The sequence below is a fragment of the Eucalyptus grandis genome, chromosome 1 (genome assembly GCF_016545825.1).
Source record: "Eucalyptus grandis isolate ANBG69807.140 chromosome 1, ASM1654582v1, whole genome shotgun sequence".
Taxonomy (NCBI): Eukaryota; Viridiplantae; Streptophyta; class Magnoliopsida; order Myrtales; family Myrtaceae; genus Eucalyptus; species Eucalyptus grandis.
Genome location: NC_052612.1, coordinates 2,778,392 through 2,850,480, shown reverse-complemented (window position 1 = coordinate 2,850,480; position 72,089 = coordinate 2,778,392). Strand labels below are relative to the sequence as shown.

At 38.3% G+C, this 72,089-nt stretch overlaps 3 protein-coding genes, 2 non-coding genes and 1 pseudogene across 8 annotated transcripts; 5 read left to right on the top strand and 1 right to left on the bottom strand.

Annotated features, from left to right (window-relative positions):
• Positions 1-10,326: 10,326 nt before the first annotated feature.
• Positions 10,327-11,967, top strand: LOC120290177. Of its 3 annotated transcripts, none has more exons than XM_039305988.1 (2): positions 10,327-10,614; positions 11,313-11,967. In XM_039305988.1, exon 2 carries the CDS (start codon positions 11,333-11,335, stop codon positions 11,813-11,815), a length of 483 nt encoding a protein of 160 aa, XP_039161922.1. In that variant the 5' UTR covers positions 10,327-10,614; positions 11,313-11,332; the 3' UTR covers positions 11,816-11,967. The 3 variants fall into 3 exon arrangements, with proteins under 3 accessions (XP_039161922.1, XP_039161892.1, XP_039161861.1); XM_039305958.1 differs by having other exon boundaries at positions 11,307-11,967; XM_039305927.1 differs by having other exon boundaries at positions 11,252-11,967.
• Positions 11,968-25,652: 13,685 nt separating this feature from the next.
• LOC104428001 lies at positions 25,653-32,172 on the bottom strand. Its single transcript, XM_039308330.1, has 7 exons — positions 31,793-32,172; positions 30,272-30,343; positions 30,116-30,183; positions 28,590-28,737; positions 28,422-28,501; positions 27,634-27,723; positions 25,653-26,152 (listed from the first exon to the last, which is right to left on the bottom strand). The coding sequence occupies exons 1-6, from the start codon at positions 32,060-32,062 to the stop codon at positions 27,672-27,674; spliced, it is 690 nt and encodes a 229-aa protein (XP_039164264.1). The 5' UTR covers positions 32,063-32,172; the 3' UTR covers positions 25,653-26,152; positions 27,634-27,671.
• Positions 32,173-43,008: 10,836 nt separating this feature from the next.
• LOC120289068 lies at positions 43,009-43,092 on the top strand. Its single transcript, XR_005547017.1, has one exon. It is a non-coding gene; the product is annotated as a small nucleolar RNA snoR117 (small nucleolar RNA).
• A 104-nt stretch (positions 43,093-43,196) lies between these two features.
• LOC120289176 lies at positions 43,197-43,287 on the top strand. The gene has a single exon (XR_005547087.1). It is a non-coding gene; the product is annotated as a small nucleolar RNA snoR116 (small nucleolar RNA).
• A 3,722-nt stretch (positions 43,288-47,009) lies between these two features.
• On the top strand, positions 47,010-52,721 carry LOC104414021 (annotated as a pseudogene). The gene is made up of 11 exons (XR_005551115.1): positions 47,010-47,185; positions 47,691-47,919; positions 48,015-48,110; positions 48,298-48,417; positions 48,506-48,613; positions 48,693-48,910; positions 49,217-49,394; positions 49,499-49,618; positions 49,985-50,071; positions 51,085-51,195; positions 51,552-52,721. The product of XR_005551115.1 is annotated as a dnaJ protein ERDJ2A-like (transcript).
• Positions 52,722-63,383: 10,662 nt separating this feature from the next.
• Positions 63,384-65,684, top strand: LOC104450714. Its single transcript, XM_010065392.2, has one exon. It carries the CDS (start codon positions 63,384-63,386, stop codon positions 65,682-65,684), a length of 2,301 nt encoding a protein of 766 aa, XP_010063694.2.
• Positions 65,685-72,089: the final 6,405 nt, after the last annotated feature.

The following is a 72,089-nucleotide window of genomic DNA, read 5'->3' as shown; positions in this document are numbered from 1 at the left end:
TTATTGATTATGCTATAATTTAGTAGGATCAACTTGTGACTAGTAGGAGGTGTAATGGTGAAAGTTGGATGGAGATGTGGGATGAGATGAAGGCGGTGATGAGGAGACGTTTTGTACCAAGTCATTACCATCGAGATTTGTTTTAAAAGTTACAAAATCTCACACAAGGCAATAAGAGCGTGGAAGAGTATCAAAAAGAGATGGAGATTGCCATGATCTGTGCTAATGTGGTGGAGGATTGTGAGGCCACAATGTCAAGGGTGGTGGAGCTATAATACTATGTTGAATTGGAGAAATTGGTGGACAAAACCATCAAAGTTGAGCGGACATTGAAGTTGGACCGAAATTACAAGAGTGGAGGAGGTTCAAATCATAATTGGAGATCCAATTGGAAAAGAGATGAGAAGCCAAATTGGTGAGGAAAGAACATCAAAACTGAAACCTCAAATGAGAAAGAGAGGGACGGTAAATTTGGAACAAATCCAGCTTCAAGTAAAACCGAATATCCTAACACTAGAACTCGTGAGATTAAATGTTTTAAGTGTTTGGGCAGGGATCATATGGTGAATCAATGCCCTAATAGGAGGGTGATGATCATGATTGGACATGGTGTTATTGAGTCCGGAAGTGAAAAGGAAGAAGAGGATGATGAGATGCCACCGTGGGAGGTTTGTAGTGATGGAGAAGTAGCTATAAAAGGAGACTTATTGGTGGTTAGGCGTTCTCTTCGTGTGCAAGTAAAGGAGGAGGAGCATCATCAACATAGAGATAACTTGTTTCAAACAAGAAGTGTGGTGAATGGTAAGATCTGTAGTTTGATAATTGATGGAGGTAGTTGTGCAAATGTGGCAAGTTGTATTATGGTGGATAAGTTGGGTTTGAAAACGACAAAGCACCCTAGGCCCTTAAAGACTTCAATGGTTAAATGATAGTGGTGAGGTGAAAGTGTTGAAGCAAGTTTGAATCCCATTTGAGATAGGGAGATACAAGGACGAGGTAGAGTATGATGTTGTACCAATGCAAGCGGGTCATATCTTGCTTGGAAGACCATGGCAATATGATCGAAAGGTACATCATGATGGGTATACTAATCATTATGCATTTTGTCACAGAGACGATCACACCCATCTTTTCATCATCCTACGAATCGGAAGAAGACTAAATATCATCATATATACATTTCAAACAATAATTTGACTCTCCCTCCCTCCAAGGTTAGGAACAATGTATCTAGAGTTGAAATGAGCAAGATTATCATCAAACTACATATAATTTAGCATGATGATCTTAGGATGTAAATTTGGATGGATTATGGGGAAATGTAAATAAACTTTGCGCAATTAGGAAGCAATCATTATTCATTTGGGATTGGGTCCAACTCACTGTTCAAGTCAATAAGAAACGATACCGTTCTCCTTTATTGACTAATTTCAAGGTTTTCCAAGATAAATCAAGGTTAGCACAATCACATTTAGAACAGTAATTCGTGCCTACACATATGAAAAGGTTGCCATCATAGAATAGGAAAAGTAGTGACATAGTGATGTATTAAACGCTCTTTCCTACTCATCTTGAAGAGGTTCGAATTGTTGGGCTCTCTTCTTCTAAAGAAAGAAGATAACCCTTGAAATTTAATGGTTTTGAATGTGCAAACACGAAACAAGTGGAAAATTTTCCCAATAGTCGATGGCTGCCTTTGAACTTTGAAGACATTGCAACTTGAATAAGATCAAATTTCACTTTCTTACACAATAATGTGATCATATACGTATGAAATGGGATTCCATTCAGGCTTAGCCCATTTTATCATCTACCGTCAACTTGGACTTGTCTTGGCAATATACATAAAGCCATGTAGCCCAAACTAGCTTGTAATGTGGAGTTCGAACCTAGATTTGTCACGTACGTCCACCGCCTCCTTGACATTTCTTAGTTTGAGGTGGAAACGTCCGCACGTTGACCTATTTCTGATGAAGCATCTGAGCTTGTGATGGGGATTTCGAACCTGAACCACTAGATGCTTGCGCCACATCCTTGACATTTTCGAGGTCTCCAATGAAACAACTTACGTGGCAACCGATCAAAGCCAATCAAATGGCTTTTTCTTTGTAAACCTTGATGCCGCTGATATTACGTGGTTACAATGATTGACATCGGACCAGTGTCTATTTTTCCTTCAATCATCTTGTTGTTTGGTATTTAGGCTATGTATATTTGCGATGATGAGTAGGGCGCTGCTGGTGGTGGTTGTGGGAGGCTGGGGTAGCTGCTCCAAGTCGATGCGCGTAGGGGTCATCTTGGCTCACATTGATTCCTAGAGATGATGGTGCTCATTTGGATTGCTACTACAGACAACTAGCTATATTGATGTTGATGTTTGTTTGGAAAACAATTAAGATTAAAATCGTTTTAGTGGTCATGAACTAAATTTTTACTAGTGAAAAGTCCAAATTGAATTCCCTTAACATTGCACGCATGTGTCATAGGTCAATTGTTTGGGATCAAAATTGTGTGGCAACTTAGGCTATGTTAAATTAATGGAGTGCCTAAACTAAGCCTTTTGTCCGGATTAGAAAGAGAAAAAGTTTTCAGAGAGAGCAGCTTTGGCAAACAATGTTTTCTATTGCTCAAATGTTGCATGGATACAAGTGAGGCGAGGGGCACCTCTATTTATATAAGAGTCTCTCATTACAACCTGTTAATTGTTTTTTGATCTAACGGTGGAGATTTTATCCCTCATCTACCAAGACGACAAGAATGCTTTAGAACATGTTATATTTGGCATATCGACCGTCCTTGGGAATATTCTGAAAACCCGACGAGACTTGGCTTGATCTTCTTAAATTGTATATGGTCCTTTGTGTATGGGAAATCTCGAGATGTTATGTGATTGTCCATTTGAGATGCACTCCACTTGTTCGTGAATTGTTGACACCTCAATTTTAAGTAGGTTAATTTTATTAAGTTTTTATTTCGGATAAATAAGATAATTAAGAAAAAAAAAAAACAGCAAGAAAAACAGAAGCCAGCAACCCATTTTCTCCCTCTCTTCCCCCCTCCGCATGGGCCTCTACGGCCCACTTTCCTTCTCCTCCGGCCCAGCCCTTTTCGGTCTTCTTCCTCCTCCGTCCGCTCTGCAACACACGCGCAGAGGGCGCAACGCCGGATGAGCGGACGGACGGCGACGCGCGTGAGAAAGGGGGGGCAGCTGGAGGACAGGTGGCGGATGGGACGCCGGTTCGGCCATGGAGGTCCGGTCGGCAAGCCAAAGACCGGCGGTCGAGCCTCTCCGTCGACCGGACCTCCTCGCCTATAAATAGTGGAGCATTTCCGTCGTTGATGGGCACACCGGAGAAGATCGCGAGCTTGGAAACTTCCTCCTGAGAGACTTCGGAGGAGGTTGAAGAGCGAGCGAGAGAGAGAGGCTGCGAGCTCCGAGAGATCCCCGAGAGACTTCGGGGAACTCAAAGAGCGAGCAAGGGCGAAGCGGTCGGGTCGCGAGCTCAACGAACTCCCTCCGAGAGACTTCGGGGGAGGCCGGCGGCGAGCGAACCCAGATCTGCGAGAACTCGAGAGCAGAGAGAGGAGAGAGATCGAAGCCGCGAGCATTCAAGCTTCCCCCGAGAGACTTCAGGGGAGGCTCGACGCTCGCGAGCCCAGATCAAAGGGAGGGAGCAGAGTTTGGGCACCCTCCGCCGTAGCCGCCGCCGTCGCCACCATTCGCGGTTCAAGCCGCCGTTCACGGACAGGTAAAAATACCACCGCACCACGTCCTCCCCGCCGCCGCCGCCCTCCATTCATGTCACTTTGCCGCGCCGCCGCTGTCGCTAGGATGCCCCGTCCCCTCCTCGGCGCCGCAAATCGAGAACCCTAGGGTTCCCGATTTTCCGGGTCGTGGCCTCGGGTCATCGGATCGGACCCGGGCCACGAACCGGGTAGGGTTTCCGCGTTCTGAGGTCGGGCTGAAATCGGGTCAAAAGCCGGGTCGGACCCGGGTAGGGTTCCGCTAGGAGCCCGGGTCGTCGAGCCCGCCGGGCGTCCCCGAACGCCCGGCCACGGCATCGTTTAAATAAAAAATAATAATAATAAAAAAGATGAAAAATCCGAGTCGGGCCCGCAACGCGGGCCCGTCCGCGTTGTCGCCGACTCGGCCGGACCCAACCCGCGGATCCGACCCAGTCGGTTTTATTTTGTTATTTTAATATAAAATAATAAATATTTTATTTTCAAAAAAAAATCAAAAAGTGTTTTATTTTCAAAAAAATTAAAAAATGTTTTAATTTCCAGAAAATCGAAAAAATTTTATTTAAAAATATTAAACAATGTTTTATTTTAAAAATTGAGAAAAATCAAAAATAATTTATTTTCCAAAATATTAAAAAATATTTAAAAAATATTTTATTTTCCGAAAATCAAAAAAATCAAAAAAATTCATATTTCCAAAAAATGCCAAAATCCAAAAAAAAAAGCCAAAAATTCATGAAAAAGACAAAAAATTCAGAAAAAGCCAAAAAGACTTGTATTTTTCCAAAAATACCAAAAACCCCAAAAAATCGCTTTTATCTCCAAAAATTAGAAAATGACTCAAAAATGTTTTTCCTCCCAAAAATGCATGGAAAATCCTCGAACATCCAAAAAACCTTAGGGTTTAAACAAGATTAGATACCGAAAGGGCATTAGTGATTAACTAGTGTAATCAAGTCCCCGATCCTAATTTCTCTGGTTGCACAGGAGTGAGTATTTCTCCCGATACTTCACTTGGGTTTCTAATCAACACACCCCAAATTGATTAGTGGCGACTCCAATTTAAAAATTGATTTACAGGTTAAAAACTCAGACCATTAAGTCATGAATTTGTGGACTTGGGAGAGTCCGGGCTTAATAAATTCAGCCGAGCCATTAGCCTCCTTAGGCGCTCGTACCCGATTGCGGGTGCCAAAAAAAAAGAGGTCGCGACACGAATTAGTTTTGTTTTTGTCTAATCTGAAAATGGATAAAGTTAATAAGTTATGTTGAACAATTTTCAAATCTTTTAAGTAAAAATTTAGCAATTTTACAGGAATTGAACGTCTTTTCTCATTACTGCGTTTTACTCTCGTGTCCTATGTCCTACTACGAGAAAGTGGCTGAGGTCAATGGAGAATGTTCAAATCCTCTTGTCTCGGTAAGTCAAGATTTGAGTTAAAATCCAATAAACAGGGGTGGTTGGACGTGCGCAGAAGTGTAGTCAGGTGAACGGTGAAGGCTAAAGATGATAACTAGCGGTGTAGTTCTTCCTAGAAGAATGAGAAATTTGCAGCGAGAAACGTATGCTTAATATCTTGATGTACTGGTACGATTAGCTTCCATTGTTGATGGTCTGGTGCAGTAAGCTGCATTTTTAGATCTGTGTTTTCTCAGCTCGTCTTGAAGAAGAGATAAAAAGAGTCTGCTATGAGACAAATAAGGTTAATCAATAAACAAAAAGGATAAGTACATCAAAAGTCCTAAAATTTGTCATGAAAGCGCAATTAAGTCTTAAAATTTACAAAAAAGTGCAATAAACAATCGAGTTCTAAAAATTTTAAAAACTGTAATTAACGAAAAAATTTAATTGGATCAGCTTGACAAGTGCTAGAACTTAATTGCATATTTTGAAAGTTTTATGACTCAATTATACTTTGTGGCAAATTTTATGATTTGATTGTATTTTCATGATAAGTTTTGGGATTTTCAATGCATTTATCTCAAAACAAAAGGAAGGAAAGAAAAAATAGGAAATGGGCTTAAGTTTTGAATTCTGTTAAATCTGGGCTTGGCTTCGGTTGAATGAGTTCAGGCTTGAATTAGTTTCGAGCAGGCCGAAAGAGCCCGTGTTGGGAATCAAGCAAGTGTCGTGAATGAACTGTTAAATTTATAAATCGGGAATCAATTATCTAAATCTAAGATTTGACAAAATAACTTAAATTGAAAACCGAACAAGACTCATGACTCGTGAAAGAGAGAGAGAGAGAGAGAGAGAGAGAGAGAGAGAGAGAGAGAGAGAGTTAATTGATTATTTTTTTAATTTATAAGTTGAATATTGACTTGACTAATCCTTCTCCCCGTAGATCCGCAACTTATATTGTCGATTAAAAGTTGGGCGGCATAAAAGAAAAATCTTGCTTTTTATGATACATGTCGGCTTTATTTATTTTTTTCCAAAAATCTTTAGGTTTATGAATCTATACATATACATATGCATTTAAATAAATATTAGGTAATTTATCTTGTCTCGGTCGCTTGACAACAAATAAAAAAAGTTTTTCTGGGAGTAATCCGTAAACTTGTGCTCTAAACTTTCCAGAGTACCAACAGATCAAAATGAGTACAATAACTAAATTAGATTTTTTGGAGGCTAAAAAAACTACAAGATTAAGCACAGCACAATTTCTCAAATAATGCCTTTGATTATTTAGCAAGCGTATTGATTTGTCTCCATCTAATATAACGGAATGTTAAATTTAATTGGCTATGGGTGGGAGTAGTAAAAGATTACCATTTATTAGATGACAATGTGATCTAGTTATCAATGAAATTAAGGATGGAGACTGGGCCGGGGAGCGCTTTGCGGCCGCCCCCTTGCCTTGAGCAGGAGGAGGGGGCACATAATTGATTGAAATTTTCGTTACAATTTTGAATTATACTATCTATACCTAGTTATTAAAAGTCCCACAATCTTATGAGCAGGATTCTACTTAGCTATACTTCTCAACAAATATGAACACGGTGGATTAATGGGAAGGGGTGGGGCTAATAGCCTAGTCGTCCTCGGCTCACCCCGTGCCTTGCCAAATGTTCCATGAGATGATTTTCAATAGGAAAAATTCCTTTAAAATGCATTTCAAAGCGTCTTCATCAATATCATGTTTCAAATTCCTTCAGCATTGACAGGGCGTGGTACTTGTGCGAGTGTCGTCACTGGTTCTGGGAAGGTAATGGAAAACCTCTTATTGTAAAGTCTATTGGTATGTGTCTCATTGAATGAGTTTCTTTGTATTTGCTTGTTCATGGGCCTAACCTAATGCAAGAGAAGGCCCTGTAATATTCCATGAAAGTGCTCACTTGCTGCTCATAAAGTCAACAAGAGCTCGGCACCTAATCCAACCTATTATCAGTAAATGCAAGGAAAAACTGCGGGTCTTCACAAATTTTCATATAGCCCATTGCTATAGAGAGGCCAATATGATTGCGTACGGGTTCTTAAAGCCCATAAGAAAATCACTTACCTTTGAATTGGGTCTTATCCCCTCCCCAAATTTTGTTCGACTTTTTATGTAATGATACCCATCTACCGGGCCTCTCATCTTTGCGTACTTAATTTAATATTCATATTTCTGACCCCAAAAAAAAAAAAAACCGCTGTTTGTCCTGCTGCATTCGTTCCAGCAATGTTCGAACAATTCCCAGTAAGCGACCAGCAAACGATGACCAGAAAAACATTTTAAACAATTTGTAACATTCTGCTTACGGGGCCCATGATTGCTCATAAGCGTGATCTGTCAGAGTAATTTCACCGCCTTCTCGAGACGTAACTGATGAAGAAGAAGAGGAGGAGAAACACTCGTAGGCAGTGCGACCTCAGTTTTTTTTTTTTTTTTGATCAGAAAGATAATATATATTGATGGAAAGTCACGTGGGAAATACAAAGCAACCCTGAGCGAGGGCGTCTTTACAGAGAATATCGAGCATAACATGGGGAGGGGAGAGAAACCAAGCGGAAGAGAGGGATCCACGGCCATGGGCCTTTGCTGCCCAATCTCATCAGTTTAGAATGCTTCAATTATTCAGTAATCAAATCGGAGCATTGAAGGACATGAAACTTACATTTGCCCCTCACATGATGAGGGCAGTTTTCTGTAAATGCACCAGAAGGCAGATCCATGATTCTCTCTCATAAAGACCTAGACTTGGATCAAAGGCTATTAAATTTATCTTTTGGCTCATGCTCTAAATAGTAAAGCATGTAGATGTTTGAACCTCGGTACTAATAGTAATACTATTCTTGAAAAAGAAATGATTTTGAACATTCAACAACAAAAGGATTTGATGGATGATATATTAATTTCTTGTGGTAATCGCAATTGTCGACTCCCATAGATTGACACCCTTAGGCTATGCTTGGCAATTGGGATAAAATTCAAGATAGGATAAGGTCGGATAATAAAGAAATATAAGCTAGATAAAATTATTACATGGAGGGTGAGATAAATGTGAATAGGATTTTTAATGTCCGTAATAGAAAAATTTTCTCAAATAAAAAAATTCTTAAAATAATAAAATTGAAATCGACCTCTGTGGAAAGGCCACCAACAATGAGGCACCATCTGATATTGGTAAATTGAACAAGTTTCTCTTCTTATCTTGTTATGAACCCTGCTAAAATGTAAGTGAATGAATTGGCTCAAATAGATCGAGCACTGAAAGGATTTTACGTTAAAAGCTTCACGTCGATTCTCTCATCCAAAATTCTATTAAGAAGCATAAACAAAATAAAGATAACATGAAGTTCCAAGAGTCTTCTATAAATTGTATCACAATCTATTCACTTCGCTTACATTCCTCGTGATCGCGCCAAGTGACGTGACGACACAAAACCTAATTTTTTCTATCTTTTTGGAGGAGAGCAAGGCCGGGGCGGAAAAGAAAAAGGACTTTTCACTTGACTGGGGAAGATCATCGCCGGAACCTTCCATTCATTCCTTGAAGATTTATCTCTTTTAATCTGTCTTGCTCTTCCATCACCGACCAGACTCCTATGGATCAATGGCGGAGAACCCACCAGACTCCATGTCCGCCGCTCCCGACATTTCGCTCTTCAAAGGAGACACAAATGCCCCTCAACGGGGGTGAATCTTCCACCAGACTTTGCCACGGCGGCTAATCCTAACCAGCTCTTTGCCAGAAGAATCGGAGACCTAAACGCCCCTCGATGAGCACCTAATGGCGCGGCCGGTGGTTCCTTGGCGAATGTGCCATGGCTGGATTGTTCATCCTTGTCGCGGTCTCGGGTGCCGTGCTTCTGGTTCATCTCGCCCTCAACCATCCCAGTACCGTCCTCAAAATCTCGGCATATTCATTTTCCGCGGTGGTATCCGTCACGTCACTGTGCTCTTGCTGCTGGTCGGATGGGTGTGCGGCCATGGCAATACGGTGCGCGCGGCCATTTGGTTGGCCCGCCTCGAGCTCACTCTGATGATGTTCTTGATGTTCCTTTCGACGAAGTGCATTGATGAACGGTGATAAGGACGAAGAGGGGTCGGCGTTTGCATGGATTTTCTTTCTCCTTTCTAAGGGTCTATGGTTGCTTTTTTTTCAATGCCCTTTGGTACACTCCATTGTAGAGTTGGAAATTGCAAGTTTTTTTTCCCATGCCTACATCTTCTTCTTGTTCTTTTTCGCACCTTGTTTGGTCTTTTGTACCCGAAATTCAATTCACCGGGAATTTTCTCTTTGATTTGTCGTTTTGATTCTTGCTCTAATTTCAATGGATGTTTCAATAATAAAAATTCAAAGGGACAAAAGCATTGCATCGCATGAGGGGCTTATTGATTTGATAACTAAGTCGGTATATTTCCAAGCCCAAACTTTGTGTAATTAAGAGATTTGCATGAGGTGGACGTTGTGTTAATTCAAAAGGGGAAAAAACTAAAAAGTAAAAGAAACTTCTTATCTATTATGATATTAACGAGTAACCGGTTGTTGTGTTGTTTATTGAGTTTGAATTTCAAATAACAAAGTGCATAGAGAGTCCAATATTTATCAATTTAAACATTTTTCCTCATGGAAAATCTTTGAGAACTATAATGAATATCCTTTCGAAATATTTATCAGCTTTGGATATTATCCCTTCTTAATGTTAGAATTGAAAAAGATGCATATACATAATTTATTCATAGAATCAAAATTTAAGTTGGAAAGAATAGACAAAACTTATTAGATGAATAAGATTTATATTTTCCAGTATCAAGTATTTCAAAATGTGAATAAGTACACAATTTATCTGCTTAAATTAAAAGATTTTAGTCTAATTTGGGGATATATCTGCCTCCTCTTCATTCGTCGGGGCCACTTCAAAAGTGTCACGAGACTAGGTGAAAAAGAAGAGAGAGAATTTGGACAGAAAAAATGTATGCCTCAATTCATTGATTGTAATCTGTGTACAATGGTGTATATAATACAAAAGAAGTAACAATAAAGAGAAAGTGTATATTTCCTAAATATTCTGTAAGCTTTCTAATCCTGAGATAGACACAATTCATATCAATTTACAATTTGTACCGATCTTGTAAATCATATCTTGCCTCGCTCGCAGCCGGGTTTTGCCTTGTTCTCATGGATTGGTCGTTCTAGAATTCGAGGGAGGATTCGAGCAAAAGCAAATCTGAGAAGCTTGAGACTTTCGTGGTGGTCGTTACTGTGCCCGTGTCATCATCACCCGAGAGGCAAGCTTTTTTCGGTCCGTTTTTCAGCCGTGAGAAGTTCGACGAGCCAAAACTTCAAATACCGGCGCTCATCCTCGACCGGTGACGAGTTTCGGAACATCTGCTCGCTCGCTCGATCATCGTTTGTGTTCTGGAAGTTCGCTTTGTCAAGGTACGAACCTCCGCGTTTTGTTTTTGTTTAAGGAAACATGAATTTCTTGAGTAATGCTTGAGCATATGGACCGAAATCGATTATGTTTCGTGCAATGTGTTGAAACCGACCACCAATTGTTTGTAAAAATGTCTAAACGAAGCTGTGTTCTTGTTTGAGTACACTTTGACGTTCCACTTCATTTGGAAATCGCAACATCCGTCTTCGATCCATCTATTTTGCGTTCGTTGCCCGCGGCGAATCAAGGTGGTGATCATTGATGATGACCCGGTGGCATTACTAGACTGACGTGTCTCATGATGATGGTAAGTGATAGTCGATGATGATGTCCGTGATTCGGGGAAGGCCAGGAATGGCCGGGGACAGAATCTGGTCCGGGTCTCTTGTTCACGGCCCAGAGTTCAGATACCCTTTTATCGATTTTTTTAAAAATAATATTAAAATATTAAAACACTTTTCTTTTTCTTTTTTTTTTCTTGGGGAAGAAACCTACCCTATTCTGTAGATGATGTTCGATGAGATGCCTCCTCAAGTCATTGCCCTTATCATTATTTGTCTGTTGATAGAGCTGATTAACCCCCGTCTTTTTAGGATTAGGATCTAGCCCATCTGATTATAATGTTGTTGTTGATATTAGAAACTAACTCGTCCATCATCCATCGACTCCTATCAATCAATGGCGGCAAATCCAGCACCAGACCTTCAAGAGTCGTTGGCCATGGCCACAAATCCGAACCAGTCCTTTGCTGGAAGAACCGGAGATACTCAAGCTCCAGATATAGAATTGGTTGTTCAGAGGCCGAAGGACACGTCGAACAGATATCCGAACTCCTCTGCTCCCGACAGTTCGCTTGTCGCAGGTGACCTACACTCCCCTCAACAAGCATGTAATGGCCTGCGGTTCTCTGGCGTATTTGACATTGCCCGGGCTGTAAAGTTTTTACTTTTCACCCTCGTCGTCTCTGCGGTTTCGGGCGCCGCGCTCCTGATTTATGTTGCCCTTGACCATCCCAGTCCTGTTCTCATAATCTCAGCATCTTTATTCACCGCGGTGGTATCTGTTACTCTGTTCTTCCTGATAGTCGGATGGACACGCGGCAATGGCAAAATGGTGCGCATTGGTGAGTTACTGGCCTACCTCGAATTCTATTTGATGATGTTCTTGTTCGTACTTGCGAAGAGGTGCATTGGTGAACGGTGAGAGCAAGAGGAAGCGGGGTCAGCGTTTGCACAGTAGATTTTCTTTACTTCGGTCTTTTGTTTTTTCTTACGCTTAGGTTTCAGAAAGTAATTTTGCTACTTCTAAGGTTTTGTGAAATTTAGTGGTACTACTGTCAATTATTCTAAAAATTTAAGGTGATGGTTTATTATTTAAATATTTTAACACTCCCTTTCACGCTTAGTCTAGTCGTGATTTATTATTTAAATGTTCTAATGGAGTTTTTGCATTTTCCTCTTGATTTGTTGTTCCAATTCTTACTCTAATTTCAATGGATATTTAAAGAAAAGCAATTTTAAAGAGAGTAGGATCACATAAGGGGCTTATTGATTTTCTATAACTATGTCGGTTCCCAAGCCTAGACTTCATGTGATCAAGAGTTTTGCGTGAAGTGGACGCCGTATAAATTCAAAAGGGCAAAAAAGAAAAGTAACTTCTCATCTAAAGAGAAGTTTAAAAGTATTGATATGTTTTATCTCCCAATTTTCTTATCCTTCCCCGCTAGCTGGTGGGGGGGATTTTTAGGATGGTCTTTAACTACGGAAAACGAGCAACCGGCTGTTACTTTCTTAATTGATTATAACTATTATCCTTTCGAAATGTATTAAAAGAGAAAAATATTTTGCATATCATAACTCTTATCTTTCCAAAATATTTATCCCTTTCAAGTTTTATCTCTTATTCATCTTATAATTCAAAAAACTGAAAATATACACATAAATTGATGGATAATTTATTCAGTAAATTGAAAATTAAATTATAAATGGAAATAATCTTATCAAACAAATGAATAAGATTTATAATTTGAAGAATATTTCAAGATGGGAATGACTACACAAATAATCTTTACATAACTGTTTTGCTCAATGTTCATTAAATATAGAAACTACACTAACACTAATCTACTTTAAGAAAAGTTAAATATTACAACACCACTTATTTATTAATAAAAGAAGTTAAAAATTTGATATATTGCCATTTCATTCAATTAAAGGTCCTTTTGAAATCCACTTATTTTAAATGTATCTTAAGTTATTTAAAAGCAAATATTATTCAGTATAAAATAAATAAGAACATAGTTTTACGTGAAGTTCAAATAATTGGAAATTGATTAAAAAAATATAAAGAGAGAAGTTCGGAAGCTTTACTATATTAGCTTGTCGTTGGAATAATTTTTTAAGGACTACAATTCTGATAAAAATCTAGCCAATGGATAAAAAGAGATTATATGGAGCTTTGATTTAGGAATTGAAAAGATTCTGTTGTGGAAATCGGATGGCCACGTTGGCACTATGCTTTCCTGATCGTCATATGGCAAGGCACGTCAACTGGCTCACATTCTCCCAATAAATATTTTTTATTGATTTGTAATTTCCAAATCTTTTATGGAGTTCGAATTTCAAGAAAGAAAGCGAATTAAAAGGAAGCATATCAAATTTATTCTCTAATATTCATCTTTTGTTGATTTTAAATTTGAGAAGAATTCAAAATAGACAAAATATTTTCAAAATAATTATTATTATCCTTTCGATAGATTTATCCATTCCAATTTTATCTCTTATTCATTTTAAAAATTGAAAAAAGTGAAAACATATAAATTTATTGATATACATAACTTATTTAGTTAATTAAAAAATAAGTTAGAGAGAAGTATATCTTTTTCGTATTTTGAAGTGCAACATATTTCAACATGTGAATAAGTAGTCAATTTATTTACTCAATTTGAGTTATGTTAAAATATTTTGAAGGAGCTGTTATACGACTTTTTTGCTTAATGATCATTAACTATAACTATCAAAAGAAGTTAAAAAGTTTAACTTAATTGAAACATGCATATTGACATTTCATTCAATTTCAAATACTTCTTTTCAAATCCACTTATTTTGATATGTCCCATATCCGTCAAAGCAAATCTATTGAGTAAAAAATAAAAAAAATGAATATAACTTTATGTAAAGTCCATGTAATTTGAAATCGTTTCAAGAAAAGTTAATAGAGAAGCTCATAAGTTTTAATGTATTTTTTTGTCATTCAACATATTTATTAAATACTACAATTCAAATAAAATTTCGATAATAAATAAAGAGGGAGGTTACGTGTGGAACTCTTGGTCTGTCAACGGCGACTGTGAAACTTATTAGTGCTAATGGGAAAGAGCATATTGCTTGTGCTGTTGGTACTGGACCTGTGGATTTAGCATACACGGCTGTTGACCTAATTGTAAAGGTTTGAATTTTTTATTTTGTCCTATTACACTCATATTGTATTAAGAAGTCAGTTTAAAGAATACCGTTATTTTACTTTTGTAGTATCATTGTCTTAGAAGTGGGATATTTGTAGTGTTAATTTAATAAGGAATGAATAGGGAGAACACATTTGAATTTTGTCATCGTAACCAGGTATGAAAAGCTGCTTCGGTAACCACTGAAAAGATATTTTTCATCTAGATACTTTCAAATTTGGGGTATTAGTTTATTATCAAATTAACATTGCAAAAGATTATAGGCATCAAATAAAGTTGACAATATTGGAATTAATTTTCTTGAGTGTTGACTTTCAATTTCAGAACTGACATTATGCTGAACAGGTACCTGCAACGCTTCTCAAGTACTCCATGACTGCCGTCACAAAGGGCATTGACGCAATAGCCACAACCCGAGTTTTGATCCGTGGCGAAAACAACCACATGTCTACACATGCTTTAACTGGGAGACTATACACCGAACCTTCAAGTACAGGAGTGTTTAATATGTTTACAAACCATGTTGTTTTACTTCATATAAACTTCAAGTTATTGCATTTATTGTTTGAATGCCAGTGGTACTTGGTCAAGCATGGATATTGCAGTTTCAAGTGTGAAGGCCTATATTGGAGCATTGAACGAGATGTTGGGTTTCATGGAGCTGACTCCCTCAGAGGTTCCTACAGAGAACTCCAGTGTTCGTGTAACCCCTAAGTCACTTGAAACTCACACTTGATTCGTAAGGATTTTAGAGAGAAATTTTGGAGAGAGAAACTCTGTATTTGTATTTTACTTGTCAATGAGATGGTATAAATGAGATGAAGTAGGTCATTATATATACAAGTATGAGGCTAATTATAGCCATACATCTCCTCTTAATATGATGGTGGAGGTTAGATCTCTTCAACTACCAACTATTACATAGCCGTACAATTACCATATTGCTCGCTCCTCCTAGGAGTATTCTAGAATATTTGAGAAAACTCTAGAATTTTAGGAGATAGGTTGAGAGTCGCTTGCTATGATCATGATACATATGTATCCACGATTGCAAATTAGTTAATTATGTGTTTTTCATATATATTTTGTACCATATATGTATGGCATATGAAAAAGGAGTTGCATCTATGTATTGTCTTACCTTCCGGCTATAAATAAAATACTAATTCAATGCATTTATCAATATCCAATAGATCTATAAATGATAAACGAAATCTTCTTATTTTTTTCTTTATTTATTTAATTATTAGTATTAGATTTCGATCAAGGGGACCTGAAATTTTGTGAACAATGCCGAGTTGAATTTGTTGATTCTCGGATACGAAGATATCAAATGGGATACATCAAATTAGCATGTCCATTTCATTAATTGATTTAGAACATCTCTTATTCGTTGATAGTATCTTATCTATCTTTCAAAGTTAGAAGAAAGAAGGAATCACTTGATTTGATTTTCCTGAATGACACAATTACAATATACATTTCTGTCAATTAGATATTATCCAAGGAACAGTTACGGCCTCCCCATCGCTTCCATCGCCACCGCTATGGTCATCATGATATGGAATCGGTCCAACGGCATGCCCGTCAACTAAAAGAAAGATGGCAACGAAACAGCATGATATAAGACTATTCAGAACGCCTATGTCCACCAAAAGAATTGTTGTGTTTCTCACAAAAACCAGATCCGAAAAAGCTAGATCCGTGAACTCATGCATCTTGCCCTCAAGTGTTGTGGTTGCATCATAACGTGCTCCGGGAGACTCCAGAGTAGGAGGCGTGGCCAATGATCTGTAAAAAAACAATAGGAGTGAGCTAACACTCAACTAGCAAAATAGCTAACTTAGAAACAATCAATCCAATCAACACTCAATTCCTAGAATGCAACTTGCATCAAACAACGAGCATGATAGTATGTGCATTTATTGCAATTCGAATGCCAAATATAATCACATATAGAATGCTAGCATACATATGATGCATCATATGTCTCATTTCTCCATCTTGTCATGTCATTTGGGTCCACCCGCATCTCATGGTTCAATCGGTTTGCGAGCTGCAAGCATCTTTGCTACCAACCAAGGCATTTTGGTTTGCTAGCCAAGGCATTCTTCTCCAACATCCAGTCCTAGTATCATTGGGTTCTTGGCTTGCTAGCCAAAGACTTTCGAGGTTTGCTAACCTTAGGCATCCCTTCTCTAGGGCATCTTGGTTTGATAGCCAAGTTATTTTCCTCCAACATCAAATCATGGCATCGTCAGATTCTTGGTTTGCTAGTCAAGACTTCCAAGGTTTGTTAGCCTTGGGCATCACATGAGATCAACTATCCTCATGCACCTCAAGCATATCACACATATGCAATGACATGACATTCGCATACTCTAAAATACATTCCAATCAGCACACCTTTCACAAGGAAGGATACCATGCCACTGCAAGCAAATCGGTGCCTCATTACCACACCCAATCTAAGTATAACTAATAATTCCAGAATTTTTCCTCACCAAATCAGCTCAATTTTCACAAGCCAACGACATATTATTAAAGCCATACATACACCATTAGATAGCTTGATGAGTGTAGTTACTATCTTCAGTTGATTCCATCACCTTTCAATAGAAATTCGTGAATTTTCAAAATTGAATAAAATAGTATAGTTTTGAGCCGTCTTTGAAATCAAAGCCATGCTTTCTTTCTATTCATGTTTTGCTAATTGGGGAATATAAAGAAAGCACGCAATTCGAAGAGAAATATATTAAATGCATCTATTGTAATAGAAGAGACCTCAAACGAAAAGGAAAGTGCGAAGGGTAACTCTCACCATCATGGTCAAATACCACCTACAGGGAAATCAATACTAAAAAACAAGCAACGTATATTTGCTTGAAGAATAAGAAAAGCAAATGATAAAAGACAAACAGACTAGTAGGCTTTCCTTCCCACAGCATTCATAAAATATTATCAAACTAAACACGAAATACGAGTCTCGCAAATATAAGCAAATAAATGCTCGCATAAATTCTACCCCCAAAGAAAAAAATCTCTGGCTTGATACAAGTGGAAATGAGGGGCAAATGCTAAGAAAACATCTCAAGAAGCCACTATATTGGTTAGCAAGATTGTTTTACAAAATGAGGAATAACATGATAGCTAGCATGGGAAGGGCCAAATTCAAGGACACCAATTATCTGCAGCAAACAAGGAAAAAAAAAAAAACAGGAGAAAATTTTAAGTGAAAAGGTGAAAATGACGAAGAAAAAGTTCGCCATGCTCCCAATGTGAAGAGTCCTACGTAAGAACAGGCACCAATTACCACATAAAACTGGGGACAAAAAAAAAAGCATTTTTATTGAAACAGTTTTATATCATGTGAAATAGCAATAATAAACCATATATCCAGAAGATAGGGTAATGATGGGAATAACTGACGAAACCAGCTTGACTTTATATTGTGATGCACCACTTGCAGAATCACTTAAGTGGCCAAAAGAACACTCTTCTTGTCTTGTAACATCTAAGCACCACTTTCTAATTCATTAGATCATTTCAAGATTAGCGTTTATTTTCTTCACTAGGAAAACAACTCAGTTATATATTTATAATTAGAGATAATTATAAAGGGTTGATCACCTTTTAGTTCTCTGTTCATGAACAAGAGAACTTTAGGTATAAAATGATGCATTTAAGATTAGAGCGGTCAAGTCAATCTCAGAGTGTCAAATTATTAGAACATGGTGATGCTGCAAAGAAAAGAATATCCTTCTAGGAGTATGGTCGAGGGAGAGAAGAACCTTCTAGATAGCAACATCTCATGGGTTGATAATACGCTAGATTTTTGCGACTCAATTGTGGTAATTAGGGGTCCCTTTTAACCTTGGAAGGGGGACTGCAAAGCCAATATAGATCAAATGGCCTAAGCCCATTTGCTAGTCCATCCCACCATTAACATCCAACCATTTTATTGCCCCACTCGGCTATAAGCTCACATTATCGAGCTAGTCGGGTCACCAATGGTCGATTGCATATATGTGAAGTTTGTCTTTCAACTTAAAGTAAGATATGTGTAAAGCACTAGTGGATGTGGTTGATTTGATTTAATGCTTAAGACCTTCTACCAAAAGGCTCCTATTACCCATTTCAAATGAAGAGACACCATCTTTTTGTTTCCGAAAAATTATCGCACGATCGACACTCTCTTGTTCTTATTAAATCATCAAAAAGTGCATTAACTAGATTGCACAGAATTAACTCTGTAAACTGCACACTCATTATAAGACAAGAATCGGAGTGAACGTGTCACTATGAGAATTCTAAATTCCTTGCAGTTTTAAGTCCTTGATGCTCAATCATACTTGATATAAGTTAAAAGACATCCTAAGACCGTCCAACTTTCTAAGCTAACTAAGATCAACAAAAGCATGATGAGTGCAAAAGGGCTAAAGTCAAATTATACGTACCAGAGGAAAGTTCTTTAGGTAGTGATTTGCAACGAAACAAGATATAGCAACTATTCAAGCATGACTGAAAAAAAAATAAAAATAGCAACTCCTATTGCATAGGTAAGTTACTCAACCCAAAACATGGATAATTATTGGTTCTTCAGGTAAGTCCGTACGACATTTGTAGCTATGCTATGATATCCCTGAGCGGAACAAACAAAAATCGGGCAAGTCTCCTCTTAAGTCTCAAGTCTTATCCAACATGCACAAGGTCTTTTTATTACATTATCAACAGTAAGTGCACCGCCATTATGTCACCAAGGTTTACCATTTTTTACATTCATCTCATACGATGTTGCTTTTTGCTTCTCCAATTTCAAATCATCAAAAGAAACCTAATCAGACAAATCTTGACCACAATGGACATTATATTCAATTCAAATGCACATTAGAACAAGCACCGAATTAAGCACGTAGCAAAAAAAAAAAAAAAAAAAACATCTGTAAGAAAAATCCTCATTCTGCAAATTATTTTCATAGAAGTGCGATCCTACAAAACCAGCAGAAGTCTTATAGCACTGCTTCAATACTTCCACATATGAAAAGGAAAATCAAAATTATGATTGATTAACGGGAGAGAAGTATTGCCACGTTTGTTGCCTTGGCAGCCTGATTGATCTCATTAGATTTTATCCACAATCAGTCGACACAAATACAGTATCAATTAGCAACTTGTATGCTAAAGACCATTATCATTCTTCCGTCGTGCTTTCATGAAACAGGTGATGGTGCGGCATTGAGTCTCAGTGCAGCAAAACAGGCAAGAATACAATGAAAATCGATGGGCCTAAGAAATTGTTATTGAAGTAGCTATTTTTCCATGCAGCTCTCCAGACTACTAACTTCACATACCAAGCCATGGGTTTCCCTTCCCGGCCTCTGCAGAAATAATTGTGAGGAGGAGGTGACCCATAATCTTCAACCCATGTTGCTGAAGAGTATGCACTCATGGATACCATGCTATTGGTGGCTATTGATTGACTGTACAAAAAGTAGAATTGATCACTGTCTTTCAAGTTTCTTCCACGAATTAAGAGCTCTTCCAATAATCGGATCAGCTGAAAATCCTTTGTCATATGCACCAATGGCTTTTAGAAGGCCGGTGAATTTCTCCCGGTCATCCTGTTACCATGCCAAGGTTAAAGGTGAAGCTTGTGAGTTTCTTATATGCAGCTGGGAAGAACATTGGGAACAAATTTATTAAGTGCAAAGATATCTGTAGTGCTGTATATAATAGTCATAGCACAACTGATGTGGTGAATGAGTGGCCAGTAGAAACCTAAAACTACATGGCCTAATGTTTCCAACATATGATGAAGTATTCATGGACTTCCCCCGGGCCCCCTTTCAACCTTGGGCTTGGGAATGGGAGTAAGCACAGACAATATCACCCCAAAATCAAAACACGAAACCTTGATTTTCGTCAATCTTATAATTTAAAACTATGCCAGTTGTGATGGCAAAAGAACCTTTCAAGTGCCATAACTTGACACAAAGGTACAATTAAGTCCTATATTCGAAGAAAAACATATCACTTAAGTGTTACTTCAGCCAAAGTCCAACCAAAACACGACGTGACATTTTTCCGACGAAGCAAGTGCAAAAATGATGTTTTTTTTACACGCTAACGTGGCCAAATGATGCAAAAACGACGTCGTTTTGAGTCGACATGGTAAAAAAAATAATATAAAAATTAAATAAATTAAAATTAGTTAAAATATGAAAATATAATAATTTTAAAATTAAATTTAGTTAAAATATTAAAGATAATAATTTTAATTAAATTAAATTAAATTATGAAAAAAAATTAAATTTAAATTTACTTAAAATATTCAAAATAAATCATTTTAAAATTAATGAAAATTTTAAAAATAAAAAATAAATAAAAACTTTTTAAAATTTTAAAAATTTAAAAAATTTAAAGAAAAGGGTCGGTAGGCTTGCCGCTGGTTGGCCGGGGTCGCTGCCCTAACTTGGGCCCGACGACTATCCGACCCCCTTTTTAATTTTTTTTTTTATTTTTAAATTTTTAAAATTTAAAATTTATTATTTTCTCATATTTTAAATAATTTTAATTTTAATTTTATTATTTTCTCATATTTTAACTAAATTTAACTTTAAATTTATTATTATCTCATATTTTAACTAAATTTAACTTTAAATTTATTATTTTCTCATATTTTAACTAAATTTAACTTTAAATTTAATTAATTAATTTGTATATTATTTTTTTACCACGTCAAAAACGCCGTTTTTGCATTATTTAGCAATGTTAGCATGCAAAACGGATGCCATTTTGCACTTTGCTTCATTGGAAAAAATGCCAAGTATGCAATTTGATCGGATTGATACTCAAGTGATCTATTTTGTTCGATTTTGGCATTTAAGTGTACTTTGCGTAAGTTATGACATTTAAGTGTCCCTTTTCTGCCAAGTTATGGCATTTCGGGGTTCGCATGACTAAATCACCACCTTGCTATATATAGTGCCCATCTCTTGATTGTGGTTGATCGGGCGAATGAGAGAGAGAGAGAGAGAGAGTTTGATGAGAGAGAAAGACCATGAATAAAGAGAACATGCTGCAGGAGGCTTCCTTCTGCAACAAATTGATGAGAATATCTACACGAGTGAAAGCTTCACAAAGTTGCCTAATAGGAAATGAGATAAAGCCATATGGTTGATTATTGTGACCTTGAAAATGATAGCATCCATGGTTCAAAACATCATATTCCACAGTTCCTTTCTCATGATAGTAAGACAGCAAGAATTGTAAATTGGTAAATTCGTTAATTGTAATAAATTTTTTTAGATATGAATAACTTTTTTTTTATTCTTGGGCACAGACGGCCAATCTCTGACGGCTGCCGACCGGCGGTTGGCCGGCAGCGGCGACGATGGCGGCCGGCGGCATATTGACATTTTCAATAAAATGTATATAAAATATATTAACATTTTAAATAAAAATATATATATTAAAAAATATATTAACATTTTAAATAAAAATATATTAACATTAAAAATATATATATATTAACATTTTAAATAATATTAATATATAAAATGTAGCCAGATCGAATTCAGTTTCCTCCATAGAAACTCCACTATGTCCAACATTCAAGAAATGAGGTCTGTCGTGGCCCCTGATGGACCGCCGCCGCTGCCACCGCCAAACGTCTACTCGGCCGCCTCTTCGTCTACCACCGGCAAGCATTGGCCAAACGTCAACTCGGCCGCCTCTTCGTCTGCCACCGCCAAGCATCGGCCGGAGAAGGAAATTTGGCTGCGCGTCATGACGCATCGTATGAGTCCAGAGAAAAGACTTACCCTTCATCCGTACGAGACGGAGGCTGGGGCACGATCTTTGACTCCGGCGATAGAGTAGGACCCTGTTGGGGCACGATCTTTGACTCCGATGAATTCATACAACGGGCATCCCTGTATACGGCCATTATAGCTCTGGTAGCATTAATGGTTTTCATTACGACTGCCTTGCTATCTTGGTGATTGTCAAACAATGAAATTCTCTTTTCGTTGCGATTGCCTTGTATATTGGTGATTGTCAAAGAATAAATTTCTCTTTTTGTTGCAATTGCCATTCTAGTAGGTTTTGCCACAGCTTCCACATAATATTGTCACATGATGTTACTTTTTGCTAGAGGGATAAACTCTGGAAAGAAAGGAACTTTGTATTGTTGTAGTGAAAGAAAGTTCCTAGGGTATAAACTCTGGAAAGAAAGGAACTTTGTATTGCTGTAGTGAAAGAAAGTTTCTAGAGGATAAACTCTAGAAAGAAAGAAACTTTGTATTGCTGAAATGGTTTGATGAATTCAAATGAGAGGGAATGCACCCCTTCTTATACTAGAGGCCCTCAGATTACATCCATTGATCGACTTTTCATCCGACAGACGAGATCATACCGCCCAACCTACCAACTACAGGAGATTTCTAGATCTTGGCGTAATGACCGTATCGTCCGCCCTTGGAACGTTCCGGAAGAGCTCTCGTTGGGAATCTTAGCAATCGTAAGAGGTCCTCCTCGGAAAGGCACGGCCCTTTAGCTATAGAAAACTTTTGGTGGTGACATGTATCTCTTCTTGAAGAAAACAATAAAAGGAGTTATGCTTTGAGAGAAAAGGGTTAATACAAAAACAAAAAGAAATAAAGAAAAGGAAATGAGCTGAATTTGAATTCTTGGTAAATATGAGCTTGGCTTAGGTTGAATGAGATCAGGCTTGACTTAGTTTGATGATGTGGCCCAATCCTACAATTTGACCAACAAACATAGAACACCATTCCTTGCATATTCACTAACTAGTCATTAAAATAAAAATAAAAAAGCACAGAGAAGTCAGCTGTTTCCATACTATAATGTTTCTATTGCAGAAATTAAGGGTGTAAATCTACGGAGTCGACAATCGCAATTACCATAAGAAATTAAGAATCGAACCTACAAACATGTGAACTACCCCATCCATGGCTCACCATAGATTCCAGAATTGCACACTAATTTCCAAATTCAAAATGAGATAATGTCACTTCTTTTTCTCTCTCTTTTTCTTTTTCCCTCTTTTTTCTCTTTTGGCGAGCAAGAAACATTGTTATTAAAGATGTTTATGGAAAGAAATGTTCCCCAACTTGACCGCATCACCTTGTAGACTCCAGGCAAATTCAATGAGCAATCTGTATGGCGAGTCGACCTACCAATGACAAGTAAGACACTCTTCGGCCTTCAAATCTTTTAGCTAACTAACGGCAGCCTCCATCAATGTTTAAATTTTAAAATCGTCAACAGACTTGATTTAAGAGTGATATTTTAGAAAAAAAAAATTAATATGTTTGAGTACAATTTTATAAATTTGAGAATGATTTTATGATTTAAAATGTTAATTATGGATTCATTAAGTTAGATTAATTAAAGGAAACCCAATCGGTTCAGAATAATTACTTTCAAAACTTTAGCAGCAAAATTGCAATTTCCCAAAGTTTATGGACGAATTTACAAAATCTGGAAATTCTGATGACTAGTTACAGAATCAGAAAGCTTAGAATGATTGATGGTGAATTAACCACAAAGTTGGACTTAATTGTATAGTTTTGGAACTCTAGGGCAAATCCATGATTCCACAGAGTTAGGGCACGTATTTGCAAATACTGAAAATTACAGGGTCTTATTACAAAATCAGAAATCTTAATATGATTAGAAGTTATTTTATGGTTAGAAACAATTGCTTAATACGGACAATTTAAGTAATGCTTTGAAACTTTAAGGGCAAACTTGTAATTTCACCATTTATTGGGCCTAATTTGTAAATACTGGAAATTCTAAGGTTGGTTACACAATTAGACACCTATGGTGATAGGTCGTTAAGTTATTCCAAAAATAATTGCTTAATCCACTTAAACTGAAATTAAGTGCAAAGCTTTACCTCTTCAGGGGTAAATTGGTAATTCCGCCAGCTAGAGGACGAATTTTCATGAGGCCTACGTTGTGTTAGTTCAAAAGGGCTAAAAAGTAAAAGAAACTTCTTATCTATTATGATATTAATGAGTAACAATTGTTTATCGAGTTCTAATTTCAAATAACGAAGTGCATAAAGAGTCCAATATTGATCTCTTCCAACATTTTTCCTCATGGAAAATGTTTGAGAAATATAACGATTATCCTTTCGAAATATTTATTAGTTTTAGATATCATCCCTTATTAATGTTAGAATATGAAAAAGTTGCATATACATAATTTATTCCCTGAATCAAAATTTTAGTTGGAAAGAATAGACAAAACTTATTAGATGAATAAGATTTATATTTTGCAATATCAAATATTTCAAGATATGAATAAGTACACAATTTATCTACTTAATTTAAAAGCTTTTAGTATAATTTGGGAGATAGCTTATGTTATGGCTCTTTTGCTTAAGTAAATGATTTTTTTCCATTCTACCCATTTTGGTTCAATATGCAATAGATCTATAACGTTACACAATCTCGTAGATGAAAAACAGATCAGTCATTATTTGCAACTTGTTAATAGTTTTCATCGAACACATTTTAAAAATGACTAATAATTACTAATAGACATCAAATACAAACTCCTAAACATTGCGCCTGGCGTTTGTTGCATCACCATTAAGAATGGATCAAGTTGGTGCAAAGCAGCCCAATCAAAATCCTATTGAGAAGTAAGAGGCTCAACTTCAAAAAAAAAAAAAAGGAGGAAGAAGAATTGGGCTTCGACCAAAAAAGTGAATTGGGCCATGGTTATTGTGGTCCCAACTCAAATGGTGCTTCAAATCTTGACGTTTGCGAGCTAGTAGTCACCGAGTGCTTCTACGATATCCGTATCTTACGGGATAAGCAGCCCTTTTCTAAATCATTGAAAGTAGGGACATTGGATTTTTATACATAAGCAGGATTCCTTTTGGGCTTAGTTTAGCCCATTTTATCATCTACTGCAAACTTGGACTCGCCTTGGCAATTACAAATGTTCCTACGGGTCCGATCCTACTGGTCCGAGGATAACACAGGAGTTTACCGTGAAAAGAAAAACACCCCTATCTTGCATGACCCTTCTCTGGTGAAATTCTACACAAAAAGGAAATTGCTCGTCTTGAAATTTTCTCGAAATCCTCCTATCTCACACATACAGACAGTGAACACTTCATAGATGAGTTTACACTCGTAAGTCTTCATGATAGGCAGCATCACCTACCTATCGGACACTAAACTAGGTCCGTATCACTTCAACCATATACACTAGCTAAAAGTTTAGAGAAGATTTTAATTAAAATCCAGGTACATATGGTCGGATTTTTAAACCGCCTACGGGAAAGTGGACTAGATAAAATTTCTACAATTATGCATGCGTGGAAAGATAAGCACACTTCCCATCTACCAAAGTAAAGAGTAGGTATTCTTCAGAAACCAAAATTTGATTAGTGAGACATGAGGAAAGGAGGGTTCGCAACTTCATTTTATATAAAAGACATCCAATCACTTTAGAATAAAGGACAAACATTCTTTAGGACACCTTAGACCACAAAGGAGGGACCTCCAGGTTTTTCCATCCATGTCCATAAAGTTCATAAAGCCCCAGCAAGCGAAATGCCTACTCGAGCAATTCATTGATATGGAAATTATTTACACTTTTCATTCCTAAATATCAGAGCCCACACTGAGATCACTAGCCGTAGTAGCCTAACTACAGAACAACCACAACGGTTGATTTGTGATCAATTGGAACTTACAGAAAAAAAAAAAAAAAAAAAACCATCAACACACATTTACATCAATTTTGTCTCTCATATTCCCCTCACATTACATTAATTAGTCAATTTCTCTCCTTTTCCATGTCATTTCTGACTTGTAGCAGTTTTTGCCTTCCATTTTTAGGGTTTTCGTTTCCTTCTATTTTTGGCCAAGGTCAGAGTAAGAGTGGAATGACTACAACTACACCTTCAGTTGAAATGCAGTTCTCCACATCAATTACTCCAGAAAGTCTGATCCATAAGCAGCACGCCCTCTTCAGGTACCAATAGACAACCAGCTATCCATGATTTGGCCAAAATAGTTCACTTAAACCTGGAAGAAATACATCGAATAGAATGGAACAGAATTAGCTTAGGTGCAAGAAACTCAAAATTAGGAAAATCTTCTGATGGTTGACATATTGAGACAAATACAAACTATTATTTCACTTCACATCTACTCCCACAATGATTCCTTGACGATCTTTTATATGAGTCATAATAATGAGTTAACGCAACCCCAAAATTCCGCGACTTTTACCATAGTTCTCAGCTTGAACCTTATTACCTTAAGAAAATCAAAGATTCAAGCAAAACAATCTTCCTCACCAAACCAGCATCAGCAAAAAAGGAGCTAAAAGTGGCAGTAAACTGAACTAATTTAGACAGAAGTCATCAAATCTTCATGTACACATCTCATTATTTAGACACAAAGAATCAGGTTTAATAATCTGTCAAAATGTAAGGTTAATTGGGAATTCCCCCAACCTTTGAGGTATATAGCAAAAACCCTGCCCTCTAAATCTTGACAAGCACCCCAACCTTTGAGATAGGGAAAGACCTCCCACTACCATATGTAACAGTATTTTCCCTCTGCCTAAATTGACATAACAAAAGACAGATAGTTTAAAGAATGCCATTTAAAACATGTTAACATGTGCATTTTCCATTAAAATTATTAAAATCCTTAATTCCGTTTGTTTTCAGTTTTGTAGAAGATTGATTGTATCATTGTTCATTCATATATATTTTTATTTTGTCTTAAAAAGTAAATTACCTTTTTTTGGCTTGATGAATGCAGAGTTGCCACCTTTCTACATTTTGAATACATAAATTACTAAAAGATTCTTAGATAGACCTCACTGTGAAACTGGGTATTTTGCTTCAAAATTTCAAACTTCCCGAAAATACAGCATATTAATGCATTACAGAAGGTAAACAATCCCGTGATTATCAATTCCAGCTGCCAAAAAGTATTTGTAACTTTACATTTTTAAGACTTCAAAGATATTAAATGCAGATCTTGATCTTTAAATTAGTTCTATATAACATTTCCAACTTTCAAGATTGTGGCACTTTCCTTCTCACTGACAGGAAATATGACAAAAACACAAACGTAATGGAGTCTTTCATTTCAGAAGGTTGGGAAGGTATTTTAGAAAATTTTAAGACAAGGGCCTATTTGTCCCAAAAAAAAAAAAAAAAAAACCCATAGGTTGAAGGAATAATTGCAAAGATATAAAGGATGGGAAGCTCTTTGCAACTGCAAGAGACACCAGGTTGGGGAAATTTGCAATTAACCAAAAAAAGTATCTTCTCTTTCCTCCTTCCTCTTTTGTTTACCCCAACACATGAAAATCTTTGAGCAATCCTGCGACGTATTATCGACACTCTTCTGATCAGTTGCGATGCAACATTATTTAATTCCTAGTCTACATAAGATAAAGAAACCACATCTTTCGTTCGTCATAAAGTCATCTCTAATGCTCTCAGCATCAAATTAATTATTCAGTCAAGTGAAACAGAATGGTGTACCTGTCTCCTACGGCTTTGTATGTACCAAGATCTGGCCATTACATAGCATGGCAAGAGAAAACCAGCAAACTGAAGAACTGAAACCTGAAACTGAATTTCCAATATTACTATTAGTTTTCATGCTGCAAAACTAGTCAAAAGAGATTAATCACTCAAAAGTTCGATGCACTCAGCACGTTCGCATCTTTTCATTGATCTAAAGGCTAAAAGCCTACAACATAAACTTATTAGCTTGGCTGACCAGACTATGATCACAATTATTAGATTAATATCCGGAATTTCATAATCAAATTGTCTCACCAAAGCAAAGCACATACTCATGCACTCTTTTGCAAGTGGCAATGCCTTCAACAAAACAGAATCAATCTTAGATTGGAATCAGTCAAAACTTGCCATAGCAAAACTCACCTTTGTTCCCAAAAGTTCCATTTTCAATCCTAAAGTGCTATTCTAAATACCTTAATTTAATAGGGACCTATAATCGAAGGTAGGGTACACATCTATCATTTCAAAATCGTAGGAAGTAATTACAGTCCGCCAACTGCTCGATTCAATTACCTCCGCAACTTCACTCATGTAATGACGCCAGAAAGGGGAATGCAAAATAATTTATGTAAGGATATCAAAGGTCTGAAATACAGATGCTGCCCCCATACACAAATTTTTCCCCCAATCATGTACACTATTTGTTGAGAAAATTATTCTGAAGAAAAAGTAAATTGTGCTGCTATATTCACGTTACAGGCACACCCGTGCATTCTAAAGAAGCATTGGTATTGGAGACTTACATCAAAAACATTGATGATTCTTGCACCATTCCAGTTTCTCGCGTAATCATGAGAGCTTGGCGCAGTAAAATTATCAACAACTGCCAAATAATGATCCACGTTTACTTCCTGATAGAGGCAATAATCAATGAAGATTACCAACACCAAGTCCTAGTTCCAGTCACTTACAACAAGAGCCACAGATCGGAGGCAGGCAATGCTGCTACTATTTTCAACAGCATACTCTTCGTAGTCCGATCGCAGAAATTGCCTTTCAGCAGCAGCTAGTGCTATAAGATGAGAATCACGAAGATTGATATGTGGGCCCCATGCTCGCCTAATCAATAGAAGCACACAATATCTTAGGCTACAAATGCTCAGCAAGGCCACAGTGGCGAATCATAGATGCGACAGACAGTAATATCCAAAATTAAACATTATGACCTAGCATGCAGAGATGGGACAAGCAAAGGCAAGGCACTGTCAGCTAAGACGAGCAGGATGCCATACTTCTATATCTACTTTGCAGCTGATATTTCAGGTTGATTCAGTGAAATGAAACAAGGTTGGACATAAGCATGGAGAAACTAGGTGAGTTTTCACTTGACAACTTGGAACATGAGAGCTTATAGATAGAATAAGAAGTTATGATCAATTCATAACCAGCACCCTCACGATCATAGCATCCAAATATTTTGCAAAAGAGTAGGGTACAACCCTGGGATCTCACTTCATGCTAACAGCGTGGAATTAAAAAGAAGGAATTAATGTGTGAATCTGCCAAATCAGACAACCTAGTGAGAGCACAAACAACAGTAATAATAGCATCTAGAAGAATATCTCTGCCATACACTTAAAAATGATAGACCACTGGGAGACCAAATGATTTATCAATCTTTCTGGGGAAAATGCCTATAGTTATGTGAAAGTACACCCTACACTAGCAAATGCAACTTCTTCCCTTCCTAATACGCCTTACCAAGAATAACGTAGCTTGGAATTAGATGCTATTGGAAAGAGACCTTAAATTAAAATATAAAAAAAAATAAAAGTTTCAGATAAACAAGTTGAAGATAAAAGCTACTTGGATCAGATAACGGGATTTCGCCATATTTAGAACTAAATGCATTGAAAGACAGAAAGAGATTGAGTAGATAAGAGAATACTCAAGAGAAAGTGTTAACTCTTGTGGATTACTATTCTAGTGGATTACTAGTGGCTGTTGATGCCTTAGTCATTTCCAAGTTTTCCCCAGGGGAGAATACACTAAGCTGATTGAGCTTTGGAGTAAGAACAAAAAAACTATCAGGTAACTATGATTGTGTTTTCTTTACCCATTATTGATAAAAAAAAAAAAAAAAAAATGAGAAACAATCATGAGACCAGCGGAGACTAGAGGAATGATATGAGGAAAAGATTGCATTTTTCTTGATCATCAATAACCATGCAAAATATCTCCCTCAAACATCAACAAAAAAACCAACAATTGAAGTAAATAAGAAGTTTCAAACCAAAAGCTAAATAAAAAGAAGGTAAAATCCTCAAAAACATGCAAAAGAGCATGTCTCCCAACAATTAATTGCTTTCGCTAAGATGATAGAAGATGTTGATTATAAATTGTTAAAATAAAGCATTTCTAGACATTGGTGGCCAACTAACATAGAAAGTATGCTCCATATAGAGATTTTATGTTCTTTATGAAGCTTAAAAGTTACCTGACATCAATGGCCACAAGATCGGGACTGATGGTGGCAGGTGGCAAAGAATAATTTGGAGAAAAAACCTATCACATTGGAAAACCAGACCTTTTATATGTGAATTTGCATATTCAACATATATATTTAGATAAAGAAGCTCAGATGCAGTCCTACCTGGTTGCAAATCTCACAGTTGATGTCACCTTTTTTGTTGCACCACCTTTGAATGCACTTCCTGTGGGCAAACTACAACAAAGATGAGAGCTGATATCATCAGACAATCCAAAACTCCAAAGCTTAGAGCAGATCCTACTGATTTCAACTTATGGATCAATGATAAAGCAAAGCATGACTTGGCCATAATCTCAACTGACTAAAGCACAGAAGTACAACTCCTTGAGGAGAAGTCAGGCAAGGAATAACGAAATGATTATCCCAGTACTTGTGGATATATGAAGTGAGAGGTAGCTGCCACCACTCTTCTTCATGAGTACATTAAAAATCTAATGCATCATGCTATTAATTAATGCATCTACGTATCTTGTTTCATATTATAAACCCCAAAATCACATGGCATGAATCTTTGGACAGTCACTACCATACATCATCAAGTACCACGAAATGCCTCTGTTTTACCATGCTCAAGTCATTCCTCAATGTTGAACTAACAAAATCTTCCTTTACTGTGGACATCGCGCGTCCCCTTTCTTACTCATGGATTTATTGGGTTTTAGATAAGGAAGATAGGAATATTGCTAACTAACCCATCCATGTGAGTCACAAACTAGATGGGGAGGCACTTAGGTACTACAAAAGAGTCATGGTTAAATATTCTGCCATTTACCGATGCTTGTTTAAATAGCTTCACATTAACATTCAGAACATTGGTCAAACTTAATGTGTGTGCATTCACAGTATCGCTGACGCTTTGTTTTAACTTGGCAGCTGAACGCCCATACCAGTTGTGAATCAACTGTTTGGCATATAGTGAAAATGCATGTGAAACCCTTTGTTCCCACAATCCGTCCCCTGCCCAGCGTGAATTCTCCATATTAGTATCAGAAAGTCTCCTCCCACTCTCCTGCTCATCCACATATATTCAGTCTTTCGTTCATTCATTGTAGAACAAGTTCTTTCTGTCATTGACATGCTGACTGTCAGCCAAAGGCAGTGATAGTGATAGGAAATGTAGAGGACCTCTCTCTCTCTCTCTCTCTCTCTCTCTCTCTCTCTCTCTCTCTCTCTCTCTCTCACACACACACACACACACAAGTGCTTTACCTTTTCAACTGTTAGTTTCCCTCGAAGAGGAAATCAGAGTAAATACGCAACAGCACACCAAACCCCAACAAAGTCGTAAATGCAAAGAAAATACTGCAGCACACAACCACTGAATTAAAAGCCGTCACGCGATTGAGACCAGCCCCCCCCAACAAAAAAAAAAATTGCAATTTCCACGAAACTCCACTTTTTCCAAAGGGGACAAAACAGACTACTTGTTTTCCTTGTACCTTCTTCAACGAAGAGTGATCACATGGGAGTTTGAAAATCGAGACCCTTGATCACAGAGAGAGAGAGAGAGCAGGTTTCGTCTAATTTACAGAATTGGCGAATGTCAACGCCCCAACTTGAACCACCGAAAGGAAAGAAGAAAACGAAACAAGCTCACGGAGAGAGAGAGAGAGAGAGAGAGACCTTGAGAGTGCCACTGCAGGCGCAAGGAGACTCCATGGCCTGGACTTCGTCCTCCTCCTGGCATATCCTGCACTCCACCACCGCTCTCTCCCTCGCCTTCTTCTTCGCCGCCGCCGCCGTCGAGCACCCTTCCCCTCCGTCGACGACCACCACCACCACCGCCGCCATCGCTTGCATTTGCTTCTCCCTCTCCGCCACCCCTCCGGCGCCGCCATCCGCAGCCGGCTTCGCGGCGGCCCCGTCCACGCGCACCGTAACGTCGTCCACCATCTCCGTCTCCCTCTCTCTCTCTACGGCGGTGCCGAGTCAATGGCAGTTTCTCTCTCTACAGAGGAGGGAGGAGGGAGGGAGGAGAAGAAGGGAAGAAGCAGGGGAGCGTGCGTTTTAAAAAAGGCAGAGCACGGGCCTTCTCCGGTGACGTATTTCTGGTTAAAATGGGGCCCCTCCTTGTCTTTTGCCTTTTTGTGAATGGTCCAAACTGCCCCCGCCTTCGGACTTGAATTTCGGTCTCTATTTTGAAATTAATACTTTCAAAACTAAATGTTTTTTTTTTTCATTAAATATACCTAGCAGATATACTATATCCCTTATTAAGACATTTTTCTAAATACTATGTTTTAAAACTGTCGCTCCCGATACATTTCAGTTTGTTGAATCATAGTGATCAAGTGCATTATAGCTTCTTTTCACGTCCATGCATCTGTGAACTCGGGTGCATGTAAGTGATGCTCCTACAACATAAAATTGATGCTCTCAAGTTGATTGGTGTTGGCAAGAGAAAAATCACAATTCTATTCGATAAGCAACATGGTTAATTAAAACAAGAAAATGTTAATTCTTGTTGATAAATGGGTTAAGCATGTCAAATCATGGCGTATTATTTAGGTTTTTCCGTATTTTTTGTTTTTGTTATGTATTGCGTAATTGGATCGAGTCACGTATTATTAGCCTTACCTAATTATATAGTCCTTTATTTATGTGAGTATAGGGGGAGATAAGAAGTTCAAGAACCAATAATTTAAGATGATTGCTGACCCACCACATCCAAACGAAATAAAAAGAATACTAAAAAAGAGAAGATGCCACCCTTCTCGCATTAACTCTCGCAGAAATTCGGAAATTTTTCTTGATTTTCTACTCATATATTTTCCCTTAATTAACCATCTTTTGTCCATTTATTTTATCGAGTGTATACTGTATGGTCTCTGCCATCTACAATTCCCATGTTATGGCTAGTGGTGGGTTGCCTTTGTTTTGGCTTCACTCGAATGGTTTAGGTATAGAGAATCAAAAGATAGCATCCAATAGGAAACAATGTGCCTAAGCAAAACCAATTCTATATGATAAACAACACAATTAAACTACAACGATAAACTATTAATCGTTGCGTATTATTTGAGTTTTTTCTGTATTTTTTATTTTTATTACATCTTGTGTAAATGGATGGAGCCGCATGATATTAGCCTTACCTATTAATAAATTCCCTTAATCATGTGATTGTCGGAGGGAAACAAGAAGCTTGAGAACCGATATAATCTAAGATGATGGCCGACCCCCCCCCCACACACACACACGAATGAAAGAAAACCTTAAAATAGAAAACGCCACCCTCCTCGCATAGATTCTCGCAAAAAATTTCAAAATCTCCTTAATTTTCTACTCATATATATTCCCCTAATAAACTATCTTTTGTTTATTTATTTTATCAGGTGTATGGTCTCTATGCCATCTACAAATCCCATGTTATGGCTAACTGGTGGGGTGCCTTTCTCCTGGTCTCGCTCAAATGGTTTAGGTAATAGAGAATCAAAAAGTGGCATCCAATAGGAAGCAATGTCCTATTTATTTATGTTCCTTTGGGTAATCAAGGAATTTATATATGGAAGAAAAACGTGGTCTTGTCTCTTGTTTGGTACCTCGAGAAATGGGACAGACACCCACAGCATCAAAATCAAGGAGAGTTTGTTTCCGTAGGTAGAGAAACCCCACGTTTCTTTCCTAGTAATTTCCAATGGAGTGTCCGCTCTTTGCCATGATAACCAAGACGAAGAAAATACGTTCTTACGCGCGAAGAGGCAGGGCACTTCATTAGTGTCGTCATTTGCAAGCCATTCTTGTTTCTCGCATGCTTGCATTGATGACATGCGGATGCACGAGCGACTTGATTATACCTCTCTCGTGAAGGGACATCATTGTGTTTTCTGAGGCATGCTCTTTTCGCCATTTAGAAAATTTATGTTTGTTTTTAAAGGTTTCTTTTTGGGCATGAGGGAGCAATTTGTTCGTTTTAAACTGAGTGGGCAATTGATCATTCCACGAACGCCAAGGGTTAGAGAGGATGGATGTTATGTATATTGTGAAAATTTCTTGGCATCCCGACATCCCGTATGTTTGGATCGTTTAGCTCAGTCCCCCTTGACTTTATATGTCGATAAAGGAGAAAATTGTCAAAAAGTCCTATATTTTAATATACAACAATCAATTCAATCTTAAACATTTTAATTATGTCAATTTTATCATAAATATTTTCACAACTTGTTAATTTAGCCATAAACTTTTTAGTTGTGTCAACTTAATCCAATTTTTTTTTAATGAATTGTCAATTTAATATTAGACATTTCGACGATTTGTCAATTTAATTTTTCCCACCACCATTGACCATAAATCATTGTTATGGTGGCAGCATAGTCAATGTCGATTGTCCTATGTGAGATGGCGTCGATGTAGACAACTTTTGCCATTTCTCTTTCTTTTTTTTTTTTTTTTTTTCCTTCGTCGACTATCGTTGGCCTTAGGCAACCCTCGCTAGCCCAAGCGCAAGTGTTCCCTGCCTAAGGGCAGCAAGGGCAACCATCGCCTAAGGTTAGCGGAGGGAAAAAGAAAAAGAAAACAGAAAAAGGAAAAAAGATTATAAAAATTATTCATGTCAATATTGACCGTACCTCGTAAGATGGTCTAAGTTAACTAAATTGTTACGTTAGCGACTTTCTAGTCAAAATTGATTGAAAGGATTAAACTAGCAAGTCTTTTAAAGATTTAGGACTAAATTGATAAATGATCAAAATTTTTATAGCTAAATTATGAAGTTGTCAAGAGGTTTATGACTAAATTGACAAATTTGAAAAGTTTAGAATTTAATTAGTCATCGTACAATAAATTTAGGACTTATTGGATAATTTTCCCATCGATTAAGAACGAGTATTATCCCTCGAGTTATTTGCCTTAGATTATCACCCCTTAGTCAAATCGCCAACGGTGAAATGTAGGTTGATGCGTTTGACTTTAGAGAAAGTTGTGAGTCGATTTATTTGACTCTGATTGCAATCGAATCAAGTTAGATCGGCATGGTTTATTGCTCGAGGTTGTTTTAAGTGGATCATGCTAAATCAAATACTCCATCTAATCTCAATTAAGTCAAATTTTCACATCTTTGAATCTTCAAGGGTAACGGTTTGGAATTACACCTATTTCGATTCATTAGTCCACTGTACTTTATTTCATTTCGACCACAAGATTATCACTAAAATAAATTACTGAGATATAAGTAAGTATATGACATTATAGATTATTGATCTAAGGCTATTAAACTCATGAATCACAAATGGCTATTAAAACGGTAATCACGTTATTCCCTTTAATCAAACTTATATATGGGGTATTACACTTGTGACGACAATTTAGCAACATGTGGGAGAGGCTTTCCCTAAGTGGCGAAGCTTGGAGTGTAAGAGGACGGGACAATAAATAAGTTGGGTGAGGAGGAGACTTTTCTCTTGGACCTACTACAAAGGAAATAGTAATGATTCCGAAGAAACGGGAAGTTCATGGAAATGTTCAATCATGTCCCTTGCCGAAATTTATGTTCTATTTTCGTACATGTCGGCAGATGATTTTCATTGAATAGGACCAGCAGGATCAATCAAGAAGGCTCGATTGAATTACCAACTTAAAATTTTGACCCGCTTGGCTCCATGAATTAAATTTTTCGGTACTCAATTTCATTCCAACCACAAGTTTCTTTTATCTATTTTTGCTCGTGGCCACAATAATTCCCAAGTAAACTGATTATTGAACGAATGCCAATCACAATGTGCGGGTCTGATCGGGCATATAGTTCATTGCCCAACACATGCCCATCAAGATGAAATCGGGATGGATGGATGGGTGGATCGGGCCTTATAGCTAAAATGCCCATGGTCTACCTAGGCCCAACAAATGAAATTTTAGGCCCATCTGACTCGGGCCGAATTCGGTGGCCCGCGATTGGGTCCCCCCGCCCGAGCTTCAACACGTCAAGGGTTTACGACAGCTTCACTTCGCCTCACCACCCCCGACCCTCCCTTTTTTCTCGTTGACCCAAATCTCCCGCCACAAAAAGCCCTAAACATCTTCATGCTCGTCGTCATCGTCGTCTTCCATCGCAGGGTTCTCAGATCTTCCATCTTCCACTCGGCTCATCAATTTCGATCTTAGATCGTTGTGCATTAGCTCACTTGGTTCTCAGTTCAGTTCTAAATCTATTGACTTGTGCCGATTTCATCTTAAAGCTTTTATTAGTGCCAATTTCGCCCTAAAACTTTTGATTTTAGGTTAATTTAGTCATAAATATTTTGATTTAGTACCAATTCAGTTTTCTAGTTAATTTTGACCGAATATTGCTTATGTGGATCTTTGGTCGGCTAATAGGCATGGTCGGCACTAACGTAGACAACTTTTAATAATAATTTGATATTTTCTTAATTATTTATTAATTTATCTCTTTTCTTTTCTTTTTCATCTTCTTTGTCTTTTCTCTTTTTTTCTTCCCTCCTCCTTCATCTAACTAGTCATCGGTCGGGTGATCGACTAGAGGTGAGGGTCGGTGGAGCCGATGAGCTTAACCAGCCACTAGCAAGGCTTGAGTCCTCACCAACGGCTGTGAAGGCGGGCCTTGTGCTAGGCGAGTGAGACTCACCCTCACGATGCTGGGAGGGTCAGGCCTTCTTAGCCATGGGCAAGGGCTCAAGTAGACGTGTTAAATGAGTTGCACAACCCATTTATTGATCCATTCATGATTAAATTTGTCGTTAATGGGTCAAGCTTTATTTCATAAAGCACTCATAATGAGTTTTAATCGGTCAAGACTAAGATATATGGATTTTTAGTGAGTCGAGAGCTGACCCATTTATGACCCATTTATAAACCCATTAAAAATGAACTCATTTATTTTCACTCAAAACCTCACCATCTCCCTCCCCTCTTTAACTTTACAATTTATTTTCTTTCCTTTTTTTTTTTTTCTTTCTTCTTCCTCCAGCTTAGCTCACACGGCGATGGCTGGTGACCATTGCCGGGCGAGCCTCGAGCTCGCCCGACGCCGGCGAGCCTTGAGCTCTCCCGGATCCGAGTGAGGCGGCGGCCTCATCGACGTTCGGCGAGGCTCGAGCCTCGCCGATCTAGCAAGACTTGAGCTCGCCGACGTCGGGTGAACTCGAGCTCGCCAAATTTAGTGAGAATCACGAGCTCACGGGCATCGGCAAGTCGGGCGAGCTCGAGGCTCGCCTATGGCCGGCCAAAGAAGAACAACAAAAAAAAAAAGAAAAATTAAAAATATATTTAAAAAATAATAAAAATTTTAATTTTAAAAATAATAAAAATAATAAAAATTCGATTTTTAAAATAATTATTTTAAAAATAATTTTTTTTGAAAAATTATAAAAAGTTGAAAAATTATTGATTGGATTTGTATTGCTTGGAATTTTTTAGTAATATAATTTAAAAAAAAAGAACATAAGAATAAGTTTTCCTAAATTTGGTTAAATATGAAAATATCATATTAATATGGGTCGAGTCGGGTATGGGTCGGGTATGGATTGGGTCGGTCGGGTATAAGTTGAAAAATTTACATTAGATATAAATGGGTTATAAATGGGTTAATGGGTCCATTTGGATTGACTCATTATTGACCCGACCCAAACCCGACCCAATCCACCTGTTCAACAACTCTAGGCTCAAGCCCTTGCAAGAGTGACCTTGTGGCATTTGGTGAGGGCTTGAGCCTCGGCAAGGGCTGGTGAGGCCCAATTACGCGAGATCTAGCGAGGTCGGGCCTCATGCTATCTCACTCGCCCAGCACGAGACTACCCTTGTTGTTGCTAGTGAGGGCTCGAGCCTCGTCAGAGGCTAACAAGGTTGAGGTCAACCTCAACCTTGTTGACCCTCGTGTCTGGCTTGTTCACGTCAGTGTTAGTTATGTCACTTCAGCCGACTAGCATTTACGGCAGTAATATCCAGCCAAAACTAGTCGAAATGACTAAATTGACACTAAATCAAAAATGTTAATGACTAAATTGATACCGAATAAAAAGTTTTAAGACTAAATTGACATCAATAAAAGGTTTAAAGCTAAATTGGCACAAAGTCAAAATGGTTAATACTTAATTGATATTGTTAAAAAGTTTAAAACTATATTGATACAAATGCAATATGTTTATAACTTTTCTGATATTTTTTCCCTACTTTTTGAATCTGGCGATTTCCAAAAAAAAAGAGAAGAAGAAAAGAAAACGAAATCCAAATCATCAAACTATCCAAATTCATTTACTTATTACTTGAACCGAATGAGTCCCAAACCAAAAAGACCAAAGTGTTCAGTTTAGTCTAGTATTTTTGACCCCATACTTGTAGTCGTGGTAATTGTGTCATAGACTGATTGCTAATTATAGTGTTTGCTGGCAATAATAGCTATTATATCGATCCCCATTTAATAGTTGTTATAACTGGATTGACGTGATGTTGCTAGTTCAATCAGCTAGTTATGTAAAATTATACATATGGGGGTAATTATTATAAAATAATCACGGGATATGTGCTTAATATTTAGTTGTAATTATAAATAAATTGCTAAGATATAAATAAGTATTTGATATTATAGATTATTTATTTGAAGGCTATTAAACTCATGAATCGCGATTAACTATTAAAGCAGTAATCATGACATTCCTTCTAATCTGTATTATATATGGGGTATTACACCTGTGATTTAGCAACATGTGGGAGAGCCTTTTCCAAAGTGGCGAAGCGTAGGGTGTAGAAGGAAAGGACAATCAACAAAGTGGGTAAGGAGGAGACTTGGATGTTTTCTCTTGGACCTACTATAAAAGGAATTGTTAATAATTCCGTGCACAGGCAAAATTCATGTAAATATTCAATCGAGTCCCCCTTATTTAAAATTTTTTTCTTCATTCTTGTACATGTCGGTCAATGATTTTCATTGAACAATACTGGCAAGATCAATCGAGGAGGCCTGATTGAATTACCGACTTAAATTTTCAACCCTCTCTACATGAATTAATTTTTTTTTATACTCGATTTCATTCCGACCGAAAGTTTCTTATCTATTTTTGCTCATGCTGCGGTTATTCCCAAGGAGAACTGAACATTGAGTGAGTCCTGATCACGACATGCGGGTCCGATCAGGCGTAGTTCATTGTCCAACACATGCCGATCGAGAGGCTTTCTCTAAGTGGCGAAGCTTGGAGTGTAAGAGGACGGGACAATCAATAAGTTGGGTGAGGAGGAGACTTGGATGCTTTCTCTTGGACCTAGTACAAAGGAAATATTAATGACTCCGAACAAACAAGAAGTTCATGTAAATGTTCAATCAGGTCCCTTGCCGAAATTTATGTTCTATTTTCGTACATATGGGTAGATGATTTTCATTGAATAGGACCAGTAGGATCAATCAAAAAGGATTGATTGAATTACCAACTTAAAATTTTGGCCCGCTTGGCTCCATGAATTAAATTTTTTGGGTACTCAATTTCGTTCCAACCACAAGTTTCTTTTATCTATTTTTGCTCGTGGCCACAATAATTCCCAAGTAAACTGATTATTGAACGAATCCCAATCACAATGTGCGGGTCTGATCGGGCATATAGTTCATTGCCCAACACATGCCCATCAAGGTGAAATCGGGATGGATGGATGGGTGGATCAGGCCTTATAGCTAAAATGCCCATGGTCTACCTAGGCCCAACAAATGAAATTTTAGGCCCATTTGACTCGGGCCGAATTCGGTGGCCCGAGATTGGGTCCCCCACCCGAGCGCCAACACGTCTAGGGTTTACGACAGCTCCACTTCGCCTCACCATCTATTTACCCCCACCCTCCCTTTTTCTCGTTGACCCAGATCTCCCGCCACAAAAAGCCCTAAACATCTTCGTGCTCGTCGTCATCGTCGTCTTCCATTGCAGGGTTCTCAGATCTTCCATCTTCCACTCGGCTCATCAATTTCGATCTTAGATCGTTGTGCATTAGCTCACTTGGTTCTCGATTCAATTCTAAATCCATTGACTTGTGCCGATTTCATCTTAAAGCTTTTATTAGTGCCAATTTCGCCCTAAATTTTTTTATTTTGTTTCAATTTAGTCATAAATATTTTGATTTAATACCAATTCAGTCTTTCTAATTAATTTTGGTCAGATATTGCTTATGTGGATACTAGTTGACTAATATGGCATGGCCGACGTTAACGTGGTAATAATATTTTGATATTTTTTGAATTATTTATTAATTTATCTATTTTCTTTTCATTTTCCCTCTTCTTTGTCTTTTCTCTCTTTTTTTTTTTCTTTATGTTCTTCCCCTCCTCCTTCGTCTAGCTAGTCATCGGTCAAGCGACTGACTAGAGATGAGGGTCGATGGAGTCGACGAGCTTCACTAGCCACTAGTGAGGCTCGAGTCCTCACCAATGGGCAGTAGCTGTGAAGGCGGCCTCACGCTGGGCTAGTGAGACTCACCCTCGCCAGATTTGGGAGGGTCATGCCTTCCTGGCCATGGACAAGGGCTTGAGCTCTTGCGAGAGTGACCTTGTGGCCTTTGGCGAGGGCTTCACCAAGGGCTAGGCGAGGCTCAACCACGCCAGATCTAGTGAGGTCAAGCCTTGCACTACCTCGCCTGTCTAGCGTGAGACTGCCCTTGCCGTTTCTAGCGAGGGCTCGAGCCTCGCAAGAGGCTGACAAGGTGGAGGTCAACCTCGACCTTGTTGACCCTTATGTCTGGCTTGTTCACGTTAGTGTTAGTTATGCCACATTAGTCGACTGGCGTCCACGACAATAATATCCAACCAAAATTAGTCGAAATGACTAGTTGACACTAGATCAAAAAGGTTAATGACTAAATTGATACCAAATCAAAAGTTTTAAAACTAAATTGGCATCAATAAAGGGTTTAAAACTAAATTGGCACAAAGTCAAGATGTTTCATACTGAATTGATATTGTTAAAAAGTTTAAGACTATATTGATACAAATGCAATATGTTTATAACTTTTATGATATTTTTCCCCTACTTTTTGAATCTGGCGATTCCCCCCCCAAAAAAGGAAGAAGAAGAAAAGAAAACGAAATCCAAATCATCAAACTATCCAAATTCATTTACTTATTACTTGAACCGAATGAGTCCCAAACTAGAAAGACCGAAGTTTTCAGTTTAGTTTGAATATTTTTTTTGACCCCCTACTTGTAGTTGTGGTAATTATGTCATAGACTAATTGCCATTTACAGTGTTTGCTGGCAATAATAGCTATCATTTCGACCCCCATATAATAGTTGTAATAATTGGATTGTAAAATTATACATATGGGGTAATTATTTAGTTATATATAATCAAGGGATATGTGCTTAATATTTAGTTGTAATTATAAATAAATTGCTAAGATATAATTAAGTATTTGATATTATAGATTAGTTATTCGAAGGCTATTAAACTCATGAATCGCGAGTAACTATTAAAGCAGTAATCATGACATTCCTTCTAATTTATATTTTATATGGGGTATTACACCTCTTATTTAGCAACATGTGGGAGAACCTTTTCCAAAGTGGCGAAGCGTAGGGTGTAGAAGGAAAGGACAATCAACAAGTTGGGTAAGGAGGAGACTTGGATGTTTTCTCTTGGACCTACTATAAAAGGAATTGTTAATAATTCCGTGCACAGGCGAAATTCAAGTCCCCCTTCCATGTTTGCCAATGATTTTCATCAAACAAGACTGGTAAGATCAATCGAGAAGGCCCGATTGAATTACTGACTTAAATTTTTTTGTTTTTGGTAAAGGTAAGAGATATATATTGATTTAAGTCAAAAGCAACAAGAACGCTATACAGCAACAACTTGGCACCAGGAACTTGCACTCACAAGGACAACAGTCAGAGTAAATGGAATGGTGCCAAGGTAAAAGAAAACCAACTGCACGGGAGCAGAGAAAAGCCAAACAGTGGCAAAGCAAAAACCGGATCACAAAAATTACCGAATCCCAACAATTACACAAGTGCAGGGAGATGAATACAAATGTAGGAATGGTAGGACAGCTCGCCAACTACACTAAAGAAGCTTCCAAAAATTCGAACAAGCACCTTCAGCTGCACGAACCGATGAGGACCTCCGACCAGAATAAGAAATGAGAGAACCCCTACCCGAAAAGGTCTACTGACCAATAGGTGGATCATTCCGCCAACAAGAAGGGTTTACTCACCAGCAATGCAACAATTTACGATTTGTGGTGCTGGGAGGAATCCGGTGAAAAGACAGAGTCTTGTCCCTAACAATCTTCTCCAACCATATCTTCATGGTAGAAAGGGAGGGCGGTCTGCACAAATTAAATTTTTTGATACTTGATTTCATTTCCGACCAAAAGTTTCTTATCTATTTTTGCTCATGCTGCGGTTATTCCCGAGTAGAACTGATCAGTGAGCGAGTCCCGATCACGACGTGCGGGTCCAATCAGGCGTAGTTCGTTGTCCAACACATGCCGATCGAGGTGAAATCGGGATGGATGGATCGGGCCGTGTAGCTAAAATGCCCATGGTCTACCCGGGCCCAATAAACTAAAATTCGGGCCCATTTGATCCGGGCCGATGCTGGCGGCCCGTGATCGGGTCCCCAACCCGAGCGCCGACGCGTCTAGGGTTTGCGACAGCTTCGCTTCGCCTTGCCTCGCCATCTATTTAAGTCCCCTCTTTGACCCCGATCTCACACCCCAAAAAACCCTAAATATCTTCCTGCTTCTCGTCGTCGTCGTCGATTGCAGAGTTCTCAGATCTTCCATCGGCAGCTCGGGTCATCAGCTTCGAGCTCAGATTGCTGAGCATTCGGTCGCACGGCTCTCGATTGCTCGCTTCTTTCCCCACCTTTCCCGTAGCGCTTTAGCTGGCGGTAGCATCTCGCTCGAGCGGCGTGGGCCTGTGATGCGAAAGATTGTCCGTACCATCTGAGACGACCGTCTCTGATCGACACTACATCTTCTCTAGCTTTCTGAGGCCTTCTTCGCTCTCGCTGTTGCTTCCGATTCAATTTTTTTTTTCCTTTTTAGCCTTTTTTTTTTTTTTTTTTTTTGCCGAATTGTTTCCATTGTCTGCGAATTTTGGAGGCAGTGATGATCCGAAAACACATACCATCAAACTCTGAAGCCCGATCAGGGCCCGTTGATGCGATCGATAATCGAGATTCTCTGAGCCTTGTGTCTTTTCTGTGCAAGACCTCCTGATTTTGATTTCGGTTTTTTTGCTTTTCTGCTTCAAAGATCGGAGTCGACGAGGGATGGAAAAAAGGCAACAAATTAGAGTCACTGCTACGCCCTTGATTTCCATGGCGTAATCAGCGCTGTACGTTGCCGAGATTGACGGGAGCTGAGATTCTGACATTTTGCCCTTTGCCAGGGCTTTGTGCTTTCAGACGCTCCTACACATCTCTACCAAATCCTCTCTCAGATCACCCATTCTTGAAGTTTAGAAATTTTTGGAAGATTTGGATTTTGAAGATTTTCAGATTTGATAGAAATTGAAACCTAAAAGTTAATTTTGACGAATTCGAAAAGTTTTCAAATAGGTCGTAATTGTGGTCAGAATTAAAATGTTTCGAGTTCAGTAATATTTGTTAAATAATTTACATGAAAATCAAAAGAGAATGTGCAAAGATACTAGACTTAAGGGCGGAGTATGTGGTTAATTTTGGAAGTTGAATCGTTAATATGTATGCACTAATGTTTGATAATCTTAAAAGAGAATAGCACCAATGCATTTATAATAGGAATTAGCCATTTTATACCCCTATTGCTAATTGGATGTTCCTCATTTCAACTAATCTCTCTACATTTTATTTAAGTCGATCATAATAAGCCGGACAAAACATAGGATTTGATGGTACGACAAGAATCTTGACCTAATTTATAATGGAAATGTGTCGATTTGTTAATTTTTATGAATTCAAAATTAGACAAGTTGTCGATTCAGCCTCATTGGTTTTACATCGTGTAAACGGGTCGTGGCCGATCTTGCCTAAGGGAAGAAGTGGACGAACTTTTTGGTGGAGTACCGGACATAGTCATGATGATGCTCTGGGGCCTAGTTTTGCACACGAAAAAGTGGACTGAATGTGGAGGGCTTCTCAAGGTGAAAGGTTGTTTTGGGGTGGAGATGGCCATGTATGCTGGAGTTTCCTCTGCCAAATGCCAAATTTTGTTTGAAACAAGCGACGAGACAGGGAAATCGACTGGCGATGAGATTGGAAAATCAACACTCCCTCTAGGTTCCGACACTTATTTAGATGGTCAGTGTCATATAAAAATATAGCATAAAAAATAACCCAATTAGTCATAAATTTATTTTTATTTAGTCATAAATTTTTAAATTTTGTAAATTTAATCATAAACTTATATGACTAATTTTTGTTAAAATCGTTCACATAGTGATCTATCACATAGAACAAGGACCATTATGTCAGTAATTTCCAACAACAATTGGAAAGAAAGATTACATTGTGATTTTTTTACCAAAAAAAAAGATTATATTGTGATTTCGTATAGAAGTTTAAAACTAAATTGACAAAATTAAAAATTTAGTATTGAATTAACATTTATGTAATAGGTTTATGATTGCTTGGACAATTTCTCCGTATAGAAACCAAAAAGCAAATGAAGGACTACCAATAATATTAACCCACAATACAATGCGGAAGTAAAAAAAAACCCTTGAAAAGCTCTTTTGGATGATATATATGGAGTTGGGTTTGCAATTCCATTGACACAAAAACAAAATTTCAGTATGAAAATGAAAAATACAATAAACGAGGCTGTTTTTGCAAATAAGAATAGGATAACAACGATAGTTTTTTTGCTTCGAATGACCAGTGTCGATAATTGCAGGAAATTGTCGGACTAAATTGCAACATGTTGAAGTCAAGCACGTGCATTCAGAAGCCAACCAATTTGTTGTTTCTTTTATTTTTATTTTTCCATTCAACGTGTTGAGTGAGATTGGACGTTAGATACGCAATGAAGCAACCGGTCCTTCGGAATATCTTAATAAAATTTATGCTCGACACGGAATGGGCGCTATATTTTACAAAATTTAGCATTCGGAGAAATTATCGCAAACTAGTCCTCGGAATATCTCTACTACATAAGTTTAATAAAAGAAAGGGGTTAAGCATATATGGCACAATTATATATAGTCAGAATAGTGTTAAGAGGTTATTTGGTTAGATTTGAGATTTCGGTAATTTTAAATACATGCTTATATGATATATCCATATATTTATAACAAATACAGTTTTCCATCAAATGATACAATTTATTCAATTTTAAAAGTAAAAATAAATGGATTTACAAGTCCTTTGAAAAATTTAAAATAAGGATAAAATTCGAACTAATTTCAATTAAATAATTTTGATTCGATGAATTAAAATATTTTTGTCACTTGAATAATTATAATTAATTTACTTAACTAAGGATGAGTATATTCAAATAACTGTGAAAGAGATGTAGCTCGAGCTTTAACTCGGTAAAGGATACTTCGATTATAATGAATAAAGTTGTATTTCTAACGTATATAAACTACATTCTCATGGAAGTCCGACCAAACGAAGGAGGTTCACTTCACTCCTTCAAATAATATGTTTGTTCTTTGAGATTTCATACATTGCAACATGCTGTAAAAGAGAATCAAATTGACAACCATGGAGTTTGCATAGATTAAACTAGAAAGAAGATATAACTCTTTTCACATAGTAATTATTATTTGACATGAATTCTCGGGTGACGAATCGCCATATCACCAACGACAAATACACAATAAATTTTCATCCCCGCCATGTAAGTGGTAACACATTCGAAACCTTTTAAGAGTAAAAACCGAAGTTTACAAGAATATTCGAACCAATTTCAATGAATAATGAAAAAAGCAGCAGTGAAATTTAATTTTTCAAAATTATTATATCGTTATCTTTTGCATCTTTATTTAACTTAAAATAATATAAGATGAGACGAGATGTTAGGTCGAAGAAGGGGTTAAATTTTTTCTTTTGTTGGAGGGTTTTCGTTTGGGCAAATATGACAAAAAATCCAAAATCATATCTAGTACGACATAAATACCTCAATTTTTTTTTGTATCACAAAAAAAAAACCTAAACTAATATAAATGTGATGTATGTACTTTCTATTTCAATTCCATCTGGGATATATTTATTGTACTAGTATAAATTCAGGGTTTTTTATTTTATTTTATTAGGGATGAGCATATTGAACTAGCCAAATTGGGAACCACTCGAGTTGAATCGGATCAACTGATTTGGTTTGGTTTCTTGAGGCATCGTCTAATTCCCAGTTCCATAAAAATGGAACAGGTAATTTATGGTCTAGTTTCCGGTTAGGGGGAGAACCTGGACTAGATCGACTCTTTTTTAAAATATATTTTTTAATTTTAAAAATAGCAATAATCATTAAAAGAGAAACAAATCTAGTATTTTTAAAACTTTTTTAAAATTCTTTTTGTTAAGTGATCGGTTTCACTAGATAGGACCGGATTGGATTGAACCAATAGGTTCGCTCAGATTCCTATCCGGGGACCATATGGTCGGTCCTCGATCTCAAAAGTTGGGAACCGAGAATTGGATAAAAAAAATGAATACTCCTATTTATGACACAAACTAATAAGATTTTTAATGATATAAACAAGGTTCGAGATATCTACCATAATAAGTAAAATCCGAGATTTTTTTTGTGTCATTAAGCCTTTTGAAAGTATCCAAATTGCGCGTATGCAAAAACTGTCCTAGATGTTGACTAAAGATCTTCAACGAGTGGACGAAAATGCCCTCCACGTGCCGTCGTGTTCCCATGGCTAAAATCGGTAATCCACCGCCAAGCCCTACTGTTACGACTGCTTCAATTGCATCATCATCTTCTTCATTTCGTAGATCTCAATCCGAAATACAGAAAACCCCACGGAGAGAGAAGCTCCTCCTCCTCCTCCTCCATCTCGCCTCCACGCATTCCGATTCTCGCCGCCCGCAGCCAATTGGGCTGGCGGGCTCGCATGAGCAGCAGCCTCCGCAGCGAATCGCGATCCTGACGGAACCGGTAATTCCTCAGTTCAATCGGAGGAGCCGGGATGTTTTTTCAATCGAGAAGTGTTTGGTCATGCGATTTTCGCTTTTTGATTTTCGTTAGCGTGATCTGTTTGCCTGATTTTGTGCCGAATTTGTTGGATTGTGGGGGGGTTTGATGATTGGGGCTGGTTTTCGTGGTTTTTGGATTGATTTCTGCGAGATTTATGATCAAGTTCCCGTGGCGGAGTAGCTCGGTGGAGCTAGAATCTGATTGTGATTTGATTCGCGTAGAGTAGCATGGTCTCTGTGGGTGGTGAAGAACTGTTGGAATTATCACTGAGGCGCGTTTCATTGCGGAATCCTTGATTATGGGATTATAATGCGATGCGTGATGCGTGTTGTGCTGTTGGCTTGTGTTAAGTGCGAGAGTTCGGTGCGGACCGACCGACTGGAAAGCTTGGATGCTGTTTGGATTCTTATGCTCGTATACCTAGTATAGTTTGTGAGGGCGTGCTGAATTTTGTTGATTCGTGCAGGTTTAGTTGCCGTTGCGGCGATCTTGTGTGCTGAAAGGTCACCATGGCTGCGTCGGAGGAGAATAGTGCGTTGTTTCCTATTTTCATTTTGACTATAATGGCGCTGCCTTTGGTGCCTTATACCGTTATGAAGTTATGCCATGCTGCTACCAAGAAATCAAAGATCACGCACTGCCAGTGTTCGGAATGCTTGCGATCAGGGAAGTATCGCAGGTCTATATTCAAGAGGGTGAGTCGCATGGTTGGCTTCTTGAAAGGATTCGATGTTTTTGAATGGTACTGGAGTTTATGACTGCATGTTCTCTTTTATCTTTGTTGTCACAGATCTCTACATTTTCAACATGCAGCAACCTGACATTAGTACTGCTCTGGATCGTCATGATATTTCTAGTGTACTACATCAAAAATATGAGCGGGGAGGTAAAATCTATGTTGGGAACTTTTCTACTGTCCTATCTATTATGCTGTTGTTGGTACCCGTGCCAGTTATTTATGAGCTTTTTTTCTTGGCATTTGTATTTGTCATCTCTTATTGCCATCAATGCCTATGAATTTTAGTTTCCTGAATGTTGTTTCTCACTGAGTTGTCTTTTTCTGGCGTGCATAGATTCAAGTTTTGAGCCTTTTAGCATTCTTGGGTTAGAAGCTGGAGCTTCCGATTCAGAAATAAAGAAGGCCTATAGAAGACTTTCAATTCAATACCATCCTGATAAGAATCCTGATCCAGGTTGATGGTTTTACAAATACCTTCAAGGATGATTTAGTTAAATATTTCATGTATCCTAAAAGCTGACTTTGTATATATCTGTTATCAGAGGCACATAATTATTTCTGTGGAGTACATTTCCAAGGCTTATCAAGCTCTCACTGATCCTATATCTAAGGAAAATTTTGAAAAATATGGCCATCCGGATGGGAAGCAGGTAACTTGTCGTTTGAAGCTGTCTACTAATCTGATTAATATTCTTTGAGAAAACTTAAAATTATCCTGGTCTTGTGCAGGGATTTCAAATGGGTATTGCTCTCCCTCAGTTTCTGCTGGATATTGATGGTGCTTCTGGTGGAATTCTTCTACTTTGGATTGTGGGCGTCTGTATTCTTTTGCCACTAGTTATTGCTGTGATATACCTCTCAAGGTCATCAAAGTATACTGGAAACTATGTCATGCATCATACCCTGTCCAATTACTATCGCTTAATGAAACCGTCTTTGGCACCGAGGTATGTGTATGTCCCATTCATTTTGTTGCATTATGCATCAATAGTCATGTTTATGCTATTGGATCTTAGTTATAAGCAAGACCTACCATTTATTTTTGCTATAGATAAAATGGGAGGAAATTTTTAGTTTAAGTTGTAACTGTTGTTTTGATAGTAGGATGCTTCAATCTTTGGTGCAGTTAACATGTCCTTTATTTAACTTTTACTACTCCCTTTCAAGCATCTTCCTGATGTTGTAATTTGGTGAACTCTTAGACCTGTAAAGTTTTATAACACTCCATTTCTCTCGTCTACCGTTACTTGCAGCAAAGTTATGGAGGTCTTTATCAAGGCTGCTGAATTCATGGAAATTCCGGTCCGAAGGACTGATGAGGAACCCCTTCAAAAGCTGTTTTTATTGGTCAGGAGTGAGTTGAATCTGGATCTCAAGAACATCAAGCAAGAACAAGCTAAGTTTTGGAAGCAACATCCCCCATTCGTTAAGGTGATATGCAGCAAGATTGTCATAAGTAGCTGTCTGTGGAATATTTTTTTTTAAAGTGATTTGGCTCTTAATAAAGATGTGGTTGGTGCTTTGATTTCTTTCAGACAGAATTGTTGATTCAGGCTCAGTTAACAAGAGAATCAGATTCCTTGTCTCCAGCTTTGGTTGGTGATTTCAGACGTGTTTTGGAACTTACACCTCGGCTACTTGAAGAATTAATGAAGGTGCTGTTTAGTTTCTTAGTGATGATTGGCAGTGGGACGGGTTTGTACTACATATAATTTGCATGCTTTCTATATGGAAATCATGTCTCTCGTGTCCTTCGTTCTTGTTCTTTTCATAATGGTCCATATCTTGGCGGTTATTTTTCATGCAGTTCCATGCAGAAATGATTGAATCTTTGTATAGCTCTTTGCTTGACATGTGTGTTTCATACTGCTCAATTAGTGGCACAAGAACTGAGATACTAGTATTTATGCTATATGAAACCCTTTTTGATTGTGTCGGTGTTCTTTGTTGACATATCGTGAAACCATTCAGCTAGCTTCATTATCCTCTTCCTCTCAGTAATGTTTTAACTTTTCATTCAGATGGCTGTCATTCCTCGCACTGCCCAAGGACATGGTTGGTTGAGGCCTGCAATTGGGGTTGTGGAACTTTCTCAATGCATTATTCAGGTGCTGAAGCTAAGAACTTGATCTTTTTAAATTGTCATCGTTGACTAATTCCATTGATTTGGGTTGTCAAGGAAAGACACTTTTGCCATTTATGCTTTAATAGTTTTGATGCATGAGCAAGCCATTAGGAGTCAAGGAGAAGGAGATTGATTTTCAATCTACTGAACAAATACTCCCCCCCTCCCCCCCGGGTGTTTGCATGTGTGTGTTTGTTGTGCTGAGATTCTGTGTTACTTGAACCTTCTGCAGTGATCTCATGATGTCTAACGTTGTGGAGAACTGAACTCAGAATATGCAGTTACAATTCATTGAAACTTGAGTATTAGCTAGTAGCAGAGAGTTGTATGAAGTACAGATATATACATCGACGGTATGTAAAGCAAAATGACAAATGCCTGATGATCTGAAAATTGATACTACAGGATTGTTTGGTAAAGCTGAAAATTTAAGCAGCGAAGTTTATATGTCAACCATTTCAAGTGCTGAAAAAATAAAAATAAAAAGCTGTTTGATATAATTGAAAATTGGTTGCTGAAATATTACTAATTTCTTGCCAAATACAAAATTATGATTAGTATTGGGAAGTTCTAACAATATAATTGGCCAGATTCTAATAACAATCAATCATTTTCTATGGAAGGAATTTAGAATCCCTTACTTATCATATCAAGTGAATTCTGAATGTAAATGCCAATTCAGCTTATGAAACCGACTTCATCTCATTGAGTGCTGAATTTTTTAGTTTTCAGCACTTGATTGGGCTTATCAAACAGGCCTTAAGCCGATATTCATGATTTTAAAAAGGTCTGACGTGCATCTTCTCTAATTTGAGGCTGATTTGCCATTTGCCTCCTTTTTTTTTTTTTTTTTTTTTTTTTGTCGTTTTTAATGCTCACTTGCCTTTGTCTTCTTTTTCAATATATCTGAGATGTGGAGGGATGTAGAGTTGCACCAAATTTCAAAATTATAACTAATCATGGGGTGCATGCGGTTGTTTAATGAACGTACTGTAGGCTGTTCCTCTCAGTGCAAAGAAGACAACCGGAGGATCCAGTGAAGGCATTGCACCTTTTCTGCAGCTGCCGCATATCAGTGAATCTGTTATTAAGAGGATTGCTCGCAAGGTGTGTATATGATTGCTACATGCATTGTCTCTGGTCAGAAATCTTTGCTCTACTATTCTCAAGGGTGGTCATGATATGCGTGATGGTTTGAGGTCAAGGCTGTCCTTTTTTCGGTTAATTAAAATCAAATATTGGCCAATTGTTGCACCTGCCGAAGTGACTGTGAGCCCTGTCCCTGAATCTTTTGTATTGCTGGAATTTGTAATATGACTTTCAATGAAAATTGGCACTTCATGATGCATTACACTGTGCAAGTGGATATTACTGTGTCAGCCCTGCCCTGAGCAATGGGAACCACGGCATTGCAGATTTTTTCTTTCTCCTAAGCTCACATCTTTGCTCATTATCTTTTGCAGAAAGTGAGAACATTTCAGGAGCTCCGGGACATGTCTCTTGAGGACCGTGCCGAACTCCTCCAGGCAGCAGGCCTCTCCAGCACAGAAGTACAAGACATAGAGAGAGTTCTGGAGATGATGCCTTCTCTATCAATAGACATTACATGTGAGACTGAAGGTGAAGAAGGCATACAAGAGGGTGATGTGGTCACGATTCAGGCTTGGGTTACACTCAAAAGAGATAACGGACTTGTCGGCGCCCTACCTCACGCACCGCGGTATCCTTTCCACAAAGAAGAAAGTTTCTGGTTTCTTCTGGCAGACCCCAACTCCAATGACGTTTGGTTTTCTCAGAAGTTAAGTTTCATGGATGAAGCGACCGCTGTAAGTGCTGCCTCTAAGGCAATTGAGGAAACTATGGAAGGACTGGGAGCAGATGCAAAGGAAAAAAGTAAGGCCGTCAGAGAAGCAGTGGAGAAGGTGAGGAGTGGCTCGAGGTTGGTCATGGGCAAGTTTTTGGCCCCCGTGGAAGGGAACTACAATTTGATGTGTTACTGCTTGTGTGATTCGTGGATTGGTTGCGACAAAAAAGTGAACTCGAAGGTCAAAGTTCTCAAAAGGACTCGTGCAGGCACTAGGGGCGGCGCTGCACTGGAAGAGTCCATTGTGGAGGATGGGATCGAAGAGGAAGAGGAGAGTGATGAAGAGGAGTATGATTATGAGAGCGAGTACAGCGAAGATGAGGCTGACGAGAAAGACTCGAAAAAGAAAGGCAAGACTGCTAATGGCACGGTGCCTAAGAAGGGTTCGAGTTCGGAAGGCTCGGGGACAGATGAGGACTGACCACATTTGAGACGGTGGAACATCATTGTGTACTTTGACCCCTTCTAGTTACGGCAGGAGTTCTCGATAGGTTCAGGATTGATAGTTTTTATACCGTGGATCTTGGTTCGAGCCAAATGATGATTACAAAGAATTTTGTTATGCTTTCTTGAGGCGTCTTTCTTATTCGATAGCAGTGTTACACCAAATTTTAACTCAGTGCATTGGATATGACCGCGAGGGTGGAGATTTCGTTCTTAGTATTTTTCTCTACAAATGTTAGTGACTTGTATTCCTAAAACATGGAGGAAATTACTTCTTCCTATTTTAGACTTTTCTTGCAAAGATGAGAAAGTTTTACTTTAAAAAGTATGAGAAAATCGACTTGTCAGTGTATATTTATTCTGGGACGATATGAAAAGTTTTAGCTTGGGAAAATTGCTTGGTTTCTAAAATTTAAAGCTAAAATATGTCGTAACTCTACATAAACACTTATTTCACTATTTCTTGTTACTATTTATTTTTAAGCTTGTAAAAAAATGGCATCATCAAAACCGATGGCTTTACCCGTCCGCTCTGTTCCCCATAATCAACAAAAATATAAAAAATTATCCTACAGTGAGCCCGATTCTCAAAGTCTACCTACACTTAACTTTGTTGCAATATACCTTGAATTTTGATTATTGTGACTCAATAAGTTTCCTGTACTCGTCGTGATGAAATAATTGCCCGTCAATGAACACATGCCTGTCATGCTCGTAATGAACATTTCATTAACTGAGCGCGAAGGACCCGCATGAGGTGAGGCCTTCGTGTGGACTCGAACCCAAGTGTCGAGGGCCAGAGCTCAAGCATTGAGGACATGAGCATTGCCTTTGTGAACCTAGGGTCAGATGTTGAGAAATTGGGGAAAGGCACTAGGGCTTCAGGCCCGGCCTTGACAGACTCGAGCATGGGCGTTGGTGACTTAGGCTTGACTTCTATGGACCCAAGTCCGGGCATCGGAGACCCGGTCCTAAATGCCAAGGACTCGGGAGCTAGTGTTCGGGTTACCGTGTCCAAGCGCAAATATCTAGTCATATTCCACATTTTTTAGAAGGGGAGTCTCTTTCCTAGATTTAAGCATAAATTTTTGTTAATCGGGAAAACATTTTTGTCGACTAACTTTCCAAAGCGCACCAAACATAGAAAAATGAGAAAAATTTGTTCCACAAAACGAATGGAGCTTAAAAATTAAATATTTTTCTCTGAGTGTTCGATTGTGCAAGAGTATCATGGAAAAAATTTTGATTTATTCATAGCAAAATGTCCTTAGAAAGGGTGCGAAATGTGTGCATGATGAGTACGTGATTATTATGCTTTTTTTTTTTTTTTTTTTTTGAAATTTAAACTTCATTCATTCAATACTTTGGTTCATAAAAACGAGGAAAGTTAGATTGAAAACACAACAAATCTCATAGGGGTTTTGGGGGTGTGTGCTTTCATGGCCAATTAACGATAAGCTTTTTGTTATTCAATCTGCAACTTAATTAGGGGCTGTTTGGCAAAAATAATTTTTGTTATCCGGAACAATTATTTCCGTTCTTTTGTTCTGGAGAACAAAAAGAATAGAAACATGTTTGATAATATTTTCGTTCTCGAAAAGATTTGGAACATAATCAAAGAAATAGAAAAAGTAGCTTTTTGTTCTCGGAAACAATTTTTTCTTTTCTCTTCTTTTCTCCTCTTTTCCCTTCTTCTTCCTTTTGGCTGGCGACCTCGCTGGAGTGTCACCGGTTCGGCGATCTTGAGCCATGGCAAGGCTCGTCGGCCCAAGCCTTGCGATGGCCACGGTGGCACTGGCTAGCCTCGCCCGGCTATCGGCACCTAGATTTGGCGAGGGCTGAGCCTCATGGTGGCCAAGCGAGGCTTCGACGAGTTCGTTGGACCTCACCCGTCGGTCACGGTAGCCGTTGCGGCTGGCCACAAAGGAGGAAAAAGGAGAGAAAAGAAAGAAAAAAAAAAGAAAAATATAATAAAAATATTTAAAAAATAAAAGAAATAAAAAAATTATACAATTTTACCAAACACATTTTTATCCCGAGAATAGAAATTTTGTGCAATTACAAAGCGCGTTTATACTCAGAAATTGTTCCGAAACAAACAAAAAAAAAAATCATTGCCGATCAAAATTGTTCTCGAGAATAGAATCATTATCAAACGCGCTTGAGTGTTACATGAACAATGGATTATTGAGACTCGTTTCGTTTGAGCTATTAAACTATTGCACTCTTCAAATAGGTATCTCAGGGCCCATGGGCTTTGAGATTATTGTTGGCCAGCAATCAATATCACCGAAGATGAGCCGAGGAGATAATCGATTCGTAATGATCAAATTTAAGAATATTTTGTAACAAAATCAAAGTCCGAAAAACTTGGAGAGACGAACCCGGGGATATTTAAAAAAATTCTAGAATCGATTATTATCCTCAAAGGAGTCCGTCATCAGTTGCTCTCCACAGAGCAGCCAACATTGGACCCTCTGCGGCGATTAAGAAAGCTCTGTCTCTTTCTCTCAAAATTTAATTTTTCAAGTAATTTCAGAGAAAGAGTACAATGCCCGCGATAAGAGATCCCTACTATGAATCTGCTCAATTCTTCAAAGTAGTCACTAATTATCTCCTAAAGACAGAATTGCAATATGGGAATTTTCTCTTGCGCGAGGAAATATGATCTCTTTCCTTTTTATTCTTTGATTCCAAGGTCGAAAGAGGGGATGCGAATGTACTTTTCTCTTCTCCCACCTCCTTTCGCCATGTCGCTATTCGTAGCATTGAGCCATCGTGAATGCTTTATCTATTCATCCTATCTAACCATCTCCTCTTTGTCCCCCACATCATATACAAGTATACTGATATGACTTGTTAGATGGCATCTAATTCATTAATAATATCAAGTGCCTTGTTAAATATGATATGACCAAGCATTTTATTAAACTAATCATGAATGAGATACTTTTTTTTTCTGTTATTTAATGCATGAGATACCTTACTTATGTTCATTCACAAAATGGTTGATTCACGATTCTTGTACATTCTTCTTGGGTTTTTCAATAGATTATTTTTTCTAACAAATAAGCAAAGAACCATCTTAACATATACATACACATTTCCCACCACTCTCTCCTAAGCAAGCTAAAATCATATTGAGAAGAGTGATAAAGTTCAAACTGAGTTAAAACATGGCATTTAGCTTCATTTTGGATTTATGGAATAAATGGAACATCTGAGGCTCCGTCATATTAAGCCTCTCACTTCAAGTCTTTCTCATTCTATTTGCACATCTTAAAAAGAAAATAGCGAATCGCCATGTCGTTTTCCTCGTGATTGGCCTATATGTTGGCTGACTAGATAGTTGTATACGGGATTGGGCTCGACGTTGGAACTTCATTGTGTAATTTGACCCCTTCTAGTTACGGCAAGAGTTCTCAATAGGTTCAGGATTGATAGTTATTTATACCGTGGATCTTGGTTGGAGCCAAATGATGGTTAGAAAGAATTTTGTTATATTTTCCTGAGGCGTCTTTCTTATTCAATAGCAGTGTTGCACCAAATTTGAATTTCAAGCATTGGACATGGCCGCATGGTAACCTAGACAAAGTATGAGGATGGAGATTTCATTCTCATTCCATTTTTGTTACGTCGTTAGGAGGGGAATGAAGATTTCGATCTCACTTCATTTTCCTTGCTGCTATACAAGATCTAGGTCGTAAATGGGTATGTAGTATTTTCCTCCACGTTATTAGTAACTCGTTTTCCTAAACACGCAGAAATTTACTTTTCCTATTTTAAGCTTTTCTTGCAGCGATTAGAATGTTTCAATTTTACAGAAAATGAAAGAATCGGCATGTCAATATTTATATATTTTGGGATATTATGAAAAGTTTAAGCTTGGGAAAGTAGCAAGGTTTTAAAAATTTAAAAGTTCAAATTTAAAGTAACTCTACACGCACCCTTAGTGCTATTTTTGTTATTAATAAATATATAACCAGATCAAGGCGTCATCAGAACCAACACCTTACCTATAAATCTCAATTCCCCCCAATCAAGAAAGTATATCAAAAAATTTCCTGCGGTGAGCCCGATTCTCAAAGTTCTCTCAAGCTTGATTTTATTCCGAGATGCTCCGAACTTGATCACTTTGAGATAATAATTCCCGTGAACTTATCGTTGGTGAAATGACTATCAGCCAATGAATACTGTCTCGTCGCGCGTAAATTTTGCACCAAGCGGGGGTCTGCTTACCCTTGAATTGACCTTACCTTGAACTTCTTTCAAAAAACTCCCTCTTCTCCGTAAGAGTCCCTCTCTCTCTTGGAAGAGCTCCATCTCTATCCATGGTGATAGTGTATTCCAAGCCCTAAATCTCCAAGCCCTAAATCTCCCAACATCAATGAATCCCAATACACCTGATGACCAAAAATTCCTCAACCTGCACACAGACCACTAAAATGGATGAACCCATCGTCACAACGTAATCTCTCCTCAATATCATCATTCGTTATCACTCATTACAACAGCCCCTTACGAGTATGGACGGAGTCTGGAATTTATGGATTTTCTGGGCAAAGAAAGGTGCGTGAAATAGAGACAGCAGTGGTATTCGAGCTCCCTTCATCCACGCTTTTTCGGCTCCACCACTCGGTATGTGTAGGATTTGAAGTGTTTCCTTTCCTCGGTAAGTCTTGGAGGATGTCCTGAATTTGCACCTGTAAAAAAAAGGTTGCAATGGAGAATGAATCAGTTAAAGAGTGCAGGTTAGCTGCACTATGTAGACAAATGGGGTAAATGTGGTCAGAGGATTTTGTAGCCAACGTGTTTGAAGAAATTCCAAAGGATAAATGGAAAACTTGTAATCTCATATTGCTAGGGAAACTATTCTCCAGGCCTAATGTAAACTTTCCGGCCTTTTTATCCACAATGAAGAAGGCTTGGAAGACTGAAAACGTAGTGTGTGAGGTAGTGCAGTCAGGCCTATTTTCGTTCACTTTCAGAGAGGAAGCTGATTTGAAAAGAGTCTTGGATACTAGCCCTTGGTGTTTCTCGGGGAACTTGCTCATTCTACAGAAACTACAACCAAAGGTACCTATTCACAGGCATGTCTTTACTCATTGTGCATTTTGGGTGCAAGTGTTGGGAATCTCGATAATTCGAATCACTAAAAAGACAATGCTGGAGGGGGTCGGGAAGATAGGCAAGGTGGTGGAACTGAAAATAGACGGCAAAGATGGCAGTCCGTGTAAAGTGGGAAGAGCGCGTGTGATGCTAGACTTATCACGCCCCCTATGGCCAGGAGCATTGGTGAATTTCAATGATGATAAAATATGAGTGGACTTTAAGTACGAGAGGCTTCCTTACTATTACTATTCATGTGGCCGAATAGGCCATTATGCCACAACCTATGAGGAAATCCCTTACGAGGAACCAACGCCGGGGGAGGAAGTAGATGGAAACTTCAGATATTGGCTGAAAGTGGAAGCAAAGCAAAATAGCCATTTCTGGAAAATGTATTATGGGGAGGAGATACCTTATGAGGAGCAAGAAATAGTTGAGGAAACTCCACCGGCTGGTACTATGAAGGTCCCGACCAATACTGATAATTATGAGAAGCAATTGGACTATCCTATGGAAGCTCAATCTTCAGAATTACTAAAGTTAAAAGGGAAAGGCATAGCTAGTGAGTCCATGGTCGTGAAAGGCAAAAGAGACACAGGTCCTCTACTTCTTCTCTCGGATTCATCATGGGCAGAAACAGTGCTGGACAGCATAGCTACAACACACAAAAAGAGCAAGAAGGGCCATATTCCCCCGGCGAGCAAGAAAATGAAGAGGGCAAAGAGTTACAATTTACAGGGGATGGATGCAAATGCGATTGATGAGACTCTGCTTCTCGAAACACTTACCCAAGTAGATAAGGGAGCGCATGAATGGGCTTTTGGTGGCTAGCCCTAATAAGCCACTGGGGGATAAATGAAAGTTTTGAGCTGGAATCGTTAGGGATTGGGGTCTGTCCTGACGGTCCAGCATCTTAGAGCCCTTGTGGCTCTTGATAGATCCGACTTGGTGTTCCTTATGGAGACAAAGAACAAAAAAATAGTGGTGGACAGAGTTAGGTAGCAACTTAAGTTCAAGGAGTCATTTATCATCGATCCAATTGGCACGGCAGGGGGACTAACAGCAATGTGGAATGAGGAATTAAAGGTGGAGGTAAAGGAACATTCAAACGAGCTGATCGATATTATATGTAGGGATCCTACTTCTGGTACCCTGATGAGAGTACCCTTTCTACATGCATCTACAAATTTCCAGAAGAGGATTTGTTTATGGCAGAAACTTTGAGCAATCCACCATATCAACTCACTACCATGGATTTGCATGGGGGATTTCAACGAGGTTCTTAATTTCTGGGAAAAGGAAGGAGGACGAGGGATGGATCATTATCGGATGGTGGCTTTTAGGGAAGTGTTGAACGACTGTGCATTAATGGATATTGAAAGTAAGGGGTGCGCCTATACATGGTCAAATAACAAAGGGGGGGAAAATCTGGTAAGAGAACGGCTTGACAAGGTGTTATGCAACATAGAATGGAGAGTGGAGTTTCCAAATGCAGAGGCTGTTGCTTTGCCAGCATTAGGTTCTGATCATAGTCCTCTTATCCTCACTCTATACCCGAATATCCTCCCAAGGAAAAAAGAGTTTCGCTTTGAGGCATATTGGTTAGAAGACCAAGAATGCAGAGATATAGTTAAAGGAGCATGGAATGACCTCCATAACACACTGGGAGATGTAGTTCAAAAATCACAAAAGGTGGCTGGTGCATTGGGAACATGGAGTAAAAGGAAATTCTCAAGCGCATATAAGCAGATTGAAATTTTAAAGAGAAGACTTACTGTGCTAACTAATAGTCTAGAAGGAGCTAAGTTCAGGGAGGAAATCAAACAAATTAAATAGCAGACTGAACAGTTATGGAGGCAGGAAGAAATGTACTTGAGTATGAGATCCCGCATAAATTGGCTAAGGTGGGGGGATAGAAATTCCAAATACTTTCATGCTACTATGGTCTAGCGGAGGGTACGGAATAGAATCACAATGCTGAAAATGGATGATGATCATTGGTGTTGGGAACCTGAAGCACTAAAGCGACACATTGGCCAGTTTTACCAATCCCTCTACACCACTGAAGGTCCTAGAAATTTTCAACCCGTCCTAGATCAATGCCCACAACTTGTCAATGTAGAAATGAATGAGTCCTTGATGAGGAGGGTAACAATGGATGAAGTAAAAGAGGCGGTTTTTCAAATGGGAGCCACTAAGGCACCTGGATCAAATGGGCTTTGTGGGCAATTTTATCATCATTATTGAACTGACATTCAGCAAGATGTATTACAGATGGTTGATAGCTTCCTCACTATAGGTACTTTCAATCCTAAACTGAATATGACACACGTTGTTCTCATTCCAAAAGTAGCAACTCCAGAACACATTACTCAATACAGACTCATTAGTTTATGTAATTTCAATTATAATGTTATTTCTAAAGTAATGGCTAACCGTCTTAAGCTATGGCTTCTGGAAATTATTGCAATAGAACAGAGTGCCTTTGTGAGTGGAAGACAAATATAGGACAATATCTTGATAGTTCAGGAGGTGCTACATCAACTACGCATTTGAAAGAGGAAAAAGAAAGTTCAAGCAATTCTTAAATTAGACATGCAAAAGGCATATGATCGAGTTGAATGGAATTTCTTATGTGAGTATATGAAGAAAATGAGATTCTGCAAGGAATGGGTCCAGTGTGTGAAACAATGCATTTCCACGGTATCTTTTAGTGTGAAAATTAATGGAGAGTCGATGCAACAGTTCCATCAATCTCGAGGCATAAGACAGGGAGATCCACTTTCACCTTACTTATTTATTATTATGGCAAATGTGCTATCTATACTAATGAGCAGGGCAATATCAGATGGAAGTCTAAGGGGAATCAAACTAAATAGGTGGTGTCCAACTCTATCTCATCTTTTATTTGCGGATGACGCCATATTTTTCTTGGATGGAACGATTCTGGAATGTCAAAACCCAGCGAATATCCTAAACCAGTATTGCTATGCATCAGGGCAGGCCATCAACTTAAACAAGTCAGGTATTTTCTTCAGCCAGAATTGTCCACTAACTCTAAAGAGAAACCTGGCAAATCAACTACGAGTCTCTATTATAGACAATACAGGCAAATACGTGGGAATTCCGTTTGACTGGGGACAATCAAAAAAGCATATGTTTGAATGGATCCTAGCAAGGGTCAACTCGAAGCTAGAGGGCTGGAAGGAGAAATTGTTGACTAAAGCAGGGAAAGAGGTACTTATCAAAACAATTGTACAAGCTCTTCCACAGTATGCAATGTCTATTTTCAAGATACCGATCTCTATTTGTAAAGCAATAGAAAAAAGAATTGCGTGCTTTTGGTGGAAACAAACTATTGACCGAAAAGGAATTCATTGGAAGAGCTGGGAATCTTTGAGAACAGGGAAGGACACCGGAGGATTGGGGTTCAAAGACTTAGTTTCTTTCAATAAGGCTATGCTGGGGAGACAAGCGTGGCGACTTGTTCAGGATCCAAATTCCCTATGGACAAAAGTTGTTAAAGATATTTATTACCCACAAGGAGAGTTTTGGCGTGCTGGTAAGGGTACTCGCTTCTCATGGGGATGTCAAAGTCTGCTGATAGGAAGGGAAGTGATTGAATCGAAGATGAGATGGCTGGTGGGTGATGGTAAGAAAATTAGAATTAGGGAAGATGTGTGGCTACCTAGAGGCCGAATCGGAGGAGGTGCAAATCTAAATGAACCAACGACTGTCGCTGAACTAATTGTACCTGAAGAAAAAGAATGGGATGTGGCGAAGCTAAAGGAAATGTTCGACGAGCAAGTTATCCACGAGATCTTTTCAATACCGCTCAACTCAAACTCATCAATGGACATAATAGTGTGGACAGGCAATAATGCGGGCTCCTATTTGGTCAAAAGTGGCTACAACAAAATATGCTCCCAGAAAAAACAGCTGAAAGAAAACCAACCATCATTGTCATATCAGCCACCCTGAGGTCTATGGACAACAATTTGGCAAACCCCACACTACCCAAAAGTGAAATTTTTCCTATGGAGCGTATGTAATAATGTGTTGCCGACAAGAGAAAATCTCTACAGGAGGAAAATGTTACCTGATCCACTTTGTCCCATTTGCCACGAAGCCCCAGAAACTCTCGAGCATCTCCTCCTCTTATATTCCTGGACGAAACGGATATGGTTAGATCCCCGCATACTATTGAATACAGCCATTGAGAAAGCCACAAGAATGGATAAATGGATCTCGGAGAACTTGTTTCACTAGAATGAGCGGAAATCAAACGCACTCCTTGCAGGTATTTTATGGTCGATATGGAAAGCAAGAAATGTATGGGTTTTCAGATCCTGTCGACTAAAACCACAACAAATCGTGGAGGAAGCAAGCTATGATCTTGAACTCTACAAAAAAATGGAGCCCCAACACCACAATGCAGAACCGAAAGGACGAGCAAGTTGGGAGAGGGGAGGAGTGGATACCACCGACAACAAGCGAGTTGAAATTGAACGTGGATGGGTCTTGGAGTTGCGCCTCAAAACAGGGCGCGGTTGTTGGGATTTGCAGAGACCATCACGAGCGCCTTGTGGGTGGATTCACTAAGAAAATCCTCGCTTCATCTGCCCTTGTAGTAGAAACCCTAGCTCTAAAGGAAGGTTTGCACTTTGTGGAGAAGACATGCACGAGTGGCCTTCAGTTCAACGAATAGGGGAGACCAAGTAAAGTAGTTCCTGTTCAGATCGTCACAGACAACTTGACAGCAGCAGAAGCCATCCTGGGCCGGGCCGAAATACCTTGGGTTGTTCAATCGGTGGTGGCAGAGTGTAAACAAAAGCTGGGTTCATTACCTGTAGTGTCCATGGGCTTCAATCTGCGAGAAATGAAGCGGGTAGCGGATTGGATCACAAAGGCTTGCCACGACGATTCCCTTGCGCCGAACTGGTTGTCGTATCCTCCTCACTGTCTTACGTCTATCTTATGTTTGGACTTGGGTAAATGTCCTCGTTTTGTTCCCAGGAAAAATAGAAAGAGACCTCTTATGACCAAAAAAAAAAAAAAAACTTCTTTCATGCAAGTAGCACCTAGTTGCGTTCAATTCAGTCTAGGACACTCTCATTACAACTATCTTGTCACATCTGGAGTGGTATTTTATCTCCAATTTTTCAATTTATGCTCGAGAATTCCCTTTCTTTCTAATTTCAAAAATTGAGGCAAAATTATGGTTTATATATATCGTGCGAAGGAGTAGCATGGAGAAAGCGTGTTTTTCTAAACAAAAATGTCCCTAGAAATTTTATGGTTTTTTTTCTACCCTTGTTACAATATCACTAAACATTTCACTTGACCAATTATGGATGCGATACTTTTCTTTTACCATGTAATACAAACGATGCCTTGCTTGTGTTTATTCATAAAATGATTGGTTTTCGATTCTTTTACTTTCTTTGAATAGATTCTTCTTACTAACAAACAAAAGATCATCTCAATATGTACATATACATTTCCCATTGTTCCTTCTATACAAACCAAAATTATATAGAGAAAAGTAGTAAAATTCAAACTTACTAAAAACAATAGCCTTTGTTTCCATTTAGGATCTATGGAACAAATGGAACATCTGAAGCTTCATCATGCTAAATTCATCATGGATGAGATACTTCTCTTCTACCATCTAATGCATGAGATACTTTACTTATGTCTATTTGTGAAATGGTTGGTTCCCGATTCTTTTACTTTCTCAGGTTTTTGAAGAGATTCTTTCTTCTAACAAATAAGCAAGGAACCATCTCGAAATGTTTATATACGTTCCCCACCATTCCTCCTATCCAAGGCGAAATTTTATAAAGGAGTGATAAAAAAATTCAGACGAAGCAAAAGCATGGCATTTAGCTTCATTTTCGATTTGTGGAACAAATGGAACATTCGAGGCATCCTCATACTGAGCCTCTCGTTTCAGGTCTTTCTCATTCTATGTGCACCCCTTAGAAAGAAAATATCAAACACCCTCATTGTTTTCTTCTTATGGTTGGCCTACTTGATGGCTGATTGGCTAGCTACATTCGGGATTGGATACATCTCTCATAGCCAAGGCAAGTCATTCGATCATGCTGCTAAAGTAGACATAGCACTTCAGGCATTCTGGACCTCATTTCTATTGTTACACCTTGGTGGTCCAGACACCATTACTGCCTTCTCTTTACAAGATAGTTCACTTTGGCAACGGCACCTGCTTAGTCTCTTCTTCCAAGTTAGTGTTTCCATCTATGTTTTTGTGCAAACATTTTCCAGTGACAAGTCATTAGTGATCCCAACGATATTGATATTTTTTGCCGGGGTCATAAAAAATGTGGAGAGGATACTTGCACTTTTTCTCTCAAGCCTCCCAATATTCAGGGTAATAGGGGCCCTAGGGAAGCAAGATGTTGCACTGTCGGAGTTAAAGAAAGAACTCGATGTTCTAGAGTGTGGACATTCTAATGAAGAAAGAGCAAAGCTTGCTGAGAGTATTGTGGTGAAGCATGCTTACTTCTTCTTTAATATCTTTAAGGCCTCCGTGGATTTTGTATGGCTACGTAAAAACCGCCATGTAAGCTGCAAATATTTTCACAAAGTTTGTGCAATAGATGCATTAAGGTTGATATCAGTCGAACTCAATTTCATGTATGAGGTGCTCCACACAAAAGCGTTGGTAATACGTTCCAAGTGGAGTTACATTTTCCGCTTCATAGCCTTCATTGAGATTACGGTGGCTTTTGTCTTGTTCCATCGCTTCAAGAAGCATCAGCTCCCCAAATTTGATGTGACAATTACCTATATCCTTCTTTTGGGAGGGATTGCTCTTGATGTGATAGCTTTGTTCATATTCGTTTTCTCCGATTGGACTATTGCCAAAATCATGCACCACAAAACAAGACCATTTGAACCAGATTCATTTCTTCTCAAGTTAATATCCGCCATGGCTGACCTGTGGAAGCCTCGACTCACCACACGTAAAGTTGAGTCTAAAGCCAATGCTACATATCAGGTCTTAGGTACACCATTTATATTTCAAAGGTGGTCAGAATCCATCTCTGCTTGCAACTTTTTCTCTGAATGTTTGACAGTGAGGTTGAAAAATATGGACAAGATGAAAGAGCTGCATAAGTTTAACAAGATGGACAAGTCGAAAAAGATGGACAAGTTGAAAAAGATGGACGAGGGCGTTCAGTGCTGGGACGTCATCATCTTTATGTTCGACGCCATCATCTTTATGTTCCATGGATTTTACAAGATATTCATCTATCTTTTCCGTCTAAGTTGCAGGACATTCATCGAAGGGGAATTACCAATCCTTATACTGATTCCCAAGCGCAGGCTCAAGAATCCCTTTATTAATAAGTTATGGACGTTTATCTTCGAGGAGGTGAGACGTAAATCTGTATATGCGCGTAATCCGATAGAGACGAGGATGGTATTTGAAGCTAGAGGTAATCTGTTTCTCCAAGGTAGACCGGAGGCAGTTGATCTTTTAGAGTTTGTCACCAAGCCTACTTACGACATCAGTGTTATATTGTGGCATATTGCTACCGAAATCTGCTATAGACAAGAGAATTTGACAAAAAGAAATGATGAAAGGGAATTCAGCAAGATCCTTTCTGACTACATGTTTTATCTTTTACTTAATCAGCCTAAACTGATGTCCCCTGTGGCAGGGAATGCCCAACTCAACATAGGAGTGTCAATAAACAATTTAGTTATATATATATATGACGAGGATGTCAAGGATTTCAAGGATGTGGAGCAGCTGTGCGAGGCACTCTACAAGGCTGTTAAAGTCGAAGTCGTGGATTGGACAGGCCCGCTCGACTCGTTCTACTCGATCGAGCTGGGGGTCGCATTGGTCCGTAAGATGGAAAGCTTCGGGGAAAGGAAGTGGAAAGTGATGAGTGGAGTATGGGTTGAGATGCTGTCATATGCGGCAGGTCATGTCAAGGAAGAGGCACATTTACAGGTGTTGAGCAAAGGTGGAGAGCTTCTTACCTTTGTTTGGCTGTTGATGACTCATTTCGGTTGTGTCTACAAACCTGAATGGGGCACCACTATGGATTATTTGTTTGACGAGGAATCGGAAACAGAGCTCAAAGATGAAAACGGAAATCAAGAGGAAGATGTTAGTACAGTGGAAGCAGAACTCGTCTAATTGATTCCGACTGAAACCTTTTCATTCGTCACCGACTTATCTCGAGTATTGCCAAAAGCCTAGCTTCACTCTCCATTCCATTCTAAAGTATTTTGTTTTATCAATAAACAGATTCAGTGATTATTATTGGACAACCAGTCAATAAATTATTCTTCTCTTCGATGACAAGAATATGCTTCTTCTTTTCCTTTTTATTTCTTTGACGCCAAATTTCAAAGGGGAGATCCGAATGTACTTTTCCTCTTTTCCCTATTTGTCAATGAAGATGATTTTTATGGTAATAGGCGTATCCGTTATTAAGGACATGACCTGAGACATTAGTCATGCCTTGTAAGTTGTATCCATTACGCCACTTGTACGCGTATAAAAATTCAACCAATTTTCCCTTTGTTGATCTTGATCACATGGATAATCCCATTTTAGATGAACTAAAGCATTAAATTATTGCTGTTTAATTTCCTGGTTTACGATTGATGGTAAGTAGTATGACAAAGGATTTCCCATAACATCAATCGGCTCATCGGAAATACAACAAAAGACACCACATAGATTACATCATTACTCCTTGGAGAATTAGATTGGAAATGGATTGTGGCCACTCATACATGTATATGTTGGGGCGCTCACCTCATCAGTGGTGAACGAGGGCGTGGAGGCCCTTGCCGGCAGCCGGTAAATTCAGAAAATTTTAAAAAATTGCAAAAATTGTCCATATTAGCTGTGTCATATTAGAAGGTTGACATCAACATTAGCAATTTTTGATTAAAATTGGCCAAATGGATTAAATTGACAAATTGTCAAAATATTTAGGGTTAAATTGGCACAATTACAATGTTTATGAATGAATTGACCGCCGTACAACAAGTTTAAGATTTTTTGGACAATTATCCCTTTTCTCATGTTCTTTTCTTTCTGTCCCTAGACATATATATTTAAAGATAGCTGCTCTTGAAAAAAAAAATTACATAATTCCATGATCATAGCATACAAAGAAAATAGGCGATTGCTATTCAATAGAAATGGAAAGTTTTCCAAAAATATGAAGCTATCCAGCGGTGTAGGTCAAAGCTTTATTTAGGCATTTAGTTGGCAAATAAAGAATAAGCTATCTGCAAAAACTTTCGAGTCGAAAAAAATTCGCGAGCCACTGAAAGGTCAAAAGCAATTTTTCATCTCTTAGATATGAACAGAGCGTCACATGCAGATGCTTCACAAAACAGAAGAGCGGCTCTTGTATTACAGATCTATCTGCTCACATGGAACATGCATGAAAAATTGGCATTCGGGGTGACCACAGCAGACGTCTGGTGTGGATCAATTCTTGACAGTAAGCTAACGACCTGCGAGAACCTGCTTCAATAGTCAAATTTCCATTTGTGCAAACACCTCAAATATACTGCAGAGGATCCAAAAGCCGATCAATCAAGAATGCAAATATCCTGCACAGAAGTGCAAGACATAGAGAGAGTGCTAGAAAATGTTGGTTGATGCCTTTCCTATCAATGAAGTTATACACGAGACTGAAGGTGAAGAAGGCATACCATCTTTTAATTTATGCGTGAAAAATCGTAACCCTTTCTTTTCGATCTGAAAAATTGGGACAGGATTGAGTTTTTTTTTTTTTTTTCCCCAAGTTTTCAATCGTGCACGAGAGGGGCATGGAGGAAGTGCTTTTCTCCTGGGTTGGAAATGCCCCAAGAAAGGGCGCAAAATGTATGCATGATGAGCACGCGAGCGTTGGCCATTATTCAATTTCACCCAGGGATGAGCTCATGGAGATAAGTGTGTCAAAGTGATCAAATTCATAAATATTTTAAAACAAAATCAAGTGTGGAGCAACTTCTGGAATCGGACCCCGCTTCAAGAGGAATTTTGGAATTTTCTCACGGTCAACAATGATCCTCGAACGAGTCCAACATTAGTTGCCCTCCACAAATTAGCCAATGTAGGACGCACTGCTACATTTCACAAAGCGCTCCTCTTTCTGAATTTTTAATTAATGAAGTATGTTTAGAGAGGGAAAAAAAATGTCCGTGATGGGAGATCTCTATTTGAAAATGCTGCAAATTTCTCTTTCCCACTGTCGAATGCCAAATTGTTTTTAGCCCAATCCTTCGAAGGAGTCACCCGTCATCATGAAAAGGAAAATGAAGGAGAATATCAAAAGGAAAACGAAGGAGAATATCATTTTGGGAATTTTTCTCTTTCGTAAGAAGAGTGTGCTTTCTCTTTCGAATTCTTTGATGCCAAACTTGAAAGGGGAGAGATGCGAATGTACTTCTCCTCTTCTCCCGCTCCTTTGCTCCGTCGCTATCGACAGCTCCAAGCCACCATGATGCCCTATCCATTCATTCTATGAAACCATCTCCTCTTTGTCCCATACAGCATTTGACCCATCAATCATGCCAATGAAGATGATTCTTATGGTAATAGGCGCATATGCTTATTAGGAAATGACTCTATGCTTTTTGTACAAGTACACTCATATGACTTGTTTAATAGTATCTAGTTCATTATTGAGAATTTCGTTAGTTGTGATATCACTATACATTTCGCTAAACTAATAATAAATAAAGTACTTTTCTTCAGCCATTTAAAACATGAGATACCTTACTTGATTTCATTTGTGGAATGATTATTTTACAATTCTTTTATTTGCTTGAGTTTTTGAATAGATTCTTTCTTCTGACAAACAAACAAGAAACCATTTTCAACATGTATACATATACACCCATTGTTCCTACTATGTGAATCGAATTATATGGAGAGGAGTGATAAAATTTAAACAAATAAGGAACCATTTCAACGTGTATGCATATACATTCCTCACTATATGTCCTATGTGAATCGCAATTATATATAGAGGAGTGATAAAGTTCAGTCTAAGCAAAAATTTGGCATTTTGCTCCAGTTCAGATATGTGGAACACATGAAACGTTCGAAATTCCGTCATATTGAACTAATTCATAGATGAGATACTTTTCTTCTGCCATTTAACGCACGATATACCTTGCTTGAGTTCATTTGCAGAATGATTAGTTAATGATTCTTTGACATTTTTTAAGTTTTTGAATGGATTCTTTCTTCCGATTGTCGACACTTGAATTTTTACCTAATAAATCAAATATGCATCTCTTGTAATAAAACATAATAAATCAATAAAAAGTAACAAAAATCGACAATAATAATAAATAAAAAGAGCCCAATTCGGCCATTTATTCGTTGGCATTGGCCCAATTCATGAAACCCAATTTGCCTCACTTAGACCCATGAAAACCCATGAAATTGAAGCCCATGGAGCCTCACATGACAAAATAACTTCTTTCTCTCCGGCCCAAAGCTTTAAATCAATTACGGAACGCATTAAAGAAAGCCTTCTCTCTCTTGCCCCTTCTCTCATCCGGATCAGTGTTCATCGAACGCAATCCGACGTCGCCGGCGAAGTCGCGCGTAGCTCTCCCAGGTTCTATTCTGTTTTCCGGCGAAGAAAGCTCGAAGACCCTGGATTTCTTTCGAGGCTTGTTCTCTGGCATCGACCACCAGCAAGCAAGCCATCTCTGACCTACGCTGTTCACTATTCTTGAGTCCTGCGGCGTCGCCCCTGTTTTGCTCTGTATCCTGATCCGGGATCTCGAAGAGTTTCATTCTTGCTCGATCATCTTTACGTCGAGGATGATCTTCATCAATGAAGTATCTAGGAACTCTATTCTTCAATGTGCTCACCTTTTGAAGCTAAAACCCAAGGTTAATTGAATATGAGCTCATGTTCTATCTTCAGATGCTCTTCGTGTTGGACAGTGACCGAGAATTTTAATTTCTGTTCGTGAAAGACTTAACTGCTATTAAAGTTCATCTGATATTCCGAACCTGATGGTGTGGTTGAGAGTCAAATTTAGCTGGACTCGGGGCCGAGATGCCTACCTTCGGCTCGATGAAACGCCCAATTTAAATCAGAGTCATTTAGTTCGTTCTCGAGCGTGTCTTCTACTTATTGATTGCTAGATGTGGTCGAGTCGTATCTGAACCTAAAACATTGATGAAATATCTTTTCCAAAGTCGAGTGGAGCCATATTGATCCTCTTGGCTAATGGGAGTTTTCTGGGTTCGTCTTTCACCTGAGGAAGACAACGAGAGAAAAATAACAAAAAATGAATAATAGAAATAATAAAAGAGGATAAAATGAATAGAAGGAATAAATAAAAATGGGGCTTGTAAGAGAAAACCGGCTTAGCTTAGTCATGTTCAGAAATGGCTTTGTGAAGTTTTAATCGAAGTAGGGCTGGTTAATGAGTCATTTAGTGTTATTATGTGCATTGTTGCTATGTGATTGTATATGGAAGGTATTATGTTATATTTTTGTCACCCATATATCAATGGTGATAATGCCTCGTGTGTCAGGATACCTCATGGTTCAGGATGTCTCGTGAATCAAGATGAATTGGCAATGACAAGTATGAAATATATTATACACACGCTCACCTACGTATATTGGTGATCTAATGTGTGGTATTTGCGCATAATGAGATTTATATGTTCATCTATGTGCATTCGAGTATTGAATTGTATATAACTCATGACATTTATTGCACACATGGATATAGTCATTTATGTGTGGCGGCGGCATGCAATTTATGTCCTAAAAGTATTGAAATGAAGTTTGAGGAAAAGCTTTGGGGAGAAAGAGATCGGATTTTCAAGGGTCAAGTGAATGGAGTTTTGGGATTCCACGGGCCTGTGTGCATAATAGATTTGAGGAATGAATATCGATAAAAGCTCATTGCAGCTACTATGGAGCTCTTGTTGAGGAAAAATGAATTGGTTCCTATGTACATATGAATTGGATTGTCTCATTTGTAGCGGACAACCTCTTAGATATCCTGCTTAGATAATCAAGATAAACGAGAGAGTAATTGATGTAGAGAAGCCAGTACATATTTTAGATCAAAAGGAACAAGTTAGTAAGACTATTCCTTTAATCAAAGTCTTGTGGCAATATCATGATTTTGAGAAAATGTAGTGGAAAGCGAAAATGAAATGAAATACAAATATTAATAGTTCTCTAATTGAAAAGGTAAATTTAAATTTTGAGGGTGGATTTTCTTTTAGGGAGATAGAGCTGTGAGATGCTGAAATTTATTCATTTCCTAATATTATTTTGGAGATTAAGATGATAGATGGTTTGCACGAATTATTTGATAACACTATTGATACATAAATTTTCGCGCGAATACTTCTCATGCATTTCATAAGAAAATTAGGAATTGGTTTCTACATAGAAATTTTTCTACATTAGAAATTTTCATTCAGCACATATGCATCGAATGTTGACTTAGGCGAGATCGTGGCCGAACCAAATCGTACCCTCTTCTTGCTCATTTTGTGAGATATGGACCTCGCGTGGGGCATCATCTGTACAAGTCTAGATTTGAGATTACAAAACCCAAAGTATAAGAAAAGGGCAGAGACGTTGGGTCCAACGGGATAAAAAGCAAAACCAAGAAAGCAGAGATAAGAAATGGAAGAAAACGAGAGCAGGGAATGGGGGCGCTTGGTGGGGTGCATGGGCAGGCTGACAAAAGTGTAGATGAAAACGGGGAAAGAGAGAAATTAAAGAGGGGCTTCCATGTATGTGGAAAAAACAGGGGAGAAATGTAGAAGATAGCTATAGCTTGTGTAATCCTCATGCCAGCCACCACCGCGACCAGCTAGCCGTCGCGCCTCCATAGCTCAGCCGTACCATAGCCCCACACGCCCTGCCAATCTTCCTTGCCCGTCCGCCAGCCGGCCTCGCTTTTGGAAAAGAAATTCCCTGATCCTCAACCGAACTAGATTTGATTATTGAGTCGCCTAAATTGGAATTATTGAAATCTAACGTGATTTTCCTGAGATTTTTAGGCATAATCCCGATTAGGAAATTTTCCCGTCTTGAGTCGTGCGTTATATTGCTATTTGATCTTTCTTTAAGGCTTAAGTTCGGATCTCGAAATGGTTGTTTCCTATTTTGAGCTCAATGAATAGTTTGTTATGGGTTTAATATATTGCATGTCCTTGATCTAGTAAATATTCCTATTAAAAATACAAAAAAAAAAAATTGCATTACATGTTAGGATAAACTATTTTCCTAGTCTGGAATTGCTCCTCTGGGAGTCATGTAGCAACTAGGAAATTTCCTAATTTAGAATAGGGTTTAATCTTAAATTATTTTTTCATTTGAATTAGATAATCACATATTTTAGGTTGTCTTCTGCTTTAGTCTAAAAGCAAATCATGAAAAATATCATATAGAATCAGTTTCATCTATTGATATCTCATCATTGCCACGTCATCGTTGCCATTGTAATTTTCACATTGAAGAAATTGATAATTTATGAATTACATTATATATTGAGTATTGTTATCGTACAA

Excerpts from the sequence above, each read along its gene's own strand:
- LOC120290177 (XM_039305927.1), top strand. The coding sequence starts at position 11,291 with ATGGCGGCAAATCCAGCACCAGACCTTCAAGAGTCGTTGGCCATGGCC.
- LOC104450714 (XM_010065392.2), top strand. The coding sequence starts at position 63,384 with ATGGCATTTAGCTTCATTTTCGATTTGTGGAACAAATGGAACATTCGA.
- LOC104428001 (XM_039308330.1), bottom strand. The coding sequence starts at position 32,062 with ATGGTGGACGACGTTACGGTGCGCGTGGACGGGGCCGCCGCGAAGCCG. Across the intron at positions 30,344-31,792 it reads CCTGCAGTGGCACTCTCAAG|TTTGCCCACAGGAAGTGCAT; the intron begins GTCTCTCTCTCT and ends TCTTTGTTGTAG. Across the intron at positions 27,724-28,421 it reads GAATCATCAATGTTTTTGAT|TTTCAGGTTTCAGTTCTTCA; the intron begins GTAAGTCTCCAA and ends TTGGAAATTCAG.